This window comes from Bos indicus x Bos taurus, chromosome 14 (assembly GCF_003369695.1).
Source record: "Bos indicus x Bos taurus breed Angus x Brahman F1 hybrid chromosome 14, Bos_hybrid_MaternalHap_v2.0, whole genome shotgun sequence".
NCBI lineage: Eukaryota > Metazoa > Chordata > Mammalia > Artiodactyla > Bovidae > Bos > Bos indicus x Bos taurus.
In genome coordinates this window covers 16,397,163-16,457,043 of record NC_040089.1, presented here as the reverse complement: position 1 = coordinate 16,457,043, position 59,881 = coordinate 16,397,163, and the positions used below count along the sequence as shown (strand labels likewise).

Sequence of the window (59,881 nt, the reverse complement as noted above, 5' to 3'; positions counted from 1 at the left end):
TTCAGGATTTGGAATAGCTAAACTGGAATTCCATCACCTCCACTAGCTTTGTTCGTAGTGATGCTTTCTAAGGCCCACTTGACTTCGCATTCCAGGATGTCTGGTTCTAGGTCAGTAATCACACCATCGTGATTATCTGGGTCATGAAGATCTTTTTTGTACAGTTCTTCTGTGTATTCTTGCCATCTCTTCTTAATATCTTCTGCTTCTGTTAGGTCCATACCATTTCTGTCCTTTATCAAGCCCATCTTTGCATGAAATATTCCTTTGGTATCTCTGATTTTCTTGAAGAGATCTCTAGTCTTTCCCATTCTGTTGTTTTCCTCTATGTCTTTGCAATGATCGCTGAAGAAAGCTTTCTTATCTCTTCTTGCTATTCTTTGGAACTCTGCATTCAGATGTTTATATCTTTCCTTTTCTCCTTTGCTTTTCGCTTCTCTTCTTTTCACAGCTATTTGTAAGGCCTCCTCAGACAGCCATTTTGCTTTTTTGCATTCCTTTTCCATGGGAATGGTCTTGATCCCTGTCTCCTGTACAATGTCACGAACCTCATTCCATAGTTCATCAGGCACTCTATCTATCAGATCTAGGCCCTTGAATCTATTTCTCACTTCCACTGTATAATCATAAGGGATTTGATTTAGGTCATACCTGAATGGTCTAGTGGTTTTCCCTACTTTCTTCAATTTAAGTCTAAACTTGGCAATAAGGAGTTCATGGTCTGAGCCACAGTCAGCTCCTGGTCTTGTTTTTGCTGACTATGTAGAGCTTCTCCATCTTTGGCTGCAAAGAATATAATCAATCTGATTTCGGTGTTGACCATCTGGTGATGTCCATGTATAGAGTCTTCTCTTGTGTTGTTGGAAGAGGGTGTTTGTTATGACCAGTGCATTTTCTTGGCAAAACTCTATTAGTCTTTGTCCTGCTTCATTCCGTATTCCAAGGCCAAATTTGCCTGTTACTCCAGGTGTTTCTTGACTTCCTACTTTTGCATTCCAGTCCCCTATAATGAAAAGGACATCTATTTTGGGTGTTAGTTCTAAAAGGTCTTGTAGGTCCTCATAGAACCGTTCAACTTCAGCTCCTCAGTGTTACTGGTTGAACGCTAAAAAAAAGGAAAGATGTCCCTAAAGGTCAGGAGAAAGGGCTGAGAGGAGAGAAGGGAGAAGTAGGTCAGATGGAGCAGAGCCTTGAGGGCTGTGGTGAGGGATTTGGAATTTACTCAGAGAGAACAGCAAAATCACTGAAGAATTTAAGATAAGAGTAAGATAAGAGAGCCTGATTTAATGTTTTAAAGATGGCCTTTGCCATGTACATGATGGGACTCAGGGAGGAGGAGCAGAAGAGTCAGGCAAAGAGGTTTTTGCAACTGAGCAGGTGAGTGCCACAGGTGGCCTGGATGCAGAGGTGGGGTTTAGAGGTGGGCGCTGATTTGGAGGTGGAGCCAAGAGAATTTGTTGATGGATTGGATATGTGGACAGAGGGCGAAGGCAAGTTGAGAATGTCTTGCCCAGATTTGAGACTCAAGCCCCTGGATAGAAGGTGGTGCCAGTAACTGAGGTGAGGAAGGCTAGGGTGGAAGGAAGAGATCTCCCAGCAGGAGATCAAAATTTTTGGCTCTGGTCATGTAGAGTTGTGAGATGCTTATTAGACACCCAAGGGGTGATGGCAGACTGGCAGTTGGGCCTGAGTGCTACCTGGCTTAGAGAAACCTTCAGGAATCATTGGCATGTGTGAAGTCATAAGCTGGGTGGAGATTATTCATAGAGTGTGAGGATGAAGAAGAGGAGAGAGAAGGAAAGAGAAACGAAGGCCCAGGACTGAGCCTTCCCTGTACCATCGCTTACCTGCTGGTCAGAGAGAAAGCACAAGGCAGTGAAGGAGCCGTGAGTCAGAGCAGAGGAAAACTGGAAGAATGTGGTGTCTAGGAAGGCAGGATAAGAGAGTGCTTCGAGAAGAAAAGCAGTTAACTGTGCTCAGTGTCCCTGGGAGTCATGAATCAAGCAAAGTATCTAAATTATGTGCTATGCTTAGTCACTCAGTCGTGTCCGACTCTTTGTGACCCCATAGACTGTGGCCCACCAGGCTTCCCTGTCCACGGGGATTCTCCAGGCAACAATTCTGGAATGGGTTGCCATGTCCTCCTCCAGGGGATCTTCCCAACCCAGAAATCAACCCAGGGTCTTCTACATTGCAGGTGTATTCTTTACCAGCTGAGCTACCAGGGAAGCCCATCTAAAATGTATTTGATGGTAACCACTAACCCTGCAGGTTTTCAGGAATATACTTATCACATGAACAGAAACAACCTGTTCTCAGATGGCTTTTTTTTTATGACAAAATTAATAATAAGCAAATTTTATTTAATTAATTTTTTGAAATTAGTAAATTTAATTTCATTTGTGTAAAGAGATCTGATTAGAGTCAGAGTCCACCTGGTTGCCATGAGTTAGATAAGGTCGCAGTGTACAAGGTCACTGCAGGACATAGGGGTCTCCCTGGCCTTCTCAGCCACAAGATGCTCCGCACCATCTCATGTTTCTGTAATTAGCGGATGACCATACCCAAGTCCCTTCCTCTTCATGTGCTTCCATTACTTATAATTCTAAAGTGAAGGGGGTTAGACCAAGTACCCTGTAAAGTTCCTTCTGTTTTAAGATGACTTGGATTCTATGACTCCACCTAGGGCCATTTATCCAGACCTCTTTTATTATTAAAATGTACTAACATCAATAAAAGGCTTTTTCGATGTTGTTGTTCCAAAAATTTGCCCAAGGCTAACATTGCCTGTGTTAATGTGCAAAAGAATACTTTTATTTCTGACTTTTCATTTCATGATTCTGGGCAAAGCAGAGTCAGTAGCAAGATGCAAAATCCCAAATTTCAAATTCCTAGTGCTTTTATGGCATCTTAAAGCCTGACTCATAAATTAAATTCTACTTTTTTAAGGGTACACTATGACTAAGATGCCTGAGATAAGAGTTCCAAGCCTTTTGCACACCCCCACATTTTGGCTGTATATTACTGGCAGACTTCAAGGCCTGAACTCTCTATAAAGAAGGTACACACTGAAAGTTATTTTTTCTGAGGCCTTTGCTCTCCCAAGAACCTCAGCATGTGTGGGCTCCTCTCAGGAGTCTGATTAAGCATTATTTGATGAACCACACATGGCAAAAGGTAGACTAACTCTTGCAGTTCTGTAACAATCTTTTTTTTCAGGCTGCATTTCAGACCTCATGAATATTCCCAAACTGTCTTTAAAGAAAGGCTGCAGCAAATTGTAACGTAAGTCATACATACTGATAACAGAAAAATAGTTACTACAACAGGAAGTTAATAAATCACCTGCTGACCAATGTGCCATTGAAAATGTAGTTGCCAAAGGGTGAAGTGATGAAGGTTATGTGTCATAACTTAACAGATTACCAGGCTGTTTTATCTTTCCTGATAGTCAAGACTACTTTCAGAGATAGGGTTCTTAAAGTAACAAATGGAATTGGGCATTACTAGGAGTTTAATTCATGATTTAGAGACAGTGACTTACTTCATTTTCCACAATTTATGTTTTTAAATCCACCTTTTAATCCCATTCTTATATTTTTCAGCCCCTGGAGGAGGAAAAATTGAAGATTTTGCAGTTGATTTTTGGGATACACGGTCAATGGCTAGAAAACAGGAAGCCTTTTAAAGTATCAGTGAGTGAAGTGATCTAGCTGGGTGCTATGTACCCAGATCTCTAATAAATAGCTGAGAAAACAAGCAAACACACAAAGTATCATTACGTGCTAAGTGGATGCAGAAAATGACAAATGAAAAAAATTACAAAAGGTAATTTTTCCCCCCTAAAAAATGCAAAATATCCCATATGGATGGAGACTCTTTTTCTATATAAAAATGCTCCCTTGTTGATTCAGTATCATCAGGGAAATTCTGAGGGTGGAGAGAAACTCTACTGGGGCACGTGTTGAAAACTACTTAGCACAAGAGAGACCATTAAAAGGAACAATTTTTTATTTGGTTGAAAAAATACCAAAAAAAACCTTCTTGTAGAAAAATCAACTGTATTGTTTAGACTTGTGAACATCACTCAACAACCACAAGAATAAAATGCCTATAGTAGATATTATACATACTGCAGAAGTTTTAATTTGGTGGAGATTTATCTAGAGCAACCATCAAAGGCAAGATGGTCCTGTGGGACCTGAGGAGAATCTAGGTTCCTGAAAGGCCAGAGTGGGTGGGAGAGGCCAGAGGAAATAGGATGGAGAGCATGGCCAGGAGTCCATACCCCTTGGATTGCTAAATGTGCTGGTTCTCAGGTGGTGCTAGTGGTAAAGAACCCGTCTGCCAATGCAGGAGACATAAGAGACTTGGGCTCAAACCCTGGGGCGGGAAGATCTCCTGGAGGAACAAATGGCAACCCACTCCAGTATTCTTGCCTGGAGAATCCCTTGAATAGAGTAGCCTTGTTGGGTATGGTCCATAGGGTCTCAAGGAATTAAACACGACTAAAGCAACTTAGCATGCAGCACACACACTGGTTAATTTTATCTGTCAGCTTGACTGGGGATGTCCTTTCAAGGGAAGGGGATGCCCAGGCAGCTGGTGAAACATTATATCTGGGTGTGTCTGTGCGTGTGTTTCAGGAAGAGATCATCATTCTGTTCAGTAGACCAAGGAGAAAAGACCCACTCCCACCAATGAGGACAGGTACCACCCAATCTCGGAGACCCTAATAGAATGGAAAAGGCAGAGGAAGACTTTATTCCTGCTCTCCTTCATCTCCTCCCACCCTGGGACTTCAGAGCTCCCGGTGATCAGGCCTTTGGACTCGAACTGAATTATGCCACTGGCTTTCTCTGTTTTCCTGCTTATAGATTGGATCCCCTGATAAAGGGTTAGTGTGGAAGCTTTGTCCACCTGTTTTCTCGAGATTTGGGATGAAGACATTTTAAAAACATGTTTGGAATATTATCTCCATGTATTATGGGGTACCTAACCCAAGATGGCTGTGTGGAGGAGGAGGACGCAGGAGAGGAAATCAGGAGAAGCTTCCAGAAGGAAGTGAGCCTTGAATAGGGTTTAGAAGGATATGTAGTCAGGCAAAGATGGGCTGGTCAAGGAAGACGAAACAGCGTGAGGAAAAGTACACAGACATGGAACTGTGTTGTATTCAGGGAATAAGGCGTCTATGTTGAAGCCTAGTAGAAAATATCGAAGTCTTGAAGTCTTACTAGTATTACAGTTGCCTGCAAATGTGCTTAGTCATGTCCAATTCTCTGAGACCCTATGGACTATAGCTTGCCAGGCTCCTCTATTCATGGGATTCTCCAGGCAAGAATACTGGAGTGGTTGCCATTTCCTTCTTCACAGGATCTTCCCAACCCAGGGATCAAACCCATGTCTCCTGCATTGGAGGCAGATTCTTTACCACTGTGCCACCTAGGATATTATAGTTACTTATTATTACTACTTAATAATATTATTGAGTAAATCACTTGATATTATTAATTATTATATTTTGTATTAAATAAAGTTATTATTATCACTTAATAATATTAAGTGATATTGCTTAATATTATCATTATCATTATTAATGATGTTATTACTTAATATTATCAGCTACTTGAAGTCTTACAAATATTACAGGGATAGAGAGAGGCTGCTTAAACACCCCTCTCCATTAAACTGTCCACGGTGGGTGAGGTGAGAAGTGAGAGGACTTAGAAATAGCCTGAAATTTGCGTGTAGGTGGCCTGAGAACTGAAGCCGGCTCATAGGCACATGCCCGTCAATGATGACTTGTATTAGGGGTCCCCAGTCCCCGGACTGCAGACTAGTACCAGTCCATGGTCTGTTAAGAACTGGGCCACACAGCAGGAGGTGAGCGGTGGGTGAGCAAGGGAAAGCCCCATCAATTACGTTACCACCTGAACCATCCCACCCCCCTACCACCCCCGTCCATCAAAATTTTTTCTTCCGCAAAACAGGTCCCTGGGGCCAAAAAGATTGGGGACCACTGCCCTACATGGTGAGTGTCTATCTGTGTGTGTGCATTGGTTGGCCATCAATTTCACATAAAATTCAGAGTTCCAGTTTCACTCGAAAAATCAGATCTGGTAGTACAGGGCCTCTACCTCCACAAATAGCTAGAATGTAGTAGTGGATGTTCAAGTTAGAAGAAGGTGTGAGACCTCAAGATTGCATGGTACCCCCTTCCCTCTGACCTGGCTCTTGTTGGTCATTTATTTGCCTAGTCCCTTCAGCATTTGAATATGTAATTCTGGGAATTTACTCAATACTGGGTCGTCTTGGGCCAGTGAGAGAATCTCTGCCACCTCGGCCTGCCAGGGCTGCATGTCACTACAGCCAGTGAAGGTCATCTTGTTGAGACTGAAAGGCTGACACATGCCTGCTCCTTCTGATCACCAGCTCCAGATTCACACTCTCGCACAAGGATGTCTGATTGGTGAGGCTGAGGTCACATGCTCATGCCTCAGCTGCAAAGGCAGCTGGGAAGAGGCATCTTGGCATTTGTAACTTCCTTGATGGCAGGTGGACTCTGCCTCCAGCAAGATTAATAAAATGTTTAGAAGCCGAGCAGCCAAATGAATGACAAATGTCCACCAGAAAGGGGTTGGCCATCTAATTGTGGCATGTTTACCAATGGGGTATATGGATGATTTCACGTCAAACACAAAATCTTTGTTTTGATGTGTGTGTTAGTCATTCATTCATGTTCGACTCTTTGCGACCCCATGGACTGTAACCCACCAGGCTCCTCTGTCCATGAGATTCTCCAGGCAGGAATGCTGGAGTGGGTTGCCATTTCCTATTCCAGTGTGTGGTGACAGCGTGGCATTATTTTATGTGCATTGGGAAAATACAGTACAGTTAAGACATCAAACAGCAAAGGACAGGAAAAGTTTATAAAGAGTATGGAGTGTGACGATTTAAAGAAAAATGTAAACAGTAGTTAAGGTTTAATTACTTTATTTTAAGTAGTTAAAAATCTAAACAGTCGTTTGGATGATATTGGAAATAATAAAATTATTATTCAAATGACTGCCTTTTTGGAAATTAGATAAATACAAATCTCTATATTTTGCCTTGTTCCAAGTAATGATGATAGTGATGATGATGATAAAATTGATACTAATAAATCAAAATTGTACATTTATTTAGCATTCTGGGTAAGACTCTGTTCTAAAAACTTTCCATTTGTTTGCTTACTTACACATCATATCAACTTTATGAGATAGTTACTATTATTTTCCCAATATTACAGAAAGGGGACTTAAGGCCCAAAAGGGTTAAACAATGGGAGTTTACTCAGTAAATAGTCAAATGAGGATCTGAATTCAGGCCACTGCTGTCTACCTGATGACTGTGTGATTTGGGGTGGATTCCTATACAGTGATTGCACCAAAAAGCTGCAGAACTGATCTAGGATTTGGAGTCAGAAATTTGGGGATGAGTGCTTTTAGAGTACTCATGTTCATGCCAAAGAGACTGCTCAGCCTTGGTACTATTGATATTTTGAGCAAGTAGCTATTGTGTGTATGTGAGAAGCTGTCCTATGCATTTTAGGGCAGCATTTCAGGCTTTCCCCCACTAGATGCCAGTATATCTTCTTCAGCTGTGACAACCAAACATGTCTCCAGACATTTTCCAGTGTCCCCTGGAGGCGACGTTGCCCCTAGTTGAAAACTCCTGGCCTAGAGAATTCTGAAGTCTCTCAGCGAGAAGCCTGGGAATAATGACCAACGTGATGAAATGCTGTGACTAAGTTGCCCTGGCATGTTTTTCCTGGGTATTCTTCCACAGTATCATGTCATTATTCGTTAATAGCAGGTGTGTCTCGTCTCTCATATCAGAAGCGAATACACAGTACCAGCCTGTGCCAGCTATTGGTTTTTAATGCAGTAGGTGGTGAATCTTTAACTTTGTGGTTTACGTGTAAAATGAACAACCAGCTTCTCCTTTTCTAGAAGCCAGTGGCTGTACACTTGGCAAGAAATGACAAGTGAACTCAATCTTTTAAAATATTTAAGCCAGTTCCTGTTTCTTTCCTTGATTTGTTGTTTGGTCACGTCAAGAATTTGTGTGTGTGTGTGAGAGAGGGTGTTCTATGTAAAAATAGGACAGACTATAAATTAGGTCCATTCTCTGTATTTGAATATGGTTGTTAGGATTTTCAGGACGATGATCAATACTACATTCATGATGTAATCAGTTCAGTTCAGTTCAGTCGCTCAGTCGTGTCCGACTCTTTGCGACCCCGTGAATCGCAGTACGCCAGGCCTCCCTGTCCATCACCAACTCCCAGAGTTCACCTAGACTCACGTCCATCGAGTCAATGATGCCATCCAGCCGTCTCATCCTCTGTCGTCCCCTTCTCCTCCTGCCCCCAATCCTTCCCAGCATCAGAGTCTTTTCCAATGAGTCCACTCTTTGCATGAGGTGGCCAAAGTAATAATACATCGTAAAACATTGAAGAGCTATGAAAGGACAAATCATCTCTCAGGTGGGGCTTTCTGGTCATTAAATCTTACTAGACACCAGAATCTAGCAATAGCATCATCTATGTGTCCGACTATCATCGTGTCCGACTCTTTGCAACCCCGTGGACTGTAGCCCACCATGCGCCTCCGTCCATGGGATTCTCCAGGCAAGAATACTGGAGTGGGTTGCCATTTCCTTCTCCAAGCATCATCTAATTCTTTTTATTTTACTGTGCCTTGGCCTCCATGGCCTCTCCCATAGCATTCTCTGCCAGCCAAAACCTTCCTTCCAATCCCTTCAGATCTATTCAAGCATCAAAGCCCAGCAAAAGTCACCTCCTCCATGATTGCCTCCAGAAGCTGTAATCAGAAGAGCCACTTCCTTCCCCTGGCCCCACATGTTATCTTTTCCCCATCTTTGTATTCTTTATATTCCATCCAATTAAGTGAGGGACTAGCCTTCCAGTTCAGTCTTGCTCCTTATCTCTTCTGTGCAGAAGTAAGTGAGCTCAAATTAAAGTTGGCAGTTATTTCGGGATTGAGAAGGTTCATACATGACCATTCATATCGACAAATACTGAAGCTGCTTTATTTTTGAAGGTGGATCAGTTCATCCTGACACTCTCACCCCACTGGGTAGTATGTGTGCAGGGGGTAGGGTCTTAAATCTACCAGTTAAGATACTCTTCTTTAAAAAAATTAAAGTATAGTTGATTTATGATAGTGCTAATTTCAGGTATATATTACTCCTGATTTGGTCTCTTTCTGTTTAAATGCAGCCATCTGACACGGGCTACGGTTTATATTCAGTGACCCTCCACCTGGAATATTTCGTCTTCCTATTCCATTTCTCCTCAAGATATGCCAATAGGAACTAAAATAAAAATAATTCAGGAAATTCTTTCTCAACAAAACTTGTTTTTCAAGACTGTTGTCTTATTTGGACTCAAAAATCCCATTTTTTAAAATTTCAAAAAAAAGGAATTTTGACTTTCTTTGTAATCATCCTTATTTGCTCAAAGGCAAATGGATGATCTTGACTTTTTGATTAATTTTTTTCCCAAATTTTGCTTTCCTGGGCCTACCTTTCACCAGATACCTGATTCAGTAATATCTTCTAAAAGAAAAAGAAAGAAAGAAATTACTATACATTGAGGCTATACAAATTCTAAGATGGTATGGTCACTAATGACATTGAATTAAATCTTTGCAAATATTTAAAGAAAGAGAATTTACTTCTGTAAAGTGAGAGAACAAATGCTTACATAGACCTGGGCCAAGAAAGAACCAATTTCCATTTTTCCTGGTATCAGCTATAATGGGAACCAAGAAAGCATCCTATCTCACACTGAGATCTCATTTACAGAGGTCATGAAACACTCATATTATACTTAATTTGATCCTTGATCACAGATCATACTAGAAGACAAACTTGTATTTCTCGTTGGACAGTTAGATTACGTGTTGCTCAAAGTGTAAAGTTTGAGTGACACAGTGTAGAAGGAAACAAAAATATTCCATTTCAGCCAAGTTCTAAGCCATTGTGACAATATGCCCAAATAAGCTAAAAGATTTGAGATGGACACATACCATATATGTAACACAAACTCAGATAATTTCCATATTAGTCCAATAGCAAGAAATTCTTCATTTATCTCATGTTTCTCCCAATGGCTATCAAGGGGTAGAGAAATTATTTCCCTGATCTTGTTTGTTCAGTTGCTAAGTTGTGTCCACTCTTTGTGACCCCATGGACTGTAGCCAACCAGGCTTCTCTGTCCATGAGATTTTCCAGGCAAGAATACTGGAGTGGGTATGTTGAATGATGCCTGCTTATTTCTTGTATGGAAAAGTCTATTATGGGGGGATTATTTTGTGTATGAAAATATTTTTATTATAATTGGGCATGGGATTACTGAACTATAGAGTTAGAATGGACATTAGAAGTCATCTTTTTTAGCCTCTTCATTCAACAAATTTATTCTAACATGTGCTTTGGGCCTGAGGCCCAAAGAGGCCTGAGAAGTGGTTGTCAACATTGTGCTTTGAGTCACCAGGGAATATTTTTAAAAAACATGCATTTCCTGGGCTCCAGCTGAGGAATTCTGATACAATTGCTCTGGTGTGAGGTCTGGATGTTGGTAAATGTAAAAGACTTCTCAGGTGATTTTTCATGCTCATAAAACTACCCTCTCCCTCCATTAAAAAATGACATTAAAATGTTTATTCTGTATCTTATACACTTACTTAATTTGATAAAGGGGGAAAAATGAGAGAAACTCTCTAGATACTTCCTCATTTCTATCAGCTTTTATAATCTTGTCCCTTTTACCTCTAGAATTATTTTTGCAGCTAGTCCAACCTGTTTGGGGCTTCTCAGGGGGCACAGTGGTAAAGAATCCACCTGCCAATGCAGGAGACGCAAGAAATACATGTTCGATCCCTGAGTTGGGATGATCCCCTGGAGTAGAAAATGGCAACCCACTCCAGTACTCTTGCCTGGGAAATCTCATGGACAGAGGAGCCTGGCGGGCTGTAATCCATGAGATCACAAAGAGTTAGACAGGAGTGTACACACAGACCAAACTCTTAAAAAAAAAAAAAAGTTGAATGCCTACTGAGAAATTCACGAATTCTATTCACTTGACATGTGATTTTATTCCCCATCATGGATATTGTCAAAGTATTTTCAATGAAGGATAAACTGTACCTTGTAGCTGACTGACGTTACCATGTCTACCCGAGGTACCAAGGAACACAAAACCTGAGGCTTAGTGGTGACCTTGAGACTGTACAAACCTCAACTGGACCGCTGTTCAGCAATCCGAAGTCCATCAGTTTCCAAGGAAGTATTTGGTGCTATCAGATACTGGAGCAAATTAGAGAAAGAATTGCAGGAACTTTAAGGCCTGAGAGAATGGTTTGCATAAAAGTCAACCGTCAGAAATGCGGAAGTATAGAAATTGGAGGTTGTAGGTGTAGAAATGTTGTGTGAGATCAGCCCCTAGTGGGCACCTTAATGATTACAATTGTTCAGCCCTGGAGTCGAGATGACGTGGCTTGATGCTGGAACAGTATTCATGGCCACTTCAGACCACAAATATTCTAAACACAGACTGCAGATGGCAGAAATATAACATTCTCTTTTTTATATATAAACATATAATATTAATCTTTCACAGGGTATACGGTAAAGGATCTCCGTGCTTCTCTCTAAAACAGACAGCTCTTGTTTTCCATCACTTGTAGAAGAGAATGCAGAGAACAGTGGTCCCATATGATGGTGCTTCTTCCTACCTCTCCATCCTCACCCCCTGATTCTTCAGTGTTCCATTCACAGTGTCAGGACGAGAAGGTTTTCAGGCAGAGAAGGAGGAAAAGCATTCTAGACAGGGACATTCTGCATGCAAAGACCCAAAGGGAGTAAGCGGCATGGCATGTTTAGGGAATTCTAAATGTCTTGGTATTTCTGAAGTCTATAGTGCAGATGAGGGTGGACAGCTGGGTTTTCAAGTCTAGCGTTCATTTCCTTCACTTACCACTTGCCACAGAGACAAGGTTAAAGAAGTACTTCTCTACCCTGAGATAACGTACAAGTGAGATGGTTGTCGCAACTGACAGCTTCCTATCGGAGGCAGGGGTGATGGAGAAATCCTACGTTCTGTCTCAGCCGGGAAGCCTGTCCTCAGCTTCACTGACTGCTGTGGGAATGCGGGTCTAATGCTCTGGGATTTACCATATTTTCAAGAGAATCCCCAAATCCGTTTTTTTTTAAAATGGGATTTCTACTCCCTAGGCCATATTTATTCATTTATTCAATACTAAGTGCTGTTCTAAGCCTGAGGACACGGCTGAAAACAAAGCAGATAGAAGCTCCCACCTCTGGGGTGCTTCAAGTTCTAATTGAGGAGACAATTTTTAAAACTAAGAAAATTATTAAATATATTAAATGATAATAAACGTTATGGAGAAAAATAATGTAAAAGGTGGCTGAGGAGGGCTGGAGATTGTTTGTTATCTATTTAATTTATTTACTTTGGTTGAGTGACCACTCATAGGGCCTAGGTCTTTTCAGCCTCTGCTTGTTTATTTTTTTAATTTATTTTTGATTGGCAGATAATTAAATGCTTTACAATGTTGTGTTGGCTTCTGCTGTACAATGTGAACGAGCCGTAAGTATACATAGATCCCCTTCCTCTTGAGTCTCCCTCCCACCTCCATCCCCATCCCTCCTCCCCCAGCTTATCACAGAGCACCAAGCAGAGCTCTCTGTGCTATGCAGCAGCCTCCTACTAGCTGTCTATTTTGCACATGATCATCAGTCCTGCTCTCTCAGTTTGTCCCACTCCCTCCTTCCCTTACTGTGTCCACAAGTCGGTTCTCTACATCTGCATCTCTATTCCTGCCCCGCAAATGGGTTCATCAGCAGTGTTACAATCTTAAACAGCGTGGTTGGGGGAAGACTTAACCAAAAAGGTGATATGGGAGAACTCAGATGTCACATAACTTATTCACTCATTCAGTGTATTCAGTGGCATTTATTGAGCGCTTCCTATGTGTGAGGCATGAATCTACATATTGGGGATAGACTGACGAACAAGACAGACAAGCTTCTTTCTTTCACAGAGATTATATTCTTGCTGGGGAGACAGACACTAAACAAGAAATCACACAAAATAATGTCAAAATAGCAATTCTTTGCAACAAAGGAATAAACCAAGATAATACTTTGAAGAGAGAAGGGGGAGAAGTGGCTAGGTTGGACAGAGAAGTTGGCGAAGGTCACTCTAAGTGACAGTGGGTGGAATGAAGGGATCCTGCTGCACAGAGGTCTGGGGAAAGGCATTCAAGGTCAAGGGGACAGCAAGGGCAAAACCTGTGGGGTGGGAACCAGCTAGGCCAGGGGTGAGGCCTTGGTTCATGGAACAGAACAAAGCACATTCAGAAGGCAAAACCACGGCCAAGGCCAGGCTCAGAAAGAACTGTGAAGCAGAAAATGTTCACAGCGACTTCCTCTTTCCTTTCTTTAGCTACCTTGTCCTCCTCTACTGGTGGTTCCCTGGCCTCATTGAATCCTCGGGGTGTTTCTCTTCCAGACTGCTGCTGCTGCTGCTAAGTCGCTTCAGTCGTGTCCGACTCTGTGCGACCCCATAGACCATAGCCCACCAGGCTTCCCCATCCTGGGATTCTCCAGGCAAGAACACTGGAGTGGGTTGCCATTTCCGTCTCTGATGCATTAAAGTGAAAAGGGAAAGTGAAGTCGCTCAGTCATGTCCAACTCTTCGAGACCCCATGGACTGCAACCTGCCAGGCTCCTCCATCCATGGGATTTTCCAGGCAAGAGTACTGGACTGCCTCTCAGAAAAATACATGATAGGGACTTCCTTGGTGGTTCAGTGGTTATGAATCCACTCTCCAGTGCAGGGGACGTGGGTTCGATCTCTGGTCAGGGAACAAAGCTCCCACAGGCTATGGGGCAACTAAGTCACTGAGCCTGCACATCACAACTAGAACAAAGCTGACACGTGGCAATGAAGACTTGAAGCTGACAATAAATAAGTAAATAGATAAGTAAATATATATATATATATATTTAAAAAGACGTGATAGCTTGTCTATAATAAAAAATGATAAGGCTAAAGAGGTTTTATTCCCACTAAGAGTATTTATGTGCGCCTGTGTACTCAGTCATGTCCGACTCTTTGCACCCTATGAACTGTAGCCCACCAGGCTCCTTCGTCCATGGGATTCTTCAGACAAGAATACTGGAGTGGGTTGCCATTGCCTCCTCCAGGGGCTCTTCCCAACCCAGGGGTTGAACCCATAGTCTCTTGCATCTCCTGCATTGGCAGGCAGATTCTTTACCACCGTGCCACCTGGGAAGTTCCAAGGGTATTTATGCTGCTGCTAAGTCACTTCAGTCGTGTCCAACTCTGTGGGACCCCATAGACGGCAGCCCACCAGGCTCCCCTGTCCCTGGGATTCTCCAGGCAAGAACACTGGAGTGGGTTGCCATTTCCTTCTCCAATGCATGAAAGTGAAAAGTCAAAGTGAAGTCGCTCAGTCGTGTCCGACTCTTAGCGACCCCATGGACTGCAGCCCACCAGGCTCCACCGTCCATGGGATTTTCCAGGCAAGAGTACTGGAGTGGGGTGCCATTGCCTTCTCCAAAGGGTATTTATACTTCAACTAAAACGATTTAATTATAAAATTTGATGCATCAGCTGTTTGAGTGTTGGAGTACTTGATTGGTGTGGGAAGATATTAATTTCCTATGGATGTGGTAACAAATTATTGCAAATGTAGTGGCATAAAACAACACAAAAGCATTATCTTTAGAGTTCTGGAGATTAGAAGTCCAAAATGAGTTGGCAGGGCTAGGATCTTTTTGGAAGCTTTGGCGGAGAATCTGTTTTTCTTTTCCAGATCCAAGAAGGTGTCCGTGTTCCTTGCCCTGTGGCTCTGTGTCACTCCATCCTCTCCTTCAGTTGTCACATCTTCATCTCTGACTCTGGCTTTCCCACCTCTCTCTCCTAAGGACCCTGGGATTACATTGAGCCTGCTCGGATAATCGGGGATAATCCCCCATCTCAAGATCCTTCACTTAATCACATCAGTAAAGTCCCTTCTGCCTCGTGAGGTTAACATATTCTCAGGTTCCAGGGATTGAGACATGGACATTTGGGGAGTCATTAATCTACCGGCCACAGGGAGTAACATTCTGGAGACCATGAAATTAGACCACCAGATAACTCCCCACTTCCAGGTCGTTTCTGCTCCTTATTTTTGTTGAAGTTGTGGGAATGAAATAGTTCTGTAGTCTTTCTGAAGGGCAGCTGCTCAAGACACCTGAGTAATATTCCTTAGTCCACATTGGTAAAGTCAGAGAAGACTGAATCTCATTGCACTTGTAATTTTAAACATATTGTTTACCCATAAGGTTAATTTGAATGGTAGCTTCTGGGATGGGGCTTCCAATACTCTGCAGTTTCTGACCTCTGAAACTTGAATAGCAAAGTCCTACTGAAGCAGAAATGACCGGAGGCCTGAGTCAAGGACCTAAAAGGATGGACATTACAGTTTACCAAGGCTCCATGGGGACTTACCTGATGGTCCACTGGCTGAGTCTGAGTTCCCAACGCAGGGGGCCTGGGTTTGATCTCTGGTTGGGGAACTAGATCCCATATGCCACTAGCAACCAAGAGTTCACATGCTGCAACTAAAAAAAGATCCTACGTGCTGCAATTAAGAAGACCCAGTGCATGCCTGCATGCTCAGTTGCTTCAGTCATGTCCGACTCTCGACTCTTTGTGACCCTATGGACTGCAGCCTGCCAGTCTCCTCTGTCCATAGTGTTCTCTAGGCAAGAATACTGTGGTGGGTTGCCACTTCCTCCTCCAGGGGATCTTCCTGACTCAAGGATGGAACCTGTGTCTCCTGCATCTCCTCCACTGGCAGGCTGATTCTTTACCACTACACTACCTGAGAAGCCCATTTGTTTCTACTCATCAGACATAATGAGGTCCCTGCTATGTGTTGGACTGGCCAGCTGCTGAGCTGTGCCCTAGGCATCATAAAACTTTCCAAGTTATATATCTGGCATGTGTGTAATAGAATATTATTTAAAACCATTGTTTAAAACTGAAATGTAGTCACAAAAATACTGAACTGGTCTATGGCTACTTGCCAGTAACAAAGGTCATGAATTTGCTAAGCCAGCGTAACAAATTCTGGACAAAAGTGTTCACAAAGATCTTCCCAACAGAATTGAAATTAAGATAGGCTGAATTTCTGCCTTTTAAAGCGACTATGGAGACATGTGTAAGGAGCAGAGCAGCTGTATGCAAGAATGTTTATCTTAGATTCCCTCCCAGCCTCTCCCACATCAGCACCAGCTATTTAACATTCCCTGAAGTCCTACAATGTAAGAATCTGGACCTTTGTGGGAACTGCTTGGTGGTCCAGTGGTTAGGACTCTGCCATTCACTGCTGAGGACACAGGTTCAGTCCCTGGTGGGGGAACTAAGATCCTGCAAGCTGCAGGGCAGTCCACAAAACAAAACGAGCATTTGGACCTTTGAAGGAGCTGCTGCTGCTAAGTCGCGGCAGTCGTGTCCGACTCTGTGCGACCCCACAGACGGCAGCCCACCAGGCTCCTCCGTCCCTGGGATTCTCCAGGCAAGAACACTGGAGTGGGTTGCCATTTCCTTCTCCAATGCATGAAAGTGAAAAGTGAAAGTGAAGTCGTTCAGTAGTGTCCGACTCTTAGCGACCCCATGGACTATAGCCTACCAGGCTCCTCCGTCCATGGGATTTTCCAGGCAAGAGTACTGGAGTGGGGTGCCATTGCCTTCTCCGCTTTGAAGGAGAGCCCAGTTGTTTCTCTTGCACAAGATGCAACAACTACCAGTTGGAGATGAAGGATCACTAGCCCTTTGCTCTACCACTCCACTGTGGGGACAGCTGACTTACACATTCCTTCATGAGCTTGGACCCCTTTCCCCTGGCCTCGGTTCAGGGTTGGCTATTGGGGGGCCCCCTGGACCTCACCGCTCTTGTACTTTTTAAAGTCGGCTATGGCCCCCATCCCAAGTCGTTCCTTCTAGGTATCCCACCCGAGTGCCTGTAGCCACCTGCTCCAGGGCCACCGGGGCTCACATTTGGGGAAAGTGGGTCATCCATCACTGGCACTACAAACTCAAATGATTCATCCAGAGACTAAGAGGGATACGGGGCGCGCGGACAGGGAGTCACTATCCGGGTACCACCGGCTCCACCTGCCTGGTCCACTCGCGTGCAGGGGGCTGAGCAGCAGGCCAGCCCCGGCCCCGCCCCTCGGCCCCGCTCCGAGCGGAAGTGACGCACACCCAAAGCCATTTCCGGCCAGCCTGAAACTAGGAAGAAACTTGGAGCCGCCGAGGTGTCCGGCCGCCCCTTTCCACTGCTTCCGTGCCCCGTGGCCCGGGCCGCGCCGAGCTGTCGGGAGCCCAGGCCATGGGGCAGCCCGGGCCGTCCGCAGTGTGAGGCGCGGGGCCTCCCGCGGGCTCCCCGGACTGGCCGAGGGTGGGCAGGCGGGAGGCGTCGTTCCAGCGGCGGTCCCGGCCGCTGCCGCCCGCCCAGGCTCCCGGCATCATGAACATAGACGTGGAGTTCCACATCCGGCACAACTACCCGTGGAGCAAGCTGCCGGCCAACGTGAGGCAGGTACGGAAGCTGGGGACACGGTCCCGCCCCGCCGCCAACTGCTCGCGCGCCTCTGAGCTCCCTCCCGGCCTTGCCCCCGCTAAGGGTCTGGATTTAACCGATCCCAAACCCGCGGCTGGGGAGGGGGTGGCCCTGGGGCCACAAGGGCAGGATGGGGCTGTTGCGAAATGGGATGGAATGGTGTCCACTGGACTCGCCTGGCGCCTTCGCACGCGGTCTTCGTTTCACCAGGCAGTGGGCTAGACACCTTCGAAACAAATTTGAAACACAGCTCCTGATCTTCAGAACTTGGGGATGGTGGCAAAGGGACGAGAAACAAATGACTGCGTTACAGGCTGATAGCTGCTCACACGAACCAGCATCATAGTGTAGGGGCGCGCACAGAGGAGGGACTCAGAAACTGTCAATGGAGTATCAGGAGGATGTGTAGGAGAGGCATTTAAAACGGGTTTTAAAAGACAAATAAGAGATAGCTAGAAAAGAGGGGGATTAAAGATTTTCCAACGAGAGAGAAGGTCATTTTAAAAAAGCTTAGATGAGTGAAAGCGTGCTTTCACAATCTGGAGGTGGGGCTTGGTTAGTGATTCGGGGTGGGAGCTGTCAGGGCCGGATTTTGAAGAGCTTTCCTACTTTCTTTTGCTGGACTTTAGCCTCCCGACGAGGTGGGTTTATTAGAGATGGTGCAACAAGAGAGTGACAAGGAGGTTTGGCCTTTTTTCCCTCAGAAGTAGTTCTCAAATGCTTGAGAGTCATTTTGACTCAGTTTTGCAGATATCTGTTGAAGACCTGCTACGTACTATGCCTTGTTGGAGGTGCGAGTAATTTGCAGCAGTCAACACAAGGGAAGTCCTGTCTTCATGGAGCTTACATTTTAGAAAAGAAAGACAGTAAACGAATGAGTAAATACATGATATGGCGAGTGGTGGTGAAGCTTACGAAGGGAGCTGTGAGTGCTGTATAGAAAGTAGTTTTTTTCTGGTCAGTGGTTGACCTTCAAGTTCCCACCATTTTACTCGGTTGGGAGTGAAATTCTGTTTTCCACTGGTTCTGAACACTGGCATATTTGGAGGGTTTGGGATGGTGGTGGTGATGGTATACAGATTGTTACTTTGCCGCAGCTCTCAGCTTGGGGTCTTAGTTCCAGGAAATGAATAATTTAAGGTTCTGGCAGTGTATCATGTGGCAGAGAAAATGCTTTCACTTCAAGATACCAAAAACACAAGAAAGTGGAAAGATAAATTTAAGGAACTCCGAATTCTTGGGTGGCAGTGGCTGCCCTTGTGACATTAATCTTGAACAGCAAGAAGAAAGCTCTAAACCTGGAGGAAAGCGCCAGAAAGCTCTAAACCTTCTCTTGTTAAGCTTGAATGAGGGCCTTGATGGACACTTTGTGTTTTTAGAGTTTTGTGGCATACGGCAAGACAACTGGAAGAACCAGTAAGCCTTTGTTTCCATGTTTACTCTTCCTTTCACAAAAATAAATGTAGCTTAATAGACAAGAGATGGATGATTCCATTATGTCCGACAGAAATAATCGATCCTAATTAGTGTTGGCAAAGCTTTTCTAAACCTTAGTCACAACTATTAAAAATAATCTCCAAACAGTGTTACAATCTGGTACAAACATGACATTAAATTAAAACTTCTTTTGGTAACATCAATTAAAAGAATTGATATTTTAGCTTAGGATAAAACTTCCACTTGTCGAAGGTGTTGGAAAACCCCTCTGTACAAGTTACTTCATGGACTTAGCCTTGCTCTGTTTTCCTGTGTTAGGCTCTACCTTGTTTTACTACATCAGCTTTCTCTCTGGTCTCTTGCCTTCAGAAAAAGACCCTCCTATCCATTCCTCATCCTATACTGGGGTGAGGTTTTTAAAATGCAAACCCAGCCCTTTTACCACTTGTCGCCAAAGATTACTTGTTGCTTCTTGAATCCAGATGTTAACTCCTCCAGGACGGTTTCCCCGACCTAAATCTAGAGTAGATGACCCCCAGCACTGTATTTCTTGTCTATAGGGCTGTAGTTGTCTTCCAGTAAATATTTCTGGAGTGAAGGAATGATAGCATCAGTTTGAGATTTTTTTCCTGGAGCTAAAGTCAGTTTAAAAGTGGGGAATAGTCTGTGTGTGAAAAGAATTTGGGTTTGGTTTTTTTTTTTGGTGTTAACAGATACTAAGTACTTTGATAAGAGTTTCCAGTAAGTTTTGAGGTGTTTAATTTGGAAGATATTCATTTCTGAAAGTTGGGGGAAGGTGATTCAGATTTTTTTTTTTAATTTTTAAAAATGTATTACATTTTTTTTGATGTAAATCAGATGAAAGGTTTTTGTACTTGGTGTGAGCTATACTAGACTTCCAAGAATATATTAAAAAGTTGTGGATCACACCATTGTTTGAGGATTTGCGGGGTGGGGGGGGTGGATTTTTGAGGATTTGAGGATTACTGGTAAAACTATAGGTTTACCAGTATTCATTGTTCAAAACAATTCATAGTTGTTTTATTTGAAGGGAGATTTTATGATGTGATTCTGTGTGATCCAAGGAGGGTCAATTAAAAAAAAATACTATGTACTTCTATGAGGGGGGTGCATATTGGGACAGGATTTGTGGAGCAAAAGCTTTAGGAAAAAATGCTTTATGCTAATCTGATGCACAGTGGATGTTTTGCAGCCAGTTTCTGTGGCACTCCATCTGTTACAGTTCCTTTTATATGCGGCCCAGCTTCATTCGTCAGACCTGGTTGGAGTTTCTGCAGGGTCAGCACTGTCTCAGAGGAAAATGACCTTTCTTTATTTGCCTCCTGTAGAGGCAACAGTGTTTTAAAATGTGAATGATGGGAAATTTGGGGTAGGAGTGGAAGAGAAGGCAAAGAATCTTTGTGAACATAGCAGTTAATATTTTAGGTACCAGGGTAGTGAAGAATAGAATCAGCTTTTAATGTAGCTTTTAGTTATTTGTGCGTGCACACATGTATTGATCAGAACCAGTCATCACTTAATGACTATGGCAAAGACTTAGATGTTTAATAGCTCTGTTCTCTAATTAGCTTACAAATAACAGGGCCCTTGTATTTTGTGTAAGTGGTTTGATTTACACTTTTTATCCTGGAGTTAACCAGGAACAGAATTTTAAAGATGGTTGTAAGTTAGGTTAAATTAAGGGGCTTATTTTGAAACAGAAGAGCAAATCCTCAAGTTTGAGAGTTGCTAAGATTTTAGCAGATTGTCTGCTATGTGAGTGAGTGAGTGTGTGTATGTGTGTTTTGTGTTCCTTGAGGATTTAGCAGTAGAGCTAGAGGAGATCCTTTAAAAGTTTTATAGAAAGCCTGGTATTTTGAATCCCCTAAATATCTTCAGTCCTGAGCTTGACTTTGGGGCTGCATCAGAGATGGGAGAGCAGTTTCTCTGTGATAAGCTTTAACTTCTAACTACCTATAATGTTAAAGTGGATGAAAATAATGTAAGCACATACATTTCAGCATTTTAGTTTTCTCACGTTATGTCCCTTTTTTCTTAAATAGTTTTTCTTAAATAGAACCATCAATAGTTCCAGTTATGTACCAGTTAGATGTGTTTCATCTGTCTTATGAAGATGGCCTTAAATAAAAGTATGTATGTGGACATTTACCTTGGCTGTCAAAAACCTACGACTTAGAAGTATAGTAACTGAATCCTCTAATCTTTTCTGTCATTAATCTCTTCAGTTCAATAGTTCAGTCGTGTCTGACTGTTTGCGACCTCATGGATTGCACCACACCAGGCCTCCCTGTCCATCACCAACTCCCAGAGGTTGCTCAAACTCATGTCCATCAAGTTGGTGATTCCATCCAACCATCTCATCCTCTGTTGTCCCCTTCTCCTCCTGCCTTCAATCTTTCCCAGCATTGGGGTCTTTTCCAGTGAGTCAGTTCTTTGCATCAGGTGGCCAAAGTGTTGGAGTTTCAGCTTCAGCATCAGTTCTTCCAATGAATATTCCATTAATCTCTTAAGGTGTTTTTTTTTTTTTATAGTATATTGGAAAGATCATGGCTAATAATTAGAAGGGGGATAACAGTCACATCGGAGAAGGCAATGGCACCCCACTCCAGTACTTCTGCCTGGAAAATCCCATGGACAGAGGAGCCTGGTGGGCTGCAGTCCATGGGGTCGCTGAGGGTCGGACACTACTGAGCGACTTCACTTTCACTTTTCACTTTCATGCATTGGAGAAGGAAATGGCAACCCACTCCAGTGTTCTTGCCTGGAGAATCCCAGGGACGGAGGAGCCTGGTGGGCTGCCGTCTATGGGGTCACACACAGTCAGACACGACTGAAGTGACTTAGCAGTAGCAGCAGTCACATATTAAATGTAGTTTATGGTCTCACATTGAGTGTAATGTTAACTCTAATCAGACCAGCTTACACTTTGCTTTCATGAAAAACCAATTTTGAACTTAAAACACTAAGTTCACAGAAAGTATTTTGCTCATTAAAAAATATATTGGAAATTTAGACAACTCTATTTTCCAGAATTGTCTAAATGTTTTCTAATGAGACCATTAGATGACGTTTTTAAGAAATAATCTTATTTAGAGGTACATTTGAAATATATATTCCTCAGAAATCTTAATTTTTAATAATCATAGCCTTCAACTGCAAGTAGTTATCAGACAGGGATCTGTTCCTAGTGGCCATTCTTAAATTTTTAAAAAATGTAGGTGCAAGAAACCATCCATCCTCATTCACACAAATTGGAAACCGGCAAGAAGGAAATGTTTTATTAGTAAAATTTAGTTTTTTGTTAACTTAAGTGCAGTTATGCTCTCTGACTGCTCTTTATATATAAAATACTTTAGATAGTGTCATTAAATCCTTTTAGAAAGGTAGACTGAAGATAAACACATTTTTTTTTTTTTTTTTTTTGCTCTAATACCATTGCAGAAAAGTTTGTGTGATAAAATTTAAGAAAACCTTTACTCAGTTCTTGAACTTAGAGATTCCAGGATAAAATTGGGGGGCATGGTATTGAAATTTTAAGGAGGGAGAGTACTTTGGTTTAGTTATTTAAAATCTATTTGAATTTTTTTTTTTTAGAGTCTTGGAAATTCACAGAGAGAATATGAGAAGCAGGTTGTCCTGTACAGTATCCGCAATCAGTTACGATATAGAAATAACTTAGGTAAGTAGAGCCATGTTTACATTGAGATAGAATTGACTGTTGCAGAGTTATCATTTTCATAAATCTCTCCTATCTTTTCACCATATTTCATAGTACTGAAATCGTTTCATGTACAGACTTTATGAAATTCTATAATGACCCATTACACTTAACAATAATTTGCATTAGCAAGTAGATTTTTCTAATTCCAGTGAAAATTATTTTCTAGAGTCTTGTTTATAGATTTATTTTACCTACAGAGTACTAATTTTGATTCAGATGTCCTCTTTTTTACTTTATGTAAGAAAATATGCCAGAAAGAATTGTATTACTTCTTGATTTTTGACTTTGAATTTTTTGTTTTGTTTTCTATAAATTTTCCAAATAATGTAACTTTAATGAAGCCTCTTTCTATAATAGTTGGAACAAATTTAAAACATAATTGGCTCCATTTTTTTTTTGAACTTCTCTGTTTTAGTGTTTGCCTTTTATTTGTCAGATTATTCTGTTGCCCTGCTGATCTTGCCTCCCATTTGTTGCTCTTATTTTAAACATAGTATTTCAGCAATAGGTTTTCTATGTGAAGTGTGTATTCTATGGAACTCAGAGGTCTTTTTACATTTAAAGCACAAAGACCAGCAGATAATTTTTTAAAATAGACTCGATTTCATAGAAAGCTGCCATTCACATTGGCTGTTTTGTAAAGTATCATAGTAAGGGATTGGATGGTTTATAGCTCGTTTTGTGGGGGGAGACATTCCATGCTCGTTTTCTTTGCTTTTTGATTTGTTAAGAATTACTTTTGTACTTATCTGTCCCATTGTACATTTTACTTATATTCTCTGAAATCTGTTTCTTGTGCTATAATTGTTTCTTTGTTCCAGCTTAGGTTGTTTTATTTGTTCTCTTCCAATTTACATATTTTTATTTTTAATTAATAGCTTGTAAAGAATTTAACATTGCATTGACTAGTAAGACGTCAAATAAAACTGGAGGATTTCCCTTTGTCTCCCAGTTAAGCATGTCAAGAAGGATGAACGCAAGTACTACGAGGAACTGTTGAAGTACAGTCGAGATCATCTCATGCTGTACCCTTACCATTTATCAGACATCATGGTGAAAGGCCTGAGGATAACACCGTTCTCATATTACACTGGGATCATGGAGGTGAGTTTACAGGGTATATGAATTAGGGGAGGGATGAGACTTCGTGTCACGGGCACTTTGTGGATGATGACCAGCTCTGTGGCACCCAGCCGCGGTGGACGTTGTTTCTGAACTGATAGTGTAGAAAGGACAGTTGTTTACAAGGTAACTGTTGTGCGACAAGTAGGTGTCCTTAGCAGTGTTTTCACAGTGGAAAAGTATCTGTTCTTATTCTGTGTTCTTGAAGATGTTGTTGACCCCTTGTGCTCTTGTAGGTTAATCAGTCATTTATGTTAGCACAGTTTGTATAAAATTCATTGCTTTTAATACGTGGTTAAGGTTGAAAATGTGGCTGACAGAATTGAACATTAAGCTTCGAAGCTTAATGTATTTAGCTATTTGCTAACTGTAGAAAGAATCATTGATGATATAGACTCAACATTATATAATGCATGGTTCAGAAGAATAGAAATATATTACTGGTCCTGGCTGCTAATCTTTCTGTGATTATTAACTTTTAGATGTTAGCCTTTTTCCAAAGGCAATGTTTAGGCTTGTGTTGAATAACGTTAAGTACTAGTTCATACACTGCTTTTAAGGGAGCTTTATGTAAAGATGGGCAGTATTTATCTGGTATTCATTGGTGATTTAATTCTGTTTGAGTGCTGCTGTTCTGGGCTCACTCGCCCCTTGAAGAGCAGAGGGCACATAGAACTGAAGAAGCTGGGCGCCTGCAGGATAAGGCTGCCTTCACAGGAGCTCCCTCTGTCTTCTTAAACCCCCTTTTCAAGGCACTGCTACCGCCCCGTGTCTCCTGTGTGTCCCTGTTTTGGAGGAAATACAAAGTAAAGGTTGAGGCCTGGCAGCTGAGTTCCTGCCAGTCTCTTTGCCTGGAACCAGTGCAGCATAAAGAAGGTGGCAGCTGAGCAGAATGTAGAATAGTTATTGCTGTCTCTCTGATTATTTTCCTGGTGTTGTCCACAGGTTTGGGGGAGATAACAGAGCGAGATTTTGTCCCAGTTTCCATTCATATGCTTGCTATTCTCTGGTTTCTGTTCTTAAACCATTGGGTATAACTCCTGGGTTGAAAATGGGTCTTATCCCCACAGTAAACAGCTGGTTTATTACTGGAGAAACAGATGAGGGTTGGAAGAAGCCAGATACTGACTTTGTCTGAGTTGCTGGTTGTGACTCGGAGGAGCAAAGACTACTTAGTCGTTGGGTTTTTGTTGGCAGTGCTGTGACGCATTGTCAGGCCTTCTCTTGGGATTCTCTCTTGCCCTGGGGTAGGAGTCTAGGATCAGGTTTGAAGTGTGGAGAGCCTGCAACCCTGAGCTCGAAGGGAGGTATTCCTTGCATAGCCTCTGCAGGGCAGAGGTTGCCGGGCACCTGTCTGGGCTTCATAGCACTGTGAGGAACCCAGACCTGAAAGCCTGACCTTCAGTTATTAGACAGGAGACCACGTGGTATGTGCCACTGTGTGACCTGTGTGCACTGCGTTGCCAGACTCTGATCTCAGTGTTTGGTGTAAGGACATTTTGCATTTAACATTTACTTTTTTTTTTTCTTTTTAAAAGGACATTATGAACAGTGAGAAAAGTTATGATTCATTGCCCAATTTCACTGCTGCTGACTGTAAGTATTACTCTGAGCCAGGTAATGGTTAGTGTCTTTGCACATGTGTGCTCTTATCTGTGTTGTAATGTGTGCATTTTAACATGAAAGATGAGAACATAAGCAAGATTATTGATAATTTTATCAGGTGGTGTAAGTCAAGTGTGAGATTTAGTTTTAAATGTCTAAGGGAAGGATATTTTGGAGTGGCAAAATCCGACAAATGGGACTAGTCTTTTTCTAGAGAGTGAAGTTCCTTTTCATACTTGGGCTGTGGTGTATACTAAATGAGGAAGAAAATTCACTCACAGTATTTTTGCAGCACAATACATGGTTTTTACTAACAAAATTCTCTGCTTTTTTAAATTATACTTATTTTAATGAAGTGTGTCTATTTGAAATGTGACAGTTCTGTTGTGTTAAGAAGAAACTTTTGCTGAGAAGTACATTTTGACTTCCTGGAATTGGGAGGACTTCTGCTTTTAAAAAATTTTCTCATTTAGCATTGTCAAAAGTGTCAGCATGAATTTATCTCTCCCAATTGCTTTTCTTTTGTATTTGGTTGGAAGACTTCTTTTTAATTTGATCCTAATTGTCAGTAATAATAAAAAGGGGAACGAAAGTCAAAAGGTTTTTTCCTAGTAGAGTTGTGTGTGTACTGACTTTTCAAGATGTATTAAATGATTTTAAAAGAAAGACTCTTTCTTTTAGGTCTAAGGCTTCTTGGCATAGGAAGAAACCAATACATTGATCTGATGAATCAGTGCAGATCATCAAAGGTAAGCTAGTTGTTTCTCTTTCTCATTTCTTGTACCTCTTATCACATAGTCTTGTTAAATTTTTAAGTAGTAGAAATACTGAATTGTGATTTCTTGGATCAAATAAAATACGCTTAATACAGAAATAATACAAAAACAACTCATCAGTATCTCTAGGTTATAGCTTAAGTGCTTATTGAATTTAAAATGTTCAAGGTATAGGACGCTTCATTTATTTTTAAAAATCTGCTCCATTGATCTTCTAACCTAAGTCATTCCACTCCCAGGGTTCAGTTTATGAGTGAAATTGATACACATTTTCACCTGGGTTTCTTTTGAATATCTGGATTTAGATTCAGATTTAATGATACTGTTTTGAAGTAATTTATTTTGAAATAATTTAAGAATGACTTTTTCCATTTAGTATATCTAAAATATGTTAGATTTTAAAACGTGAGAATTTTAAAAGGTATTTAGCCTGTTAGAAACGATCTTGTTATAGTATGACTAATAAAAAAGAAAACAGTAATTTTAGAATGATTGCAAATTCTCAGATATTTGAACCATTGCAGAAATTTTTCAGAAGGAAAACGGCGCGTGATCTTTTACCAGTAAAGCCAGTGGAAATTGCCATAGAGGCCTGGTGGGTGGTGCAGGCTGCATATATCACGGAAGATGACATAAAGGTAGGTATCTTTAAAAATTAAGCATTTTTATTTTTAAAAATTACATTTAACTGTAGTTGCAGAACTTTTTAAAAACGTGACACTATTTGGTGTTCCTGAAGGAAATTAAACTTAAATGCAAAATTGTAAATGATCTCAGTAGGCAAGACTATTGGTAAGTTTCGAAAATACTCTTGATTAATGAGGGAGACTTGATGTGGTTCTTGTACGGTCATCTGGGGATTTAATTAGATGGGTGTTTCATGCATAGTTGACATGATGCCGCAACTACCAGCAGTAACATTGATAACACTCTTTGAGCCCTTGGTGTGTGCTCAGGGTGCCAGGCACTGTTCCAAGTGCCTTTTGTATTGTCTCATTTGATTCTCATAACAACCCCAGTGGTGTGGGGTTGTTTGTAGCCTATTTCATATGTGAGGAAAATGAACACAGAGAAGTGAAGTAATGACTCCAGTCACAGTGGAGTAAAGTCCAGGGTTTTAATTCGGACAGTTTGCTGTGCTCTTAAATCACTGTTGAAATGCTATACTCAAGTGTTAGGTGCTTGATAGAGCACTAAGGTCAAGATCAAGGGAAACGCTGTTTGCAGTGGTCAGACCACATTTGTTACAGGCTGTATACGTTTAAGAAGAGATGTTGATTAGAGAAGGAGGTGGAGCAGTAGACGCGGTGCCTAGAGACCAGTCATATCCCTGTGGCTGAAGAATTAAGTGAGCATGTGGACTTCTTTTTAATTTGCATTTTATTTTACTTCCAAGGACAGAATAAATCCAGTGAGAGCAAGGCTTAGAAATTCTGCTTCAGTGCATTTACTTCCAATTAAGATATCAGACTATTTCATAAGATAGTGATCTTGTCACTGATGATAATCCTGTGGCATGTGTATTAGCTTTTGATTTGAGAGATTCAGAGTCAGTATGTGGATCAGATTCCAATTCAAAAAGGGTGAATAAATATTAGTATTTATTAGTGAACATGCTACGTATCAGCAAGTATTAGCACTTAAAATTACTTTGTTTTGTGAGTTCTCTTGGTAGCATACTTTGGCACCTTAATTGATGGTTATGTGCATAGCCTTTTCTGTTTGAATTCTAGAGTAAAGAATGAATATTACAAGTAGTTCATATAATTAATGAGATATAATCATTGGTTTAAACATAAATAGATTTGAGGAGACATCAATTAGTTAATTTGGACAGAACTTAATTGAAAATATTTTGCTTTTCCTAGATATGCACTTTGCCTGAGAAATGCGCTATTGATAAGATCATTGATGCAGGCCCTCAACTCTCTGGATCACTAGATTACAATGTAGTCCATAGTAAGTGGTTAGTAGAAATGGTTTTCTGTCAACATAAAAACTTATTTTAAGCCATCAACAATTAGTAGCTATTATTTATCAATTAGATAAGAATAGTAATATTTCCTAAGGCGTGGTATTGTTTGAAATGTGACCTTTGTCCATTGTTTTCCAGTGTGGCTGTAATTAGTCACATAGATTAGAAATTTATGTGAATGCATCATAAGAAAAATTTTGCAGTTCTGAGCATTTGAGGGAAACCAAGATTTTGAAAGCTTTGATAATAATTTTTTTCTTCTGTCTTGTCTTTTTCACGTACCATTAAGTTGTAAGAATCTTTATTTTTATGGAAAATCAAGAATAAAGTTTTTATTTTTTTTTAAAACTACTAATGTTTACTGTTTCATCTAAAACAAGATACTTTTGCTTCTGTAGGTTTATATAACAAAGGATTTGTTTATCTGGATGTACCAATATCTGATGACAGTTGTATAGCAGGTGAGTATGTGGTAATATTAATCAATGTTTTTTGAATGGCTGCTAGGTGCTGGGTACTGTGTATCACCCTAATAAGTTAGACACGCATCATCCTGGGATCTTTGTGTTAGAATTTTTCAAAGAAAACCATTTCTTCCTCATTACGTTACAGCACACTGTGGTGATTTTACTTAAATTCCTTCTTTTTATTTTTATCTTATGATGGTGTAAACACTGTATTAAAATAGAAATCCAAGGTAAATTTCTTAAAATCCTAAATCAAATCTGTCTTTATAAATTTATGTCATCTTTTAAACCTTGTTCACTGCGTAAGTTTCTACATGTATTCAGTAATATCATAGAATTGTATGTTGTTCATTTTTACCAGACATATCTGTGTCTTATTTTTTCATGTAACGACCGTCTTTTTTGGCTTATCTCTTCCTCCCTTCTTCACTTCCTCTGCAAGTTAAATCAATATTAAGACCCTTGTATATTTCAGTTTGGGGCTTCCCAAGTGGCTCAGTGGTAAAAAATCCTCCTGCCAGTGCAAGAGACACAGGTTTGATTGGAGAAGGAAGTGGTAACCTGCTCCAGTGTTCTTGCCTGGGAAATCCCATGGACAGAGGAGCCTGGTGGGCTACAGTCTGTGGGGTTGCAAAAGAGACACCACTTGGCAACTAAACAACAAACGAACAAGAACAGCAGTGTTTCAGTTTACTAAACCATTACTCTGTTGCTGGCTATTTGGATCATTTCCTTATTTATTTATTTTGGTGACGTGGTTAACATCTTTGAACACAGTAGAGCTTTTTTTCTGTAGGTTAGATTTCTTGCCAATTTGTAGAAGCACTTGTTACATTAAGGTTATGTGTTGTAAATGTGTTTTCCATCGTATCTTTTAGCTATTCTTGTTTGTGATATCATCTGCATTCTAAGATACTTGTGTAATCAAATATATAAAGAGTCAAAACATTTCAGGAACCTTACTGTTAACAACTGAGTGATAGGGCTTATTAAAGAAACACTCCCTCCATCAGGTGTCGTACTCCAGCATGTCCTGACCTTTATGTTTTATTTGTGTAGGCAATGGCACCCCACTCCAGTACTCTTGCCTGGAAAATCCCATGGACAGAGGAGCCTGGTGGGCTGCCGTCTATGGGGTCGCACAGAGTCGGACACGACTGAAGCGACTTAGCAGCAGCATATGTGTTTATGTCCAGGCCTTCCTTGTCCTTTATTTTTTTAAAAAATAATTTTCTTTTGCTATTTCCAGGTATTTTTCTTTATTTTTATTAATGTCTTTTTGAGTAGGCAATAATTAGGATTATAAAATCCTAAACTTACAAAAGAGTGTAAAAACATCTGTTTCTGATGCCTGACCTGAGTTACTCAATTTCTCTCTCGGCCACTACTGCTAAGTTGCCTATATACTCTCTCACAAACATACTATGCACGAATATATGTATATAGTTTTTTGTGTGATTTTATTCTTACATAGATGGTGTATCCAACGCATGCTTTGCTTCTTTAACTTAATATATATTGAAGACTATTCTGTATCTCTTTATGTAGAGATAAAGAATTTCTCATTCTTTTTGTCCAAATTCTCTTTGTGCCTTGGTTTCTTCATCTCTAAGATAAGATATACTTTTTAACAACTCTTGATATTAAGAGGATTAAGTGAAATTGTATATATATAAAGCAGCTAGTAGTATAGTCTGGCATTTAGTAAGCATTCAGTAAATTTTGACACTTCTTATTCACATAGTTGATAGTGTAGGAAAAGAATTAATTATATTAAAAAATGGGATTGCTGAAATATTTCTAAAAAGAAACCTTTGATCCTTAACAGTTCTTGGGTGATTAGAAATAGGGTAGCACCAAATCAGAAACTGCCATGAGACAGAGCTGTAACTTGGGTAGCTTACCCTGATGTGTGCATTGTGGTTCTTCACAGTGTCTTCATTTTGCTCACTTGAGTTTTGTCTTATTGCTCTCTCTTGGGAATACTTTTAGGTTTTGGGTGCAGTGAGGTAGTGTTAGGGTCAGAGGACACAGGGACACCACATCCTCCTGTGATCTAGGCACACATCTTCCCAGAATGCTTTTAAGGGAAGTGTGCCCACAGGGGAGACGGGCAAAGGCAAGCGTAGTGCCTCCTCATGGTCGGGAAGCGCAGCCCAGTAAATTGGAGTAGGGCATCTGGACCAAAGAGGTGGAGAGAAGTGAGTACAACTGCCAGGTGGAGAGTAGCAACTGGGCAGCCTCTTGTGCTGACACCAAGGTTTTGACCCTCTTGCCATTAAGGAGGATACAGAATAAAAAGCCCCAAAGAGCAAATTACATCAGTGATAAACGTGGCAGTCACACATATGGGTTTCCCCTTTTGTCAGGATGGAGCAGGGATGATGGGAGAAGGACAACGAGCTGATACTTTCTGTCCCCCTGGTTTTGTATAGCATGGCAGCTCGCAGCCCTTGTTTCTCTGCTTCAGACCAGGCATCCTGCTGCCTAAGACCAATCAAAAGCATACCCTTGGCAGGCTTCCCCATCCTGAAGCAGCCACAGTCCCCCTGCCTTTCTCCTGAGTCCACGCCTATAAGCACTTCTCTGCCTGAGTAATGCTGAGCGGTCCCTGGGGGTGAAATTACTTTTATGGCTTTATGCTCTGCCATCAGAGTCCACTATGTATATGACCTTTACTTTGGGAGTTTTAGAAAAACTTGCAGTGGAGTTGATAAAATGAATCAAAAGCTGAATTCATTTCCTAAATTGGAGGTCTCTTTTTGAATAGATATTTGAATTAAACTTTCTTCTTTTATAAAATTAAATCACTGAGAAACATCTGTTTTGTTTATTTTAGTTCCTCCTCTTGAAGGTTTTGTAATGAATCGAGTGCAAGGTGATTATTTTGAAACCCTGCTCTATAAGATATTTGTGTCAATAGATGAGCATACTAATGTTGCAGAGGTAAGTGTGACAACATCTTATGAAAGAGTTTAGCCTCAAGATTAGAAAATAAGTTTGTGTCAAGTGGATAAAATTATTTAATGATATAATTAAAATATTTAAAAAATCCGTACATGGTTAGATTTTCGACTATTAAAATACTTAAGTCACTGTTCTTAAGTTACTTCCTGCATATATATATAGTTATAATTTGGTTGAATAACTTTATATGACTTTATAGTAAAAGCATTGTAAATGATTGATCTAGAATTTTTTCATTTTAAATGAGAAAATTAAAGCTAAGTAATTCTAATTAAAATTCTAATTAAAGTAGCTCAAGTAATTATAACTGATGCTAAGTTATTAGGGTCACTGCCTGGATTTGTGCTACTCTAAGTGTCTTAAAGATATGGAAAGAGGAAATTTCCGCTTACCAAATTTATTCAGTATTTCCATTATTGATAATTTAAATTTTGCTGATGATGGAGAAGTTATCTGTAACTGTTTATTATGATATACTGATAATTTTTAGGAATGTAAAATAATTTTTAATTTTATTTTCCAGCTTGCAAATGTTCTTGAGATAGACCTGTCTCTGGTTAAGGTATGTAATTTTCCTACTCTTTTTCACTTGTGTTACGAGCACTGAATGGATTATAGATTTTTGTCTTGCTACTGAGAAGCAGTGAGATGCTTATTAATTGTCAGAGGAAGTAGAGCAGAGCAAGACCAGAGCCCTGAAGTTCCCACCCTAGGGAGTGAAAGCTAGCCTCACCCGTCTGTGCCCAGCAGGGAGCAGTGCCTTGTAATGAAGTCACGGTGTCTTGCAGTGATGTCAGTTAAAGCAACAACTCCTGCTTCTTGGGGGTGTGGATCTGGGGAGGGCCAAGCCAGAGGGTTGGAGGCTTTCCCTCTCCTGCCTATGTGGAGATCTTAGGGGAAGACCAGGCTTACTGAAAACGGTTTTTTCTGGCTATGGGATGAAAATATTTGAGGATCTCTATAAACATAGTCCATAATAGTTTTTTTTGTCTACAGACATTCTGATGTCTAGTTTATTTCAGATATTCGTTTCCTTTATATTCCTTTTAGAATGCTGTATCAATGTACTGCCGATTGGGGTTTGCCCACAAGAAAGGACAAGTAATAAATTTGGACCAACTTCATTCATCGTGGAAGAATGTTCCATCCGTAAACAGATTAAAGTAACTCATTTATTTAGTATGAGAGTTTTTTGTTTTGGGGAAAAAAATACAATTTTATGTACAAAATTTTATTTATTCAGCAGATTAAACCCTGTATATTAGTGGTGTTTAATCTTGTGTGTTTTGGAATTTTTTTTAGACTCTTATGAAAACTATGAGACTTGCCCTAGAGAAAAGCTCATACTATATGTTACATATAAATTTAAAATGTTCTCATATTCTCTGAAGCCTGTCCATGGGTTTAGTTAAGAACCTTTGCTGTGGGTGCAGAATATTTTAGGGCTACATCTCAGTTTGGGGCCTGAATGTTAAGAGTGGATTTAGGTGAATGTTTGTAAGCTCAGTACTGACTTCAGTGGCTGTTTTTATATATGGTCATCTGTGTGGTTTTTCAGAAGTGACTGTTTTCTTCATCAACAGGAGTACTTTAGATCCACAGAAGATGCTCCTGTCGTGGGATGGCGGGGAAAGTAGGAGCCCTGTACAGGAAGCTTCATCGGCTACTGACACGGATACAAACAGTCAAGAAGACCCAGGTTAGCGGTGACTCAGCTTGAGCCTGTCTGTAAATAAGCCGTGTGTCTGCACATACACTCATAAAGCGAACTCTCCAGGTTTACAATTAATTTATGATTTGGTCTGGATTTTCTTCACTCAGTATGTATCTTTGAGTATTTACCCATATGTTGCTAGATCTTAGGGGTATCAAATTGATAGGAAATACAATAGTTTCCTTCTAAAAACTGAGTCTGGAGAATGTAGCCGTAAGAACCACCACAGCGTGAGAGGCACTGTGGTGTTTCTGGGGAGCAAAGAGGAAGAGCCCTCCTTCTGCCAAGAGGGGTTTAGGGAGCCTTCATGGAGAAGATGGTGTTGGGGCTGAGAATGACTAAGAGAGTGCCAGCTGGCGAGTGCAGGAAGACCATCGCGGGGAGGCCTCTAGGTACAGAGGGGGACAAAGCATAGTGGATGAGGGGCTTGCATGTGCTTGTGTGGGGAGAGGAGAAGGGCACAATCAAGTGGCTTCTATTCCTGCCCTTGGTAGCTCTGTTCCCTGGGCCTGGCGACTTGTCTACAGAGGTTAAGCTAGGTAGTCATTTGATCTGACAGTGATCAAGTCTTGGTTTATTATTGACTTTCAGAAAATTTACTGCACAAGTGAATGGCTTAAAAGATTTTTTTTTCTTTCTCTATGTTGGAGATAAGGTAGAATTGGGACCTCTTATGACTTACAGTATTGCCTATATTATGTACTTTTAATTATTAAATAAAGCTGAAATGAAACACATTCTTACTCCAAATGATAAATAATGCACAGTTTTCATTTACTTGATTTTTAAACTATGATTTTTATCCCCCCAGCAGACACAGCCAGTATAAACAGTTTGAATCTGTCTACAGGATACACAAAGCGTATCGCGTTCCTATTTGACTCAACACTTACTGCCTTTTTAATGATGGGAAACCTTTCACCAGTAAGTCAAATTCTTATTTAAATATGAAAATGTTTAACGATTAGGTACATAATAATTCAGTGTTCTTATATCTTTTTTTTAAGTACTAAATTTATTCCTGAAAATGCAGCCAGCTTTGTTTTATATTCTTTAGAGGAGTGTGGCAGCTTTTTAGTGAGGGCTGCTTTTGTAATTAGAAAAATCAAGTCTTTATGCACACTTGAGGTTAAATATATTGGAAAGTGTAGTATCAAGATAAGATGCTTAGCATTCAGAGGGAAAGCTAGAACTTACTAATAATAGGCTCAGATAAAGTACATTTCAGTTTTGTTTTTGTTTCTTTATTGCAGAATTTGAAAAGCCATGCAGTCACAATGTTTGAAGTTGGCAAGCTCTCAGATGAGTCTCTGGACAGCTTTCTTATTGAACTAGAAAAGGTAAATCTAGGTAGCTTATGGGATGTCAGGGTGTTGGGACTCTTTTCTTGCTTGATAAAACATCAGTTGTTGGTTATGTAGATTTTTGGTATATTCTTGTTCATTCCCACCCTAATACTGTGGCAGTCATTTAGTTTTAAACATATTGAGTGGATGAATGAATTTTGTGATTTTAAAAGAGTAATTTACCTCATCTAAGCTCTTAGCATAATCTGACGTAATGAGGAAATGGGGTACAGAAATCTTAAAGTCTGTATGCAGTTTTTATGCACTTTTCCAAAATAGCCTTTAATTTTTTTTTTCTTTTCATCATAACTCTTAAAAAATCTACTCTTAAGCAATTTTATTTGAAATTTTTGTTCCACTTAGTCTGGAACAATGTCCCTGGGTGTCGTGTTTATATCCACTCTCACTGTCCCTTTTAGCATCTTGAAGACTTCAGCCATATTTGTTTTTAACCATCTTTTCCCTGTGAGTACAGCCTAGTTTTCCTTAACTCTAAATCTTGATCGCCCTTTTGGTGTGTTTCATTCCCTGAGTATTTTATTCTGTCCTCTGTGCTTCTTTAAGCAAGTAGTTTGTGTGTCTAATCTGTTCCTTGACTAATAAATTTGGTACCTTCCTTGCTTTAGTGATGAACTCATGTATGTTAGAGAATGTTTGGTAATTTTGTACTTTATATCTCAAAAAAAAAAAAAAAACCCAAAAAAAACACCATGACATTTTTTTCCTCCCCACCTTCTCCATAGGATTTTTACTTTTTTAGTCCCTGAGATCATCCTTGTTGTGAATTTGTCTCCTTAACTTTTATCTTTATATTTTCACTATTTCCTCAATGCTTTTAATATCTTGTTTAGCCCCATTTCTTATTGTATATCATCTTTTCCAATAAATTTTTTATATTCTAGCACATATTAACATGTTTTCCAGATTTTTATTTTTCGGATTTCAGCTGGTCTTTTATCAAGTACAGCAAATTGGAAGATCTCTTTTACGCTTTATATATATATATATATATTTTTTTTTTTTTTTTACCACATAGACATTCTTGGAAAAGCCCTTTAATCTGAAGTTTAGTTTTTAAAAAATAGTTTCTTAGCTATTTTTTAAGAAGCTTCATCTTGATCAAACTTAATTGGCTGATCTTGTTAATGTAATGCAAATATAATTAGTTATTTCCTCCTGTAGACCTGGCCTTCTGTTTTCTCTGTTGCTTCTGGAATGTGTGTGCTTTTACATATTAAACAGGTGACTGACTCGGTCAGAAGAACATGCATTAAAATGTAAACCCAGTGAAGGCAGGAGTTCCATCCACTCCTCTGTCCTTACATCCTAAGGAGGTCATAGCACAGAACAGGGGCTCAGTGAATCCTTGTTGAGTGATTTAAAGCTGTGTGTTCAGCGATACTGAACAGCTGTATTGAGTCACGTACTCTGTTGTCCCTTGCAGAGTTGTGAACAGGGTGATAAAAATAGTGGCATCATTGGTGACCATGGATTAGACTACTTTTCTAGACAAAGCAGAATATACAGATCTTAGAGTTTTTTGAGCACCCTGTTTGAATCATATATGGAACATATAATGTTATAATTTGGCATTACTTTGTTGCTGAAGTTGTTTTACTTGTTGGGGTAATTTCTGTCACCTTCCAAAGTGTAGTCAAATGGAAGCTCAACCAAGATTGGGGTTAATATGTATTTCAGTATTGCCTGGGCAAATTTCTGATTGGCTGATTTTTCAGTTCAGTTCAGTCGCTTAGTTGTGACTGACTCTTTGTGACCCTGTGGACTGTAGCACACTAGGCTTCCCTGTCCATCACCAACTCCTGGAGCCTGCTTAAACGCATGTCCATCGAGTTGGTGATGCCATCCAACCATCTCATCCTCTGTCGTCCCCTTCTCCTCCTGCCTTCAATCTTTCCTGGCATCAGGGTCTTTTCCAGTGAGTCAGTTCTTCACATCAGGTGGCCAAAGTGTTGGTGTTTCAGCTTCAGCATCAGTCCTTCTAATGAATATTCAGGACTGATTTCCTTTAGGATTGACTGGTTGGATCTCCTTGCAGTCCAAGGGACTCTCAAGAGTCTTCTCCAACACCACAGTTCAAAAGCAGCAATTCTTTGGTGCGGCTTTCTTTATAGTCCAACTCTCACATCCATACATGACTATTGGAAAAACCATAGCTTTGACTAGATGGACCTTTGTTGGCAAAGTAGTGTCTCTGGTTTTTAATATGCTGTCTAGGTTGGTCATAGCTTTTCTTCCAAAGAGCAAGTAGAAAACTAATTTCACAGTATGAAAAGGCTGATTTTTTAATAATGTCTAAAGATTTCTACTTTATGGTTATAAACTGGCATGAATGGCATGGGAGTGGTTTTTGTTGCAACCCATATGTTCTCTTGTTTCAGGTTCAGAGCACTGGTGAAGGGGAAGCACAGAGGTACTTTGACCATGCGCTCACTCTGAGGAATACAATACTGTTTCTGCGTCATAATAAAGATCTAGTTGCTCAGACTGCACAGCCAGACCAACCCAGTTATGGTATGATAAATATACTCGATTTTGAAGACATGATCCTATGGAACTTCTTTCTAAGAAATTAAACAAGTCATGCTCACTTATTTAATCATCACTTATTTTAAAACATTTCTTCTTCTATGAATTTTTTTACTCATCAGCCATTTCTTATATTACTTTCTCTCTTCTGTTGTGTGCTGCTGACATTTGTAGTATCTAAATTTGTTTAGCTATCTGTAAGAAGAGTAGAAGTGTTAATTTGTTTAAGTAGCTGTATGGGATGTAGGCATCTGCAGATGCCTATCTACAGATGTGAAACAGGCATCTGTTTTGAGAGGTGGACAAATGACAAAATTTATTTAGGAAGCATGAAGCATCAAGAATGAAGAATTCATTTTATAAAGATAAGAAACAGGGCCTTTGTATTCAAATGCTGCTGTAATATTTACTGAAGTATTTTACTTGGTGCCTTGGTGTGCCTTCTCAGTTTTGTGATAGAAAGGGGTTCCCAGACTTGAGTTGAGTTGAGGTAGTAGCTCCTGAATTGAGGAGTGGCCCCAGGAATGTGCTTTTAAAAAGATGCAGCAGCTTGGGCACCAGTGTACGAACATTACACTGTGAATGTCCTTGCTTCCTGTAGTCCTTGGACATTCATGGGAGTTGCCTTTTGGGGGCCTTTGGCACCACTGTCACGTTTAATTTCACTCATTCTCTCATTTACCTAAAAGTTCTATTTTCTGGCCAAGAACCATCATTTTCTTAGTCATACCATTTTCATTCTACTTCTTTCACCAGCACCTGGCTTTCTTTTCAGCTCAGTTAAAAACATTTAGGATGGAATCATTTGTCACTTCACAAGAGTTGTTGCGGAGGGGAGAACAAAAACCCTGGGTAGTTCAGCTGAGTGAGGCTAGACACTCAGCACCTGGTGACCCACGCCTCAGCTTAGAGTCTGGTTCAGAGTCACGCTTTAGCAGCATTATAGATGATTCCATGCTGGAGGTTATTCATAAACGGTCGAAACTGAGTGTTAAGTCACCAGATACCAAGACACTAGAGCTCATTTTGATAAATAAACATTTGTTGATAGTAATCATTTTTTGGTTACCAAATATTAAATCATGTGACCTAGCAGTGAATGCCACAGTCTTGAATATATCTCTGGATACACGGACCCTGGACTTTCTTAGACTTTTATGTGATTTTCAGAGATAATGGGTTAGAATATTTGAAGTGTCCTACTGCCCATCATAGAATCCAAGAATGTTACAGAGTGCTAGTGACCAGCCAGGGGTAACTCATTTTATAGATAAAGAAATTCAAGCTTTTCTTGGTTAAATCTCTTGTGCATTTAGTCATTAAAGCTCATATGATTAGTAAATGGAAGAGCTGGGGCTTGAATCCATGTCTCTTGAATATTTTCCCTTTGCTCTGTCCTTTACATTATCTTCTCTTGAACACTGAGGTTTTTATTGATTTATTCATGAACAGTCTATTGCTTAATGGGTTGTGCTAAACTTATTCTGTGTGAAAGTAAAGTATAATTTTAACCTTTAAAGCAGATTTAGTTGTTGACTGTTACTGGAGCTTTAATTGCTTAGAATAACTGATGTGGCTCCAAAGTTAAAATGTAAGTAACTCCTCCCTCCCCTTGAGACCAGATCGGCGGTTGTTTATAAAGTTTAATTCTTCTAACCAGCCTTTCTTAACTGGGGCTCCTCATTAGAACCACAGAAGATGATTTAAGTGACTATTTTCAAATTTTTATAATAATGGTGTATAACTAGTACCATTTCAGATTCATAGAAAAAAAGGCCATTCATTCCAGATAAAGAATTAACTTTTTATTAGGGCATTAAGGCTTAATACCCTCCATGTAAACAAAGTAGCTTTTTGTAGGTGCCAGATGGGATAACTCAGTCTTGCTCCTTTTTAAACAAGAAACTCTGTAGTATTGGTGTTTAAGCATCTATTTTTGAGTAGAAAGAATTTTCTTTTTATGTCATTAGCAATTTGTAGTTTGAGTATATCATGTAGTACTTGATATTCATTGTAAAGCAAAAAGCCTTGCAAAAAGCCTTGTGATGCTCTCGTAGAAGCAAACCTCTGATACTGTGACAGGACTAATTTCTTAGTACTCTTCTGGTTTTAGACAGCTTGAGGCACTGCTTGAAAAATGAAAACAACGTGTGGTCTAACTTAGTTAAGATCATAGACACTCCCCTTATTTGTGAGAGGCCAGGCACAAACACCCTCCAGAATCCCTTTGCCCCATATGTCGTTAGCTAGACTGCTTTGCCCCCGATTGTGCAGAACAAAACGCTTGCTACACTATGATCAAGCGTCTGTCCTTGTGATATTAGCGAATTTTGGCCACCCACTTAGTGTGTTTTCTGACTCCTACATTGTACAGTCCACTTTTATTCCCCCCACAACTAATAAGCAGTCTGTAGAGGGAGACACTTTACGACCGTGCACATATCCTGCTCTGTCAGTGCTTCCTCCTAGATTTAGCATTCTCTGTTGATCCTTGTGTGAAGCATTCTTGACTGTGATGGCTGCGAATTGATCTTTTTTTCCCCCAACTCCACCATTTCTTCCTCATTTAACATTTGGGACCAAGTTTCTCTTATATTCTCAGTATGGATTTATCAGTTTTTGTTTTTTCGATGATGTATAACCAGTCATTATTGTCTTATTATTTTTTTTGCTACATTGTCTCAGATTTTGCCAGTGGACTTCTCTTGTCCTGGAGTGCCTCTTTTTTTTTTTTTTTTTTTTTTAAATTTGGTGGGGAGTAATTCCTTATTTTCTGACAAAGCTATCTTACTTTGTGTTTCTGCTCCAACCCTGGAATCAGCCTCTTCCCCTAGGAGCCTGGTTTCTTTTAGTGGTGAAATGGTATTAAAGACCAACATCTTGGGTGCCAATTGTACTCAGGGCTTCTAAGCTCTTTTAGCAAGCCATATCCTTTTTTAGATTCATTTTTGCTTAGAGGACTAACTTGATCTTCTGAAGTTTCAGTGAACTCTTTTTAGAAGCAATAGAATTGGAATTTTCCAGAAGAATTAAAAGTGGGAACACTTAACATCATTTGCATGCTTAGCTCATGCTTTATGGACCCTAGTTTAGGGCATGTGTTTCTAAATAGGAATTCTTGCCCCTCTGGTCAGTTCAGAATTTGGCTGTGAAGTTTTTATAGTGATTGAAAATCGGGGGAGGGAAGGAAACAGCTTTCCCATGGCACTTAGGTTTTCGTAAGATGGCACTGCCACGATGGAGAGGAAGTAAGGTAAAGCAAACGTATTTAAAGTGAAAGGTTAGCTCGAAGAAACACCGGTAGACAGTTATCTTTCTGGATCAGAATAAAGACTTTTAGCTTTAAATCTTAGAAAGTCTTAGTTGACTTCCTAGGAAATAAAGTGTTTTTAAAAAATTATTCTACCTTATTTTAAAAAATTTTAATTTTTATTTAAAAAATTGAAGGCAATTCTCAATATTTTCATCTTCGACATTTTTGTTTCATGTTGTCAGTCTTTCATTCTGTGTATGTGGTTGATCACAATTCAGGTTTTCCTCTGGATCTCTTGCGCTGTGAAAGCCTTCTTGGGTTGGACCCTGCAACCTGCAGCAGAGTTCTAAACAAAAATTACACATTGCTTGTTTCCATGGCTCCTCTCACCAATGAAATCCGGCCCGTCAGCAGCTGCACCCCTCAGGTAAAGAAAGACCCACTGGGAAGCCTGCTCTGCCATTATTTTCTTCTTCCTCATGGCAACTTGAAGGGGAGGTTTAACAGTCTTATGTATTGATTCTCAAATTGTAGGCAGCAGATACTAAAATCATCAACTCAGAAAGCAGTTTTGTACGTATTGCTGTTGTAGGATGTTCAATTTGTGAGGTATAATTGGTACTTTATATATATATATATATATATATATATATATATATATATATATATATATATATATAGTCTAGTGCCCCTAGAGAAGGAAATGGCAGCCCACTCCAGTATTCTTGCCTGGAGAATCCCATGGACAGAGGAGCCTGGTGAACTACAGTCCATGGGGTCGTGGAGAGTTGGACATGACTGAAGTGACTAAACCACCAACTACCATTGTCTAGTGATTAATGACACATTTGATTACAGTTTTCTTCTTGAAAGCAGGATTTCAAAGAGAATGTTTTTGGATCCTCTAAGAAAGAAACCTGGATTGCCTTGAAGGATAAGATAACTTTAATGAGGAAGAAACTGAAGTGTTTAGGAAGTGGGGCTGTGATGCTGAATAAGCTGACAAGAAAAGATTATACTTGAAAGAGAGAATTCTGGTTACCTTTAAAATTGTGAAGATGACTTCTGGTCTTTTACTTTTTGAAAATAAATAAGTTTCATGTATTTGTATACTTAGCAAGGCGTGTACCATGTGACGTCTACCATTTTCAAAGAGGGAGGATTGTGCTACATCCTGCCTGGTTTCCTCGGTATGCTGGGTTTCACGGTGTAGGAAAAAAGGAAGGGATTCTGGTACATGGATGTTTCTGTTGCCTGTGCAGATCTAGCTGCTTCATGAGCACACTCCCCCCTTAGCCAAGTTGTGTCCTCTGTTCAGTGGGAGTGGGTATAGATTTGCATTTACTAATCTTTGTTTTGTAATTCTTTGTGTCCCCTCCCCTCTGCCACACATACATACTTCCTTCTACTCTTTAACACAGCCTCTGGGCATAGTAGGAATCCATGAATTGAATGAGTGGTAAGATGGATGCAAGGACAGACAGTCTCTCTTTTGAGAAAAATTGTTAGTGGAAATAATTAACACTTAGATAGTGCTTATCATGTGCTGCCAGGTACTGTTTTAAACTTGTAGCAATGTCCTGAAGAGGTAAGTATTCTGTTGCCGTGTTGCTGCTGCTGCTAAGTTGCTTCAGTCGTGTCCGACTCTGTGCGACCCCATAGACGGCAGCCCACCAGGCTCCCCCTTCCCTGGGATTCTCCAAGCAAGAACACTGGAGTAGGTTGCCATTTCCTTCTCCAATGCATGAAAGTGAAAAGTCAAAGTGAAGTCGCTCAGTCGTGTCCGACTCTTAGCGACCCCATGGACTTCAGCCTACCAGGCTCCTCCATCCATAGGATTTTCCAGGCAAGAGTACTGGAGTGGGGTGCCATTGCCTTCTCCATCTGTTGCCGTGTTACAAATGAGCAAAAGGAGGCACAAGAGACCTTAAGTAACCTGCGGCGATATGGCCCAGGGGATGAAGCCAAGGTTCAGGCATAACCCAACTGCTCCAGAGTCCATTCTCTTAACTGCAGTGACAAGAACTTCTCTCTTAACTTCAGTGACAAGAACTGCTTTCTCAATTCCAGTATATATATGAAAGTGTTTGAATGGGTCATTTAACATTTATCTTCATAAGGCTAAGAACAGTTAACACTTCCATGAGGCATTAGCTGTAAGAGTATACTTAGTCCCTTGTGAAATTTGGCTTTGTTAGATAAGTATTTACAGCTTTATTTTACCTGTTCTATGATTTTAGCACATTGGACCAGCTATCCCAGAAGTCAGTTCTGTCTGGTTTAAACTGTACATTTACCACATCACCAGGCAAGGACCACCATCTCTTTTGCTGTCCAAAGGGACAAGACTTCGAAAACTGCCAGATATATTCCAGGTATGTTTTTGTGGGTTTTTTAAAAATCATTTTTGAGGAAGATAGAAACTGGTAAGCACTATTCTAGATAACTTTCTTAATTTTTTAAAATTCCTAAATGCTCTGGTATGTTTTATTTATTTCTTGTTCTTAGGGTTATGATCGATTATTAATCACGTCTTGGGGTCATGATCCTGGGGTGGTTCCTACGTCAAATGTGCTCACGATGTTGAACGATGCCCTGACACATTCAGCGGTTTTGATTCAGGTACAGTTACCTTATTTCAAACAATCAGTTTTGGATTTTAATTTCAAAGATTGCAATTTGTTTGACTCTCTGCTGAGTCACAGTCAGACATCAGTAATTAGACATTTGTCAAACTGACACATAAAGAACCAGAGATCAGGATTTTAGTCCTGGCCTTTGTCTCGCAGATTGAGAGTAGTGGAAACGATGTGGGCTTTGAAGGCAGACTCAGCTTTGAGTTCCAGCCTCAGCTTTTGCTACCTGTGTGGCCTTGTTTGTTTTTTTTTTAATAGTAGCTTTAAAATTTAGGTGTGCTTCATATACCATATTCCCCAATTGAATTGTGTGATTCAGTGGTTTTTAGTGTATTGACAGATGTCTACAGTCAGCACCACACTCAGTGCTACAACATTTTCCTTTTCCTGTAGTTCTCGCACCAACCCCCCACCCCCGACACTTGCTGTCTCTGTAGAATGCCTGTTTGGGGCATTTCAGATACAGGGAGCCATATATAGGCTGCTTTCCTGTTGTCCAAGTGGCCATGTTGTCACTTCTTTGGTCTATATCCTTAGAAGTGGAAATGTGGAGTCACGTGGTAGCTTTGTGTGTTAACTGTTTAAGGAACTGCTGGGCTGTTTTCCAAAGTGACTTTACATTCCTTCCAGCCCTTCGTATTACCTTATTTCTTAATTATAACCACCCTAGCTGGTGTGAAGTGGTATGTAACATTTTAGAGATACTCTTCTTAAACTTAGTTTCCCCCATCTGCAGAATGGGGATGGTAATATCCACTGTGTAACAACAAAAATAATAGTAAGAGCTAATGCCAAAGGAAGCATTTTTAGCTTTAGAATTGTTGAGAGAATGAAACAAGAAGGTGTGTGTGTGAAGAGTACAGCACTCTTTCTGGTACATAATAGGTTCTCTGTAAAGATCGCATTAATTCATTGAACTGGCAGTTGTACTTGCCATATTCTGTACTAATTAATGTGGGTTTACAAATGAGACATGGTCCCTGTCTTCAGGGAACTTAATTCTGATGGGAAAGGTTATGTAAGCAGTTTTTAGCTGAGGGTTAGAGAGAGTTATAGGGGAAGTGTTAAAGAGAAGTACCTTCTAGCTTTGGGGCAAGGACAGAGGCTTAGGGAGAGTTCCTCGGAGAAAATGAGACCTGGCTAGGTATAAAAGACTGATTCAGAGGAGAGTGAGGCCAGGCAGAGAGGTACAGTTAGTATGAATAAACCCTTGGGTAGAGAGTTTTTTCTTCTTTCTTCATAACTAGTTCCCTAGTGCTTGGAATAGTGCCTGGCTCGCAGAAGTTGCTCAGTGAGTGAGTGTTGAATAAACGAACAGGAATACGAGGTGGGAGCATGTGCTCGGACATGTGAGCTGTTACGTCATCTTGAGGGGTGGGCTGCAGTGTGATGGATGGTGATCAGAGACTCGTCTGGAGCAGCAGGCAGGCCCTGCCCTGGAGGGCAGTGGACCTTACTTGTCCTGCCGTAGTGCTTAGACTTTCCCTTTAGATCCATGGTAGCCAGTGAAGGGTGCTGAGCAAGGGATTAACATGGTCAGTTGTGATTTAGAAGATTAGCCTGAAGACTGTTGAGAATGACTGGGTGGGAGAAGATAGGATTAGCATGCAGTCTTGGAGGCCAGATAAGAGATGAGGACAGCCTAGGTTAGGGAAGCGGTAATAAGAATGAAAAGGAAGAATTATTACAAATACAAAATAAATAGAACTGATCAGGTATCTGAGAAGGGGGTGGGAAGAGGAAAAGGGATTCCTCAGGAACCTGGCTTGTGAAGATGGAAGAACAGGGGCATCACACTTGAGGACACAGGAGGAAGAGCTGGTGTATGGGAGCAGATGAGCGTGGCGTGTTTTGGGCCTGTGGGACATTTGGGTGGTGGAAATATCTAGGAGGTAATTGAAAATATTCTGAAATTCAAATGAGAGCTCGAACAAGGGAGATTGACTTGAGTGTCAGCATCAGCACGTGGGTAGTAGTAGAAACCGTGAGAGGATGCGTTAGCCGGGAGGGCAGACATGAAGCGTAGAGCGGTGGCTGGGATACGGAGTAGGATGGGCTGGACGTGAACTGAGGGATCAGACCGCCTAAGTTCACATCTGGAGTCCACGTATTGGCTACATTGGATAAGTTAACTAACTTCCTTCAACTTCACTGACTTCACCTGCAAATTAGAGGTAATAAAAGGTCTTACCTTTACACGATTGTTGAAAAGAATGACTGAGATGGGAGATCAACATAAAATGCTCTAGACCTGTGTTTAGTACCTTGGAACACCTCAAAAAATGTTCACTACAGTGGCAGTGGTGGTGGAAATAGAGTGAGAGGAGTTTTAAACTGTTTGTTAAGGAGTTTTGCCTTTTCTAAAAAAGAACGTCTCTTTTATTAAATTTTATGGAAAAAAAGATTTACTGGAACTTAAAACAGCAGAATTAAGATTTTTGATTAAAACCATGTTCTTATAAATAATAACCATCTTGTTTAGGATTGAAATCATAAATGTATCAATGGAATAGAAGCAAGATATTAGAAACATATTCAAGTTGTTATATGAACCAGGTTAAATGAATATGATTTTTTCCCCCCTGAAATTATTTTTTTCTTTTACATCACAGTATCTTGAATTTGATTAATGTGTGGATCTTCTTTAAAGGGAAAGAATGTATAGATCCCAAGTGTTAACTTTTCTATTAAAATGATTCTGTATAAGCATAAAATGAAATACCTTATGCTTATCATTCATAACTGTAATTATTTGAATGTGAGGAATGCTGTTTGTAACATGGGACTGAGGTGGGTTAGATTCATAGATTTTTTTCAATTTAACTTTTGAATTGATAGTTCATGTTTCAAAAATAAAACACTATTAAAAGATGCACAGAGAAAAGTATCACTGCCCTCTTAACCCTCTGTCCAGTCCCCACTCCCTGACTCTCCTCCAGATCAGACAACCACATTTGTTTTTGCTGTACCCTTCTAGAATTTCTTTATACACATGCAAGCAATTACATACAGATATCCCCCATGCTTTTTCCACTTAGCAATTGGAGATCTTTCTATTTCATTTTGTAGAGACCTTCCTTTTTTTGCAGCTGCCTTGAAAATATGCACATAGATTTATTTCATCAGTCCCCTGCTGACTGGCATTTTGGTTGTCTCTAATTGTATGCAGTTAGAGTGCTGCAGCAAGGCATTTTGAATACGTGTCATTCAGTTCACGTTTTTGAGATTTGCACTCCTAATCCGCAGCACGCCAGGGAACTCGGATCCTCCGTCACTTTTCTTTCTCAGCACTACAGCTAAGCCTCATGAATGCACAGGATCTAATTCAGGCTTCACTCAGCAGACACCTGATTGACCTGTTTTTTCACTAACCCGTACCCTCACTTTAGACACATTGCCTTAATAGGTTAATAAAGATTTAAGATTATGTTTACTTGCTAGAGAAAAGCAGAGAATTATTGAGAGCATTTTGATGGAGTATTAAGGTGGAATACACCATCATGAGGCACAGTTTTAATTATCAATTGAGTATCTACTGTTGGAAATACAGATTTCACATATATCTTTCAACTTGTGTTTTTTCATGTTTAGGGACATGGTTTGCATGGGATAGGAGAAACTGTCCACATACCTTTCCCATTTGATGAGACAGAACTACAAGGAGGTACCTTACTTTCAAATTGTATCCATTTGACTTCTTTATAATTAGTCTTGTCAATCAATGGAAGCATAGCAAGAAGTAAATTCTTAAACTTTTTTAAGTTCTAGGGTCTTAAAATCATTCTGCTTTTAAAGAGTATTGGGAAAGGTAGTTTTCTGTCACATGCCTTTTCCCACAAAGAGCTAATAGGGTAGGACTCATTTAGGACCTAGGACTAGAAGGAATACTAGTTTGTCTTGGAGATGAAGAAGCTAAGTAGGCAGCTACTTAGATGGAAGACTAGGTTTTCTGTATGTTTAGCCTTTTTAGTTTCCTTTTATTGTTTATTTGTTCATAGGTTGGCAGAGAGTACAAGTCACAGGGAGGATTTTATGCTTAGAAAGTTGATTTTTTTCCCCCATTGTTATTACAGTCCTTTTATTTATTTATTTTTATGGGGCTTCTATGGACATTAATGAACATTTGTAAATTAACTTACAGTTTACAGAGAACTTGTGTATTATTTCCTGTTTCAGCATTTGTTTTTAGCAAAAACAAATTGAAAATTTTTTTATTAATGGTCAGTGTGTTTTAAGTTTGTTCTATAGTATTACAAGTTCCCAATCTAGAGTCCTTAGAGAAAATGAGAAAACATTTTAAACAAAACCTAATTTAAAATGAATAAATAATTTAAAATTGTTTTTAAATTTTATTTTTCCTGCTAGAGAGGACTTGAGTGAATTGTAGAGTCTGAGCTAAATTAAGCTGATTCTAGGTTCAAGGGTGAAAAGGCCTGTTTAAGGTTACTCCTTTCTAGAATTGTGAGCTGTAATACATTTGATGAAAGATGCTCAGGGAATTTCTATAAAAGCAAATTCATTCTTCCTTTTGTTTAATGTAAAACATCTCTCCTCTGTTGATTATTAAAAAAGTATATTCAGCACCTGTGTTTCCTGCTCCATTCAAAATTGTCATTTTAGAATCTATTTTTCTTGTTCTTAGAGTCATATTGCTTGGAATTTTAGAGAGCAATGAATCAAGTAATTTAACTTTTGTTAATTCATATAAGAACTTTTCCAAAATGTTAGTCACCATTGTCCCTTCTCCCCTAAAGCAGGGAGAAAAGAAGAAGATTTACATAAGTATTTTTTTCCTTTTCTCATGAGTAGGCTGTAAATGCTTCACATTTGAAATTAAGTACTCTCTTTGGGCTGTTGTGAAATAAGTGTGTACAAAATTTGGAGAGGAGAATTTTCTCCTCCAAAATAGAGCCCCTATTCAGAAATAAGTATTTCTCTGCAACTAAACTTTGCTAGTTAATCCTCTGATACTTTATAAATTCTGTGGACAAATTAATTATTCACCACAAGATATAGGATAGTGACAACGGGATCTTAAAAATCATAAAATCTCGAGAACTGATCACTCTTTTGCCTTTGGAGATTATTGTGAAAATTCTAAAACAGAGAAATATTCGTATTTGGCATCTTTCTCTTTTGTAAGTTCACGTATTTATGAGAACTTGAGCTGATACTTAATTTATTAGGGATATAATTTCAAGTACATTGTTAGCTTTTAGTTTCAATAAGAATACTTTTCTTAAAAAATAAAAAAAGTGTATTCAATACGGAATTTCCTGGTAGAAGCCCACTAAGTAAGTACTTAAGGCAGAATGGAAGTACAAAGAGAAGCCTAGAGAATTTGCCATTGACGGGCCGTGTTTGTTTACTTAGAGAGTAAATTGTTTTGTTACAATAGTTGCCTTCTGAGGTCTATAAAGTATGTTGTATATGTACAGCATCCTTTTACATTTACAGATATTTATTCATTGGAATCAGTTTTGATAAAATCTAAAAGTAGTTCTAAGAATTGTTTGATGTTAACAAAAGGAAAGTGTATTTAAGTTTTTGGTGTTTTGTTGTAAAACTGTTGACTTATAATTGATGTCAACTCTTTGTTCTTAGAGTTTACTCGTGTCAATATGGGTGTTCATAAAGCACTGCAAACATTGAGGAACAAAGTGGACTTGCAGCATTTTTGTGGATATGTCACCATGTTGAACGCTTCTAGCCAACTTGCAAACAGAAAACTCAGTGATGCTTCTGATGAGAGAGGTTAGCCAATAGTTGTGTCCTTCGAGTTACGATAACTGGCAGTGAGTGTATCACAAACTTAATATTTAAAAAGCATGGGGGCTTTGTGGGGATGTTGACTTATTTAATACTTAGTGTTTTTCCACTGAAAATACTGTGACGTCATTGGGACAATTATCAGTTATTCAAATGGAGAAATTACTAAGTGCAAAAGTAAAGACGTGATGACCTGGGGTTGGAATACAGAATCGTTATTGTGTTTTAGCCCTTTACTGTCATATTTCTGTTTATAGGCTTTAAATTAAGTTCCTTTATGGGGTGATGGTTTCAAAACTTTAGTCTGTTTGTAAAATTATTTTCAAACTAGGATGAATAGTTTTCCCCTTCAGCTTTCCTCCTCCTGTTGGAGGCACCATTGTCTCAGTTATGCAGGCCTTAAAAATCATGTCTTTGTCTCATCCTTCTCCTTTCGCACTCAGCCTAGTTAGTTCTGTGAGTTAGTCTTTAGAAATGTCTTATATTCATTTCTTTCCCTCCCTCTTTAATTCTCTGTAACTACCATTCTAGTCTGAATCTTGATATTTTACACATGTTTTATTGCAACTATTTCCTGCTTAGTCTTCCTGGCCTCATCTTCTTTGCGTCTCCACCCTGTCTTGCATATGGACAATGGCTAATTTTCCTTAGATGCCTTTCTTTTTAAAGATGCATTTTTCAGATCACCTTCTCGTCACTAACTGTTTCCTGCCCTGGCGTAATTTCGGCTTGTATGTGGCTTTGGTTGCCGTGGTGTCACCTGTGGTCCGCAACTCTAGGGAATGTTTAATTCAGATCTCTATATCATCGATTCGATTCACTGAACCTCTTCCTTTGAAATGCTGAGAGAGTATGATTAATTGCTAGCCATCTAGTGAATTGAATTAGGTATTCACTCCTGGTCCATATACCTTTGGCCAGAGTTGGGTAACTTTCAACAGTTGACTGCCAAGTATCACAGGAGCGTTTTTAGAGAAGAGGGCTGTGGATTAGTCATTTCAAAGAATGTTAATAGAGCTGTCCTGTTTTATTTCATTCTTTCTGTGCACATTTACGAAATACCTGCTTAGGTGCTGGAGATATTTCTATTACTAAGTCCTACGGAGAAGGAGATGGCAACCCACTCCAGTATTCTTGCCTGGAAAATTCCATGGACAGAGGAGCCTGGTGGGCTACAGTCCATGGGGTCGCAAAGAGTCGGACACGACTGAGCGACTTCACTCTCTGAAGGAGTAAAAAACCCTGGGCGAGAGACAAGCAACTGAATCAGCCTACTGTGTAATGTTAAGAGACTAAGATACCGGGGTCTGCTTAAAGTGCTAAAGCAGGACGGGAAGGCTTATCTCAGCCAACTGAGCTATCAGACCCTCTTAGAGAAGGTAAAGTTTGAAGTGAATTTTGAAAAATGAGGTGTTATCTACACATAGATGATTGTTGTTTATTTGGAGGGTAGCAGCTTTAGGCAGAGGGGATCAGGCAAGAGAGTAGCTTATCTTGGCCAGAAGAGTTTGATGGGCTGTAGTAGCAGAGAGTAGAGAAATAATAGGTAAGATCTAGAGGATCTCAGAGGATGTATTATGCTGAAAGACATAGGTAGTCAAAATATTTTGAAAGGGAATGATGTAATCAGACTGCATGTTTCCATGGGGACAGAAATGACTTTAGTATAATGAAGTGAAGGTCTGAACTTGTGTTCTGCCATGTGAATGCTTGTTTTTTTAGTTCAAAGCTTCACAACCTCAGTACTATTAATGTTTTGAGCTGGCTAATTCTTTGTTCTGGGGGACCGTCCTATGCATTGTAGGATGTTTAGGATCCTTAGATATCAGTAACATCCCTGTCCCCATTCATGGCGAACAAACCTTGTCAAAACTGCCAAGTATTTCTTGTGGGACAAAATTGTCCCCCACTTAACAGCTTCTCCTTTAGGCTAAAGACCATTCACTATATTCCATTGTTATTTCTGTTAGGACTGACTTATCAACAACGTATACCAACTTCTAGAGTCCTAATATTTATTGTTTGCCCTTCAATTATAAGGAGAACCTGATTTGGCTTCAGGCTCAGATGTGAATGGGAGCACAGAGTCATTTGAAATGGTCATTGAGGAAGCAGCTCTAGATTCAGCTGCAAAGCAAAACTCTGGTAAGGCTTTAAAAATTGCTTGCAATCTCTGACTAATTTCTGAGGTTTAATCCTTTTGCAAATGATACTGTTTTTGGATATCATTTGCTCTTATTATAATGGACCTTTTCATAAGTATTTTCTAGGAAACATTTTTATATATTTAGAATAATTAAAATATTGTAAAATGTGACATGAAAATAAACAATGTTTCATTTTTCCTGTTAATTCTCTCATCTTGTAGATGTTTTGAATTAGATTTTTTTTTTCTGGTGTAAAAAGCCACTTGGAGTGTCTGATGAAAGCTGTGTGCCTTCTTCCCAGAAGCATGTACATACTCAAAAAACATTATTTCCTGTTTCAGAGATTCACTGACACCCCTCTGAGTCCTCTCCCCTGCTAAACCCACGTGGGTGTCAGTGGAAGCAGGAGGAATCTATGAAAATCTCTGGATCTCTGACCAGTGATCAGACTGACCAGTTAAACCCTGGTCAGTCATAATACATGAAGTATACATGATTAATAACTTTGTGTACCCTTTTGTAGTTGCCACAGCAGAAGCAGATTGGGTTCCTCTGGAGTTGTGCTTTGGGATTCCACTGTTTAGTTCTGAATTAAACCAGAAAGTCTGCAGAAAAATCGCTACGCATGGCCTTTGCAGAAAAGAGAGGTGAGGGTTTCTGTTTGCTGTCATCTTTTCATGTATGAGACTTTTTAAGCTCTCATTATTAGTTGCTGTACCTTACTTTCTCTTATTTCACACATGCTTGTTCATTGATTGAATAAAGATGGCTTGTTTAAAGGTTTTGCTGTGTATTTTTAAATTAAAGTTCAGTCCCTCAGAAATTAGGCACATGCAGATATTTTGGACACAACGTTTTGGTTAATGATACTAAATTACTCAGATTTGGCGAGAGTATAGATTAAATGGGTGTACTTATATGACTGTGTGCACCTAGCTTTTTTTAATATGTAAATATGGATGACTTTCTAAATTTTCTTCAGTTGCCACATTTTCTAAATGAACATACATTATTCATCAGTCATGACAAGTAGGTTTTATCTTGTATGCTCACTCTCATCGGTTGGGAGCAGCTGCTGAGAGGCAGCATGGTAAGGGTCCTGAGTCTGGTTAGCAGAGAAGAGTATCACTAAATCTGATGATCATGGCGGGTGGCTTAGAAAAAGGTGATATCTACAGATCTCCTTGACATTGTTATTTAGGAAAACAAAGTTGGAGAATAAATAATTTAATTGGCCTAATGTAGTTTGTATAAGAAAATTTAAGGTACTTAATTGACAATTTTAATAACTATCTTGAAAATAAAATAATATACATGAATAAAAAGGTAAAAATACTATATAGCTTTAATGATTGCCACTATAATGGTTACCAGTTTACATATGTTAACCAATTTACAATTGAAAATGTGTTCCTACATTTTTATTTTTAAAGTGTTCTTGCATATTTGGTAGTAGTTTAAACTTTTCCTTTTAACAGTAATTTTCTAATTTTGGTTGTACATGATGTTTTATTTCAAAATGGTCTTTTTAATGCATCTTTACTCCATATTATTAAAACAAGCAGAAATTTCATTGATGAGAACCATTGCAATTGTTTTTTAGAAATTATGTGATTAATTGAGATGTATATACATATATTAACATGTTTATTAAAATTAAACTCTCATAAGCTATTAGTTCTCGTTATATTTGTTTTAAACTTTTCTCCTTTTTTCAGCCTTCAAAACCTCTTACATTCCAGTAGAAAACTGTCTCTACAAGTCCTTAACTTTGTTCACTCATTCCAGGTAACAAAAACTAAAAAAACCCAAGGTGTATTTGCATAGAGCTTTTATAGTGTCCAAAACACTTCTGTGTTTGTGCTGAGTCTCCACAGCAGTAAGACATGAAATAAGTTGTAATTTAATGTATAAATGAAGATACTGAAATTCAGAAAGTTAACTGACTTATACATGATTTCACTGGCCAGGTCTTCAGGAGGCTTGAACTGTTCGTTCTAGTGCTGGTGCTTCATTTAACAGAAGTGTTTTAAGCATCTGCCATGGGCCATGTACCACGTTAGGTTCTGGTTCTTGGGTCAGTTGTTGTTTAGTTGCTAAGTCGTGTCCAACTCTTTGTGACCCCAAGGACTGTAGCCCGTCAGGCTCCTCTCTCCAAGAGATTTCCCAGGCAAGAATACTAGAGTGGGTTGCCATTTCCTTCTCCCGGGGATCTTCCTGACCCAGGAATTTTACCTGTGATTTCTGCGTTGGCTGGCAGGTTCTTTACCAGTGAGCCACTAGGGAAGTCCCCTCTTGATCCCCAGTGCAGTGATTAATGAGGTGGGACTGACTGTTACGGTAGTGAAAGCCAGTGCTCTAGACCTCTGTCTTACCCCCAAGGAAAGAATGGATACCGTAGACTTGATTTGTAGATAAATTTTTAGAATGGAATATTTTTTGTTTGAAATATCTGTTCTAACATTATGAAATTAGTATTTTGGAATTTGGCTTCTTTCATTCTCTCAGTAGTCTCAGCTGACTTGAGTCAGCTCTGTGCCCAAGTCTTCACAAGGTGCTGGGGAAGCAGTATACTAAGACACTAATGGAGCTTGAGTGTTGTGTGAGAGCGAGTCAAGGAAACACTGACATATACAAGTAGTTACAGATTTCAATATGTGTGCTTTAAAGGAGCCAAACCCCTTCAGAAATGATAGAATCTAAAGGCAGACCAAATTTAAAAAGGTAGAGGTGACGTATAAGCTGAAATCTAAAGAACAGGAAAAAGTATTCCAGGCCGAGGTTAGTAGGTATGTAAGTCCTGTGTCAGGAGGGCACTCAGCCTGCAAGGAAACGAGAGGGCCAGTGACAGAAGCCTCGTGAAAGTGGCGTAGGGGCCAGAGGTGAGGTTGATGCGGAGCGGAGGGCCTTCTAGAGTACGTGAAAAAATGTGTTCTATACTTAACTGCAAAGAGAAACTGTTAGTATTAAAGACTTATAACAGGGAATGACATATTTCTAATTGACTTTTTTTAAAAGATTAGTTACTGTTTAGAGAATAGATTAAAAACAGAAGCTTAGAAATAAGACAAGTTTGGAGACTGTTGTAATAACTATAGTGAGAAATATTGATAGATGAACATCTTTTTCATTAAAAAAAAATGTATCTGCAGTAAAGGTTTGTTCATTACTGCTATACCTGTAATATAATAAATTGTGTATATTATAAAACATACACAAAAACAGAAATTTTATTGGATGCAATAAATAGATACAAGATTTTACAAATTTTCACACTCCTGCACCTCACTTTGGTGTGAGGACTGCACTTCAGTGGAGACTGGTGGCCTTGGCTGTGGTGAATGAATCAAGTAAACTCCTTTGGGATACATGCTGGAGGTATATTGAGGGAATGTAGTGATTAAATAAATGTGAGGAAGGATCGAGGCTATGGTAAGGAAAGGAAGAATGAAGGTAATTTTCACGCTTCATAGTCATTTTCTTGACTAGCTTGATGCATGGAGTAGGGGAAGGACCTGGTAGGGAAAATTTAGTTTGGTTATGGACATGTTAAGTGTGGAATTTATGGTGAAACATGCAAAGATAGATGTTGGATAGGAGGAGATTGGAGCCTGGAGTTCCAGGAAGTCTGTGCTGAATGTGTGAATCTGAGAGCCCTGGGAGTGGATGATGGATTGTTCTAGTGCTTAATGTTGCATGAGGGTTTTTGTAGATTATCTAAGAAATTTTTCTTATTTCTGCATATGTTAATACCAGTTGTTGATTATTTGGGGTTCATGAGGTATGTCTTTGCATCTTCTATAGTGCTCTGCATTCCATAAACATTTCTTAGGTAATCAAGGTCTTAATTTCACACTCCACTTCATTAGCTGAATTAAGTGGTTTGGTAAAGTGTTGAATAGGATTTTTTTGTCTTGTTTCTTGCTCTCTCTAGGAAGGTGCTTCAACACTGGATGTTCACACTGAGGCCAGTTTTCCAAGTTTGCTTTCACAGTCATCCTGTGCTGACATGGGAGTTCCCCTTCCTGCAAAGAACTTAGTATTTAAAGATGGTATCTTAACGGAGTGGAGTGGACGATCACCCTCGTCACTTCTTATTGCTAATCTCCATTTGCAGTAATTTGGTTACATATTTGTTGCTCACCCTTTCTGCCTTTTTTCTTTCTTAACGTTAGCTTTATAGTGCCAGCCACTAAAAAGCTTCCTGCTGCTGCAGTGCAATTTATGCTTAACTGATGTTAAAGTTTGGGGAACTTGTTCATGTTTTCAGAAGTTTTCCTCATTCCTGCACCTCCTAATGCAACAAAGAGCTTTTTAGCAGCCTGCACTGTATTTTTTACCTTGAGACAATCTGCATTTCTTTTATAAAACTGAGGATATACTTTATAGGCTTTATGATGACTGTTATGTTTATAAGCAGTCACTATGAATATTGCAATGGTAATTTTATATGTTAGTTTATCAAACATAAATCTTGTTTAATTTTATATTTTGTTACCTACTCTTTAAGGGATCATGGGAAGAGGTGGAACTCTTCCTCTGAAAAGGCTTCTTGGTATTTAAAGTAGCAAAACTATAAAACTGTTAACATCCATTATTGAGAGATGATCTGATGGGGCATTATGAATTGCTGTGGATATTTGTAAATTATGTATATCAATTGAACATTGTTGAAGGTATGCAAATCAGCATAGTTAGGTATGGCTTAACGTTGACTTAGAAGATCTTAACACCGACTATGACGATACACTGACATCTCATAAGAAGCTTGGGAAACATTCTATTTTTAAACAATGTTTATATGTGGACTTGTGTTGTCGCTCATTTGGGGCTTTATATTTTCATAGAGTCTTTATGGAAAAATCAAATTTATTTTCCACTCTTGTAGCTGTGGCTGCTGCATGTTTTCTCCTTGACTCATTTACCCATGAGTTGTTATGGAATTGGATTTGAGGTTTCAAACCAAGGATTTTGATTTTAGCTTAGAATTTAGAGGCATTAAGGCTATGTCTTCTGATCAAAACATTTTAGTGACAAACCTGCTGTGAGGACACATTGTTAGGCAATTTGGATCTTAAATTTATGTGACTAGTTTTAGACAAAATGATAAAGAAAAATCGAGTAATTTCAAAATGTTTTTCTTGAGTCCTTGATTCTTTTAGTATCTCAAATGTTAATTAGAATAATTGGAATCACTTTTTAGATTTTTCAAATTACCTTCCTTGGGAAGTTTGTGCAGTGTTATAGTTTAGCTCTTCTCATAGAATAACGGTTTGCTAGTTTAAAACTGTAACCAAACTAACTGGTCAAACAGCATATATCTAAAATATTTAAAGCATTAGAAAATTTGGGAAGGTTAAACCTGAACATTTTTGCTGACAATTTTTGTTATTTATAGAACTGATATTTGTGTATTTAACATACTTCTGGAAATATATGTCTTTCTTAAAACTGTTAGCATAACCATGCATTCAATACCATGGCCTACCTATTAAATGTTTTGAAGCAGGTTACCTGTGGCACAGTCAGTGCTGTGTTTGGGGTAAATGCAGTAACGTTTAGTATTCTACTTTGTCTTATATGAGGTGGAAACCAAGTGTATGTTATAAATGTTTGTCTATAAAAGGAAAAATACTAATATTAAAATAATTTCTTATAACTGTGAATCACTCATTTATTTTTCCAATAATTGATATTGTACATTCCTAGTGCTATTAGGTATGTATGTAACTTTTATAGTTTTTCACCTGATTGTTGTAAGTATTTCATTTGATCAGGGCTCTTTAATCTCATTTGCTTTGTTCAGATTAACTGTAGTTATTTATTTCTGTATTAACAAGCTAAGCCTATGGTGATGACATGTACACTAATAAAGCATTGAATGTTTGTAGTTGGTAGTGAACCTTGTTGTTGGTGAATTTAAAACTTAAAATATGGGAGTGATTTGCTGCTATATTTCCTTTGAGGGATAATAGAGGAAGAAATGGACCCTAGTAATGATCATGAATTTTAGGGAAAGTACAAAAAAAAGCATGTGGTCACCTCTGGTTTCTCATGTGAATGAGGAAAGAGTCTACTTCCAGCTGAAGACCTCTTATACTTTTAAAGATGGGGAATCTGCATTTTTAGAGCTGTTAGCAAAGTGTGAAAGCCACTTTATGCTTTACTTTGTGGATTTGGTTTTGTTTTATTCATACATTAGCTCATATCGAGATGCATTGCTTAAATCTTATGTGTTGATCCTATTCAACAAAAAATGTAAAATATAGAATTTATTATTTGCCAAAGAAAATTTATGAAAGAATTTTTATCCAGTTTTTCTGCAGACATTTAAATTTCATTTGGCTTTGTGCTCCCTCCCCTCTTTTTTGTCCTTAATGTAGCTTAAACCATTGGCAAACTTCAGAAACCAAGAGAAAAAAAGAAACATAAAAAAAAGACACAGAATTTAGTATGGTACAATTTCACCTTTCACATAGGTCTGAAGAAATGTAACTTTATGTTGTTAAGATCATCTTACTTCCTTGACTCCTTTTTTTCTTTTAAAATTGTAATCAGATGCTTCTGGGTTTTTTTTTTTTTTTCCAGGAATAGTGCTTTCTTTTACTTGTTTCCACTTTTCTCTGCCATTTGTGATTCTCTTTTATGTTCAGTGTTTCAAATACAGTTTGTATTTAAAGATTTTAAAATACCAAAACTGTAACTGAGTACAGTGGATTTTTTTCTGGTATGATGTTAATATTATACAATGAAATGTATAAAGTGTTGTCAATTTGATTATTGACACTATAATATGTTTACAAATAAACTGTGGTGTTGATCAAGTTGCTGTGAAAATGTGTATAATCTTCTGTTAAGTCCCTTTCATAATTTAAAATACAGGCATGCTTTCAGTGCTGAGACTTCTATACTTGAAAAGAAAAAAACAAAAGCAACAACAACAAACTAATTTTACAATAATTTCAAATTAGCAGAAAAATTGCAAGGTCATCTGGAGATATTCCCTGTACCCTTCCACAGGCTTCCCCTAATGTTAACACCTTATATAAACTATGACGCATTTGTCAAAACTCAGAAATTAACATTGGTACCGTACTATTTACTAAAATACAGGTTATGTTTGATTTTCACCGATTTTCCCTCTGATGTTCTCTTCTGTTCCAGGACCGTGTCCAAGGTACCATGGTGCATTTCTTTAGTCGTCACTGCCTCCGTCTCCTCCAGTCTGTTGACAGTTTCTCAGTCTTTCCTGACCTTGAGGCTGTGAAGAGCACTAGTTGGTTCTTTGGTGGGCTGGCCCTCACAGTGGGCTCATCTGGTGTTTTATCAGATTGGAGGCTGTAGTTCACTGGGGAGGGTGGCGCAGATGCCATGGCCCTTCCACAGTGCCTCAGATTGGGGGTCGCATAGTCAACAGACGTTACCAGTGCCATCTCTTCGCTGGTTACAGTGATGGTGTCTGCAGGTTTTTTCACTTTCCATACTCTTTTTTTTTTTTTGGAAGTGAGTTACTCAACCTAGGCCACACTCAAAGGGAAGGAGCAGTATCTATATTCTTTACAAATTGTCTTTTAAAGACTTGTTCCATATACACACAATGGAGTATTACTCAGCCATTAAAAAGAATACATTTGAATCAGTTCTAATGAGGTGGATGAAACTGGAGCCAATTATACAGAGTGAAGTAAGCCAGAAAGAAAAACACCAATACAGTATACTAATGCATATATATGAAATTTAGAAAGATGGTAATGATAACCCTATATGCGAGACAGCAAAAGAGACACAGATGTATAGAACAGGCTTTTGGACTCTGTGGGAGAGGGCGAGGGTGGGATGATTTGGGAGAATGGCATTGAAACATGTATAATATCATATGTGAAACAAATCGCCAGTCCAGGTTCAATGCAGGGTACAGGATGCTCGCGGTTGGTGCACTGGGATGACCCAGAAGGATGATATGGGGAGGGAGGTGGGAGGGGTTCAGGATGGGGAACACGTGTACCCCTGTGGCGGATTCATGTTGATGTATGGCAAAACCAATACAATATCGTAAAATAATTAGCCTCCAATTTAAATTTATACTAAAAAAAAAGATTTGTTCCTTTCCTTTCTTTATTTGGTCATTTGTTTATATTAGTATCTAATTATGATTACTTATTTTATACTTTTGAGTCAAAATTCAGTACACCTGTTATTCAAATTGTTTAGCTTTGCCTTTTGGGAGCTCTTTGAAGCTGGCCTCTAAATCCTTTAACGTACCCTCAATTTTTTTTTTTTTTTTTAAAAGACTAATCTTACTTTCTAGTACTGTAGGTGTTACCTGGATGCCAGCCCTAGAATTAGCTATGTCCTCAAGGAGTCTTGGTTCCTTTCTTTGCAGAATGGCATTTAGAAACCAAGATTGGAGTTTAGGTGTGCTTGCTTTCACCTTTTTGGTGAAATGACCTAAGAGATATAAATATGTATACTGACCAGTATGTGGGCACATATGTCTATGTTTAGATCTATCTGTAGGCATATTCAGTTAAACTGATTCTCATTCAGCACCGTAAGTTTCATCCTGAGAAACCTGGCTCCGTTTATCTGCTTATGTGTTGAACCCTGGAATACTTCGAGAATGGTTTCAGAATAACTGTGTTGTACCCC

General features: G+C 39.4%; 1 protein-coding gene across 3 annotated transcripts; it reads left to right on the top strand.

The window, feature by feature from the left end:
- Positions 1–17,383: 17,383 nt before the first annotated feature.
- On the top strand, positions 17,384–58,056 carry FAM91A1 (family with sequence similarity 91 member A1). Of its 3 annotated transcripts, none has more exons than XM_027560904.1 (24): positions 17,386–17,708; positions 22,782–22,866; positions 23,861–24,012; positions 25,569–25,626; positions 26,317–26,384; positions 26,936–27,049; positions 28,280–28,370; positions 28,785–28,847; positions 31,693–31,799; positions 32,344–32,382; positions 32,871–32,983; positions 33,404–33,519; positions 34,349–34,458; positions 34,788–34,874; positions 37,280–37,412; positions 40,959–41,107; positions 42,921–43,055; positions 43,189–43,302; positions 46,908–46,980; positions 48,921–49,070; positions 51,126–51,230; positions 51,756–51,879; positions 52,951–53,020; positions 55,167–58,056. In XM_027560904.1, the coding sequence occupies exons 1-24, from the start codon at positions 17,637–17,639 to the stop codon at positions 55,350–55,352; spliced, it is 2,514 nt and encodes an 837-aa protein (XP_027416705.1). In that variant the 5' UTR covers positions 17,386–17,636; the 3' UTR covers positions 55,353–58,056. The 3 variants fall into 3 exon arrangements, 2 of the variants coding, with proteins under 2 accessions (XP_027416705.1, XP_027416703.1); XM_027560902.1 differs by having other exon boundaries at positions 17,387–17,708; positions 34,346–34,458; positions 55,167–57,655; XR_003514417.1 differs by lacking the exons at positions 51,756–51,879; positions 52,951–53,020; positions 55,167–58,056 and adding an exon at positions 50,156–50,464 and having other exon boundaries at positions 17,384–17,708; positions 34,346–34,458; positions 51,126–51,207.
- The last annotated feature ends 1,825 nt before the right edge of the window (positions 58,057–59,881 follow it).

What these genes read in the sequence shown, in the direction of transcription:
- FAM91A1 (XM_027560902.1), top strand. Translation starts at nt 17,637, where the DNA reads ATGAACATAGACGTGGAGTTCCACATCCGGCACAACTACCCGTGGAGC. An exon ending in GCCAGACCAACCCAGTTATG is followed by an intron (nt 37,413 to 40,958) that starts GTATGATAAATA and finishes ATCACAATTCAG; the next exon opens with GTTTTCCTCTGGATCTCTTG. An exon ending in TGATGCTTCTGATGAGAGAG is followed by an intron (nt 49,071 to 51,125) that starts GTTAGCCAATAG and finishes TTCAATTATAAG; the next exon opens with GAGAACCTGATTTGGCTTCA.